The sequence below is a fragment of the Lygodium microphyllum genome, chromosome 12, assembly GCF_053477565.2.
Source record: "Lygodium microphyllum isolate KBCC chromosome 12, Lygodium_microphyllum_v1.1.10, whole genome shotgun sequence".
Taxonomy (NCBI): domain Eukaryota; kingdom Viridiplantae; phylum Streptophyta; class Polypodiopsida; order Schizaeales; family Lygodiaceae; genus Lygodium; species Lygodium microphyllum.
Window position 1 is genome coordinate 89,746,507 of NC_141146.1, and position 72,089 is coordinate 89,818,595.

At 41.5% G+C, this 72,089-nt stretch overlaps 1 protein-coding gene across 1 annotated transcript; it reads left to right on the forward strand.

Moving 5' to 3' along the window:
* The first annotated feature begins 13,443 nt into the window (after nucleotides 1-13,443).
* LOC148028024 (vacuolar protein-sorting-associated protein 37 homolog 1-like) lies at nucleotides 13,444-43,647 on the forward strand. The gene is made up of 7 exons (XM_087689714.1): nucleotides 13,444-13,618; nucleotides 40,966-41,217; nucleotides 41,297-41,384; nucleotides 41,646-41,685; nucleotides 41,781-41,827; nucleotides 42,980-43,100; nucleotides 43,239-43,647. The coding sequence occupies exons 1-7, from the start codon at nucleotides 13,611-13,613 to the stop codon at nucleotides 43,391-43,393; spliced, it is 711 nt and encodes a 236-aa protein (XP_087545840.1). The 5' UTR covers nucleotides 13,444-13,610; the 3' UTR covers nucleotides 43,394-43,647.
* Nucleotides 43,648-72,089: the final 28,442 nt, after the last annotated feature.

Sequence of the window (72,089 nt, forward strand, 5' to 3'; positions counted from 1 at the left end):
GACAACAGTGCCTTCCAAACAAAATCGACCCTTGCACCCGAGTCTCGCATCTCCACAACTTAGCTGAACACCTTTCACACACCACACAAAGACTCCCCATGAAATGCACATCCAGCTCTTGAAATAGTAGTATTGACATTGCTGGGTGAATGTCTGTTGTTGGCAAAGCATTTAAAATGGAGCACAATCCACCACTTTGGGGATAAAAAACAACAATATTATGAACATGTGACTCATTAGCCACGAAATTTTCCACATTGTGGTGATTTCCAAAATCTAAACCAACATGACGTTCAACTGGCTCATTATCCCCACTTACAAATTCAACACGGCGAGTCACACTCTCACAAACCACTCCACTAAGATTTTCCCCATGTTGGCACTTAGACATTGAAACATTATTAACGTGTGACTCGAAAATCACATGATTAAGACCACTCCAACCACCCACTGATGGAAAAGCATTCATCAAATCCACACCAAATTGTCACGGGGCTTGAAATCCCCTAATGGTTCTATCCGGTGATGGCAAAACATTAGCCACATCTATACCAAACTATGGCTGGCCTAGTTCATGATGACCACTTAGAATCTCCTGATGGAACGTCAGATTTTCAATATCTCTATGAATGGATCTACCACAATCTAAAATCCTTTTGTGAGCCCTGAGTCTAGCAACCTGCCGTCACTCATACCTTGTGGATGTAAGCATATCCCTACGAACACGCAACACATAGTCTCTGCCAGTTGCTCGATGTGAACACCCCATATTGATCAGGTGGCCACAAAACCTGTTATCAACATATAGACACATGTAATATTTAAATATCTAAATATTAAGATTAAATATCAAGACACAAAACCACTTCCATCGTATTTGACTTAGTGCCTATAACCCAGTCGATGTATCTGTCTACAAAGATGCTGCGCCCGCCCATTAGACAAAGAGAGAGAGAGATAGAGAGAGCCTGGTTGCTAAGATAGAAGTAACCTTGGTAATAAAATCATGCACAATTAATCCATTTCAATCAACTAACAAAAGAAAGTAATCATACAACCGCAAAAGCGACTATCAATACACTTTATCAAAGGCATGGTTTGATTTCAAAACTAAATGTATTGCATACATTCAATGTACACAATATATCAAATCTAAATATACCAACCATGATTGGACTATCAAATCTACTCCATGTAAATATCAAGAAAGAGACATCACGTCATACACACTCAATACATTTTACTCAAATACGCTTTGTTATATCAAAAGTGTTACACATCTTAGCACATTCCATGTAGGCTTTACAAAAAGAAAGCATATATTATCATAAAAAGTGCTAGCCCACGCACTTTAAAATACGCAAGACAATCCAAACCTATAAGTTCCAACCTAAGCAATTCTTGCGTTATATAAAGAGATCCTTTCACAACACATTCGTTACACATATAGTCTTCTCAGATGCGACCGTTCATCTGACGGCTCAATTGTTGCAACAAAGCATTAAACCTACTAACATTCATTTGAAGCTGCAAGAACAGCAACCGACAACCCCTTTGGCAGATCACAGGTTCGTGGTCATCTCCAAGCCCCCAAACTAACGCCCACATATCATTCACCAATAGATTCATTAATCTACTTGTCTCAGAAATAATTGCTAAAAGTGCCCTTACTTCACCACCCAGATTAGTCGACACTTGCTGGAGAACACCCTGGGTGTGCTTTGTCTCACACACAACACCATACAGACCTTTAGCCTGTTCATGTAACTCCATTGAGTACATGGCAAGTGCACTATCAACATGCGCACATAAACTTGTCCGCATTTCCATCAACTCATTCATCTTGGCCTCAAGTTTTTAAAAGTCCGAAGCACCTGAAGTAGCCCTTGTGTTTGTTCGAATCTTTGTAGCTCTTGTACATTTAGCAACATTCATCTCTTGTCCCCTTGCCACCTCTTTCATTTTTCACACATTCATCCTATTAGAGCCCATACATTGGCTACAATGAAACATATAAACAATCATCTCCAAGAATATATATAGTAACACTTTGATGGAATCACAATTAAAGAAGCTATCTTCCATATGCGAATAGCTCCAAGTTGGCAAGCATCGAAGAGATGATGTCGTTGCCATTTTGTTTAATTCAACTGAATCCACTACATTCAATGGAGTCGAAAGCACTACGTCGGGAATATCTCCTATGGCTTCGCTTTGTTCCATGGCTACACCAAACTTCAAAGAGAACATAAGAGTCGCACAACAAACAAATCTCAAAGCTATTTGCACACCAAATGTCAAGACATAAGTGATAGACACATTCGCAACCACAAACCCTAGATGCATGAAAGAATATATGTACGCTACACATGAGTGCTATCATGCACACATGGCACTCATCAAGTACCAGCCATGCATGGCCTAAAGGCCCTGCCAATGGATCTTCATTCATGTACATCCGCACAATCTTCTTGAGAGAAAAGAACATGTCGTATACAGGAAGGTGTCCCCAGTCTCTAAATACTTATTGGTGCCAATCCATAGGACACACAATAACTTACCAACTCACATTCGCAACCACAAACCCTAAATGCATGAAAGAATATATGTACGCTACACATGGGCGCTATCATGCACACATGGCACTCACCGAATACCAACCAGGCATTGCCTAAAGGCCTTGCCAGTGGATCTTCATTCACGTACATCTGCACAATCCTGAGAGAAAAGAGCATGTCCTATATAGAAAGGTGTCCCCAGTCTCGAAATACTTATTGGTGTCAATCCCATAGGACACACAATAACTTACCAACTCATATTCGCAACCACAAACCCCAAATGCATGAAAGAACACACAAGCCACCTAAGTATGAGAGAGAGAGAGAGAGAGATGTACCCTAATTGCAAAACCAAACTATACAAAACGTCCCAACATATCAAAGCTGCAATTATTCTATATATCTAATCCAATCTAAGTTACACAAGTACATTAGCAAAATTGCTTAGTAATCAAGAGAAACATAGAGAAACAGGGACTATTAAAATGGTTTAAAAGTAGTTTTATAATTTGCAAGACACATACGATGTGTTTCAAAATGAAGATTTTCATCAAACAATTCATTTAAGAAGTATTGTAGGAATTACATATACCAAGAAAACCACTGCAAAGAAGCACTGGTTAACATTGCCAAAAAACTATTGTGAACCACTCTTCAAAGATGCAACGTTCTCTAGTGCATATCAAGGGCAATGATCTCCAGCGCCAGAAGATGAGCCTGCACGGCGATTCATTTGCGTTAACATTGCTAAAATCTATTAAGATAAACTTTCAAAGAAGTAAGTTGCACATCAAGAGCAATGTTCTCCGGTGCAACTAAGCTCTCGTTCTTGTGTGCGATCAACTCACATACTCCATCCTCTATATGACCTGCTCTATCAAGAATATCTTTCAACTTCTCCTCTTGATCGTTTGAAGATCCAACACGCGGCCACCAATTTTTCTGGATATGTTCATAAATGCCACCTATATAACCTCTGATCTCTTCTAACTCGCCCTGTATCGTTACTCCATCAGCAAGGTGCCCTTCATATTTCTCTTCCAACATATGCTCTAGGTGCTTGCTTCAACCGATAGAGCACTTTCTTTAACCTACACACATATGTGGGATACTCTAAATCCTCATAACCTATTGACTGCTCCATATACATCTCTTTTTGCAATTCATCATGTAAGAAGGTATTCTTGACATCTATTTGCTGCAAATTCTAACCTTTGGTTGCTGTCAAAGCAATCACGCATCTAACAATTGCCATCCTAGCAATTGGGCTAAATGTCTCTCCATAATCTATGACATATGTTTTAGCATAGTTTTTGCAACCAACCTAGCCTTACACCTACTAACCAAACCATCTACATTATGCTTGATTTTGTAAACCCACTTACAATCCTCTGTAGACATTCACCAATGTTCTCAGAAATTGAAATTGAAGCTTTTTTACGCTAAAATAGTGTCTTCACTTGCTTTTCAATCCCATTCAAGCGACGAATAAACCTCAAGGAACCAACAGAACTATCATGCCCTGCAACATGCTTAAGTGCACGACGAACATCCTTCTTCCTTGTGACCTCCTTTATTTTGCATACATTCATTTGCACGTTAGGAGTGCACTGTATAATATCTTCTACAGACATATTCTTGTTTGTTGTAGAAGCCTCCATACTAGACAAAAAGCACGTGTTAGCCTTGAGGGATATATAAAATATTCTCGAAATTTAGAAACAACAAAAACTCCCATGTCCAATACTACCAAAGTTCAACTAACCCTCTCTCTTTGCTTCTCCCTCTCCCTCTCTATACACCTAACCAACCAACCAACCAATGCATTAACTAACCAACCTCTAAACTAAAGTAACCTACTAACTAAACTAACTAAACCAAGTAAGGTAAGCAACTAATCTAAGGTAAAACCTACTAACTTACTAATCAATCATCAATTTATCTACTAACTTACAAAAAACAAACTAACCCTAAACTATATCCATATATAACACACAATCTAAAGTAATTAAGCAACTAATCTAAGGTAAAACCTACTAACTAACTAAGCCATAACACATATATAAACTAAAACAAAAAAACAAACTAACCCTAAACTATATCTAAAGTAACTAACACACAATCTAAAGTAACTACTAACTAAATAACTAAATCCATATATAACACACAAAAATAATTTAACCTAACTTATCTAATCAGCTAACTAAATAAACTAACTAAACTAAATAACTAAATAAACTAAATAAAACAAACTAACCCTAAACTATATCTAAAGTAACTAACACACAATCTAAAGTAACTACTAACTAAATAACTAAATCCATTTGTAACACACAAAAATAATTCAAACTAACTTATCTAATCAACTAACTAAATAAACTAACTAAACTAAATAACTAAATAAAACAACTAAATAAACTAAATAACTAACTAACCACAAATCTAACCAAACTAACTAACAACCTATTTAACTAACTAACTATATTTAACTAACTAACTTACTATTTAAACCATATAAACTAAAACAAAAAAAACAAACTAACCCTAAACTAACACACAATCTAAAGTAACTAAGCAACTAATCTAAGGTAAAACCTACTAACTAAATAACTAAATCCATATATAACACGACCATAAATAAAACTAACTAACTAAACTAAAGTTAACTAACTAACCAAACTACATTAACCAATCAATCTAACTAAACTATTCAATAGATAATAAACAAAAATAATTTAAACTAACTAATCTAATAAGCTAACGTATCCAACTAAGCTAACTAACAGTAAAAAATTTACTAAAGTAAACCAACAAAACTAACAACCTATTTAACTAACTAACTTACTATTTAAACCAATAAATACATCAAAACAAATTTAAAACTTGAGAGAGAGAATGAGAGAGATCACCGACCTGAATACTGGCTAGACAACCAATCCTCACAAACAAACTGCACCAAATAAACCAAAATACCAATAAATTAAACCATACCAAGCAAACCAATCTCTTCTAACTCGCCCTATAGCAACTAAACTTACTAATCAATCATCAATTTATCTACTAACTTACAAAAAACAAAACACACAATCTAAAGCAACTAAGCAACCCATAACACATATATAAACTAAAACAAAAAACCAAACTAACCCTAAACTAACACACAATCTAAAGTAACTAACACACAATCTGAAGTAACTACTAACTAAATAACTAAATCCATATATAACACACAAAATATTTTAAACTAACTTATCTAATCAACTAACTAAACTAAGTAAACAACCAAAACTAACTAACTAAATAAAATAACCAAAACTAACTAAATAACTATATAAAATAAAATAACTAAATAATATAACTAACCACAAACAACCAAAACTAATCTCTCTCTCTCTCTGATGTTAATGTTAATGGGTCTCCCCCCCCCTCTCTCTCTCTCTCTCTCTCTCTCTCTCTCTCTCTCTCTCTCTCTCTCTCTCTCTCTCTCTCTCTCTCTCTCTCTCTCTCTCTCTCTCTCTCTCTCTCTCTAATGTTAATGTTAAGTAACTACAAAGATTTCAATATTAGACTCAATCACTTGTTTACACATACAATGAGAATAGGATATCTTTTTATGCTTTATGTTAATATAGTGCTGGATTGAGCATTATGTTGCTTAATCTAGCACTATATTAACATAAATCAATTTCCTCCTTGGTCGTGGCCTTTGTGAGTCAATTTCGCGTTAAGTAAAGAATAGAAGCTGCTTTTAACATCATTTTCAAAAGTCTTGGCAAGTTTGTTATTTTAATGTCTTTGCCATCCTATCTATGACTTGTCTATAAGTAAGCAACATAAACTCAAGTTGATGCAAAATACATTACATCGAGTTATACACACACACATACACACACACACACACACACACACTCTCTCTCTCTCTCTCTCTCTCATACTTGTGTAACATGGTTGTAGCATCTAGTCACGGAGAATACATCTCAAGAAACATGAACCAAGCATATGCACACCCTAGTACATGGACAGCAAGCGACCCGAAAATACATGGACAACAAACGACTAGAATGTAACTTGTAACTTCTCTCTCTCTGTGACGACTGGCCGAGAGAGAGAGAGAGAGAGAGAGAGAGAGAAGTATATTGGAGATCCTTCACATTAGCATCTCCTGCACGCTTAAGGTCTTCGACAATGGCTGATCGGGCCCTCCCACACAGCAATACAGAAGGGACACACTGTTGAGATATCGAGCTCCACTCGTGATATGCCAGGGTGACCGTTGTGCATTTATGTCACCAACTTGTCAGTTGTAGATGCGGTTGGTACACCGCCCATGAATAATAGCTAGATGACAGCTATCCTTATCTACTCTAGTTCGTAGCTCAATTAGTATGCCGCCTTAGTTAGTTGAGTTTGGTTTGAGACCCATATATAGGGTTCTTCTATTTCTATGTACTACAGTTCTTTTTGGCTTACACAACTAAGAAGAGGAAAACTGTTTTCAGCCTCCACCTTTGTGTGTATTCCCCCATTGTGTAAGCAAGAAAGCTACAAGTGAGACTCCTTCCTTCTCTCCCACAATCTTGACATGGTATCAGAGCCTTGTTCGTGGTAAGGAGCTCAAGAAAGAAAACCAAGTTCGCGGTGTTCTGGTAAGAGGACCAGTGTTGCTTTCATTTTTCTATTTTGGGAGCAAGTCTTTGCAGGTAGCATAGCCGGAAAGTGCAAGAGTGCATTGTCTCAGATTGAGACGCCCTTCGCGGTGTAGCAAGAGGGCAGTATATGCTATAGGATTGGGCTTTAACCCTCGGTTGCTCTGTTTTTTTGATTTGAGGCCATTTCGGGGCTTGTTTTGGAGGCGGAATTTTTCTGCACGCACTCATGAAAAGGCTTTGTTTTATGCTGTGCGACCATTGTTCTACAGGTCAGTGAAAAGTTACTGTAGAAATTGCATCGTATGTCTGAGTGCAGAGACATTGGGAGTTACAGAATCATCCTTGTTGCCTGTTGATGCAAAATCGTCACTAGGAAGTAACTGTGTGGTCAAATACCACTTTCATCAATTTTGCAGATTTGCCCTTCTGAGGCTGAAGCTGTGTTCTTTACAGTGACAGAATTTTTTGCAGTGTTATGTAATGGCATCTGATTCTCTTTCACAGATTGTCAATCACTAAAAAGCTTGACAAGAACAACTTCCAAGCATGGAAGTTTAGAACGACGAATTTCCTTATGGAAAAAGGATATTGGGAATTCGTTGCAGGAAATGAGGAAGAACCAGTTCTTCCTGATGTTCCCAATCAACAGCAAATACAGGCATTTAAAGCATGACATGAGAGAGCCAGGAAAGTTATGTACTGGATGTCTATTAGCATTTCAGACTCTATGATTGTGCATATTCAAGATGCAAGTACGGCAAAGGAGGCATGGAATACTTTGTCAAAAATGTATAGCACAAATACGCAAGCCAGAAAAATGCAGCTCAAGCAAGAGTTGCACAATGTGCAAAGAGAAAATATGAGCATCAATGACTATCACATGAAGGTGAAGAAGATTGCAAATGCACTTGCTTCCATTGGGTCGCCAATGCAAGATAATGATTTAGTTTTCGTGACCTTGAATGGTCTAGGAAAGGATTATGCACAGTTCCGAACATCCATTTTCGTCCGTGATTGCTCTTCTAATTTCTGAGGAGTAGAGAAATGGTGGTGCATCTTCTTCAAGAGGAACTTCAAAAGAAGCTGTCTTCTACTCAAATGCTGGAAGAGGTAGAGGCAGAGGTAGAGGAGGCCGATCTAGAGGCCGTGGTAGAAATCAGAATATGCAACAAACTCAAGAAAACCAGTCCTATGGAGGAGGACGTGGTAACTCTAGAGACAGGGGGTGCCAAAGAGGTCGTGGTGGATGGCAAAGAGGCCAAAATGCAAACATCAATGTTGAATGCTACTACTGTGGTAAAATGGGTCATATGGCTAAAGACTGCTATAAAAAGCAGAATGACATCATGAATGAAAATTTGCAACAAGGGAATTATGCATCTTCTAGTAGACAGGGTAATGACAGAAATGAGCATTTGTTTATGGTGCAGCACATGACCAATTCTGTGACAAGTGCAGAAGAAAGAAACGATGTGTAGTATGTTGACTCAGGTGCATCAAACCACATGACAGGTCATGCAGAATGGATGCAGGATGCAAGGAAAATGAAAAAACCAGGATTTGTGGAGACTGGTGATGATACTACACATCCTATTGCGCAGATTGAAAAAATTCATTTGTCTATGCAGGATGGGAAAAAGAAATACATGTCGGATGTATTTCATATCTCGAATATCACCAAGAACCTGGTTTCTGTTGGTCAAATGGTTGAGTAGGGTTTGCAGGTCAGATTTAATTCTCATGGATGCTTTGTTGAGGATATGAAAAATAAAGGTCGCTTGATAGCAAAAGGAAAGAAGAAGGGCAGAATGTTTACATTGGATGCAGACATGCCTGAATTGAGTGCAGCAATGTTTGCACATGGGACCGGTGTAGTTGCAGATATTGATATCTGGCATAAACGCATTGGTCATGTTAATGTACAACGACTTAAATCAATGCAAGCCCAAAATATTGTTGCAGGATTGCCTAAATTCAAGGTTGTAGAAATGCATAAGGTATGTGAAGCCTATCAATTTGGAAAACAGGCAAGGAAACCATTTCCTAGACATGTTCAAGAGAGTAAGAAGCCATTGGAATTAATCCACTCTGATGTGTGGACTACTAAAGCTGCATCTCTTGGAGGCTGTCATTATTTTGTCACTTTTATTGATGACTATAGCAGAAAAGTTTGGTTGTATTTTATGAAAAAGAAAAGTGAAGTTTTTGGGCATTTCAAAACTCTTAAAGCTATGGTTGAAAAAGAAACAGGCCTGCAAATAAAATGCCTAAGGTCAGATGGAGGGGGAGAGTACCTCTCAAATGAGTTTGCAAGGTTCCTGCAGGAGCATGTCATAAAGCAGCAATATTCATGCAGTCATATCCCACAACAAAATGGAATTGCAGAAAGAAAAAACAGGCATATTGGATAGGTATCTCGTGCCATGTTCAAGGAAAAAGACTTGCCAGATTTTTACTGGGCTGAAGCAGTTGCTACAGCAGTCTACATAATGAACATGACTCCCACTGCAGCAATACATGGGATGACTCCAAAGGAGAGGTATACTGGTAGGAAACCAGATATTTCTCATTTGAAATTTTTTGGTTGCATTGCCTATGTTCATGTGCCAGATGAGTTGAGATCCAAGCTGGATCCAAAAGCTGAGAAGCGCATCTTTATTGGTTACTCTCTGCAACAGCAGAAAGGGTATAGATGCTATAACCCTTCTACTCGTAAGTTTACAGTGAGCATAGATGTTGTTTTTGATGAGATGAGTAGTTGGTATAAACCAGTAAATGTGATTGATGATGTAGATGCACAAAATGGTAATGTTGCACAGAATTCACTGCAGCAGTCACAAAATATTAGTGGACCTGGAGTGTCCTCTAGCAGTGGTTCACATTCTTCGCCATGGACATGCATATTGAGATCAGGAGAATCTCCTCAAAACAATGCAGATAGTGGTATGCAAGTTTCACGAAAAGGAAAAGAGAAGGTAGATCAGCCCATGCTTGATGTGAATGCAGGTCACTCTTATGTGGATGGTGAATCCAGTGGCTCAGAATAGAGCATTGATGATGAGTTGGGTATTCCTTCTATTGTTACACCTGGAGTAAGGAAGACCAGGGATGTTTTGAGAGCACCTGGGAGTGAACCTACTTTGCATAGGTCTACTAGAGCTAGGTATCCTGTGGATAGGCTGAAATATGATGGATTTGGAGCCATTCACTATGCCTATATGGTCAAAGTGATACAGGAACCAGAACCCACTTCTTTTGAGCAAGCCATGGGAAAAGAAAAATGGAAGAAAGCCATGGATGAAGAAATGGATGCCTTGGAAGCAAATGCTACATGGGAATTGGTACCTTTGCCTAAAGATAAGAATGCAATTGGTTGTAAGTGGGTTTATAAGGTGAAGCACAATGCAGATGGTTCTGTGAACAGATACAAGGCAAGATTAGTAGTCAAGGGGTATGCACAAACATATGGCATTGATTATGAAGAAACATTCAGTTTGGTTGCAAGGATGGCAACCGTAAGAGTAGTCATTGCTATGGCTGCATCAAAGGAATAGTCTTTACATCAGATGGATGTAAAGAATGCCTTCTTGCATGGTGATTTGCAAGAAGAGGTATATATGGAGTAGCCACCAGGTTATGTGCATGCTGTTCATCCTGAGTTTGTTTGCAGGTTGAATAAAGCCTTGTATGGCTTGAAGCAAGTACCTAGAGCATGGTCTAACAAGATATGACAATATCTTGTCACTATTGGCTTTCAGATTTCCAAGGCAGATTTCTCACTTTATGTGAGAAAAACAGAGAAATGTATTATGCTACTTGTCATTTATGTTGATGATTTGATTATGACAGGTGACAGTGATGAAAATATCCTTCATGTGAAAATGCTATTGAAGCAGAAGTTTGAGATGAAGGATTTGGGAGAGTTGCGTTATTTCTTGGGCATTGAGGTGATTAGATCACCAAGTGGGATACGGCTCTTGCAGAGGCAGTATGGATTGGACATGCTGTCCAAATATGGGATGACAGGCTGTAAGCCTATTTCAGTTCCTTTGGAGCAGAATGTGAAGTTGAGCGCAGATGCAGGTAAGCTTCTGGAAGATCCTACTATGTACAGATACATAGTAGGAAGTTTGATTTATATGACTATTACCAGGCGAGATTTGAGCTATGCTGTTGGATTGGTAAGTCAGTTTATGCAGGCTCCAAGGAAACTGCATTTGGATGCGGCTAGACGCATACTCAGGTATGTGAAGTCCACATTGCAATATGGACTACTTTATGAGATTGGGGTTCAGATACAGTTGCATGGATACACTGATGCTGATTGGGCTGGTAGTATTTCTGATAGATGATCTACTAGTGGATATGTGTTCTCTTTTGGGAGTGCTGCAGTCACTTGGAGCACCGAGAAACAGCCTACAGTTGCCTTGTCGAGCACAGAGGTTGAATACAAGGGCGCATCAATGGCTGCATGTGAGGTAGCTTGGTTGCATAAGCTACTTTATGATATGCATCAGCCTACAGATGGGCCAGTTGTCATTTATTGTGACAACATGAGTAGTATACACTTGGCAAATAACCCAGTCTATCATGCTAGAACAAAGCACATTGAGGTGCATTATCACTATGTGCGGGAGAGGGTTTTACTAGGTCTTATTGATCTAGTTTATGTCAGCACAGAGGATCAGGTAGCTGACATATTTACGAAGGCATTGGGCGCAGAGAAGTTGCGCAGGTTTAGAGACCTGCTTGGTGTGCAGGAATTGGGATTGAGCTCGAGGGGGAGTGTTGAGAAATCGAGCTCCACTCGTGATATGCCAGGGTGACCGTTGTGTATTTATGTCACCAACTTGTCAGTTGCAGATGCGGTTGGTACACCGCCCATGAATAATAGCTAGATGACAGCTATCCTTATCTACTCTAGTTCGTGGCTCAGTTAGTATGCCGCCTTAGTTAGTTGAGTTTGGTTTGAGACCCATATATAGGGTTCTTCTATTTCTATGTACTAGAGTTCTTTTTGGCTTACACAACTAAGAAGAGGAAAACTGTTTTCAGCCTCCACCTTTGTGTGTATTCTCCCATTGTGCAAGCAAGAAAGCTACAAGTGAGACTCCTTCCTTCTCTCCCACAATCTTGACACACACACAAGGTCTTTGGCTGTCCAATACAGTACCACAGAATGGGCCTCCCACCTTGAAAGGGAAATTCCAGCCTTATGCCAGAAAGGGCAGTTGGACCGGCTAGGGTTATACTTCTCTCTCTCTCTCTCTCTCTCTCTCTCTCTTTGAACGACTGGCCTTCAGAGAGAGAGAGAGAGAGAAGAAATACTTCTATGGAGAAGCGTGGAGTGGTTCTGAGGACTGAGCAGCAGTGGAGAGAGAGAGAGATATGACGGGCAGTGGAGAGAGAGAGAGAGAGAGAGAGAGAGAGAGAGAGAGAGAGAGAGAGAGAGAGATGACGGGCAGTGGAGAGGACTGACCAGCAGTGGGGGGAGAGAGAGAGAGAGAGAGAGAGAGAGAGAGAGAGAGAGAGAGAGAGAACACAAAAATGGCCATAGAGAGAGAGAGAAAGAGAGGACTGACCTGTTGCCTGCTGCTTGCTCTTGCTGCCTGCTGGCCTGCCTCCTCCTGTCCCGTGCGAGTGAGAGTGAGAGTGAGAGGAGAAGAGAAGAGAAGGTGGTGGAATGAGACCACGTTTCCTTCTGTCCCCAATCATGTGACATAAATGGTCACTTTGGTTTGGTTTGGGAGCACTGTGGTGGTTTGACACTTTCTCGAACCTGTAGCTCAAATACTAATGTAGTATAGATGATAATTGTACTTGGTTCAAAAGTAGTTGGAAACCATGTAGCCTTTGGAAATAAGGTCCACCATTCAACTTTTGAAAACATATATTCCTCAATCTCGGCCTCAAACATGGATTGCCACGGGCCGGTAGTCGCTAGTACCATGTTCGACTTCAACTTCAAAGTGATCATTGATGGATCTCCTAGGCAAGTCCCTTCTCCATGGAATATTCTCATGGTGAGCCTTTTCGATTTGTGAAGAGGTATAATATCCAAGCTTAAACAAAGGCGAGCGACATCTACAAAACCGCCAAGGAATACTACCAAGGGCTTAAGGTTTTTATTATTTATATGATTTTGTTATTCTATTGTAAATACGAAAATAGCATTTGTTTTGGGGGCTTACTACTTAGTAATTACCATGTATTTGCTCGACCGACCCACGTGGCATAAAGTTCCCGCGTGCAGCTTGAGAGAGAGAGAACGAGGAAGGACTCGTTCTCTCTCATTTGTTGCTCGCCGATTCATCGGTCGATCATCGACGCGTTGTCAATCACACCTTCCGCCTCTGCGATCGCGTGCGGAGAATTGGTCGCCTGCATCCGATCAACCATCGCCATGTTCAGGTGCTCCTCTCGCTCTCCTTCTCTCTTCTTTGTCGAATTCCTTCACCATTACGATTTTGAGAAAGCAGTACTGCGTATTCATGTGATTTTAGTGGTACATTGATGGTTCTTCCCCGGACGGAAGAATATTTATTTGATTATTTAGTGTGCTTGGCAAGGCTTACAACGTATTATTACTGTTCCAGAGGCCTAGGCCTTGAGAGCAACGTATTTGGATGGTCTTATAAATTCGAATGATCAAGCATAACTACAGATCCATTTTTTGAAAAGCTACTGACCTAAAACAGAATCGGATGAAGGTGAAATAAGGTTGCAAAGTCCATTTTGTTAACAGTCAGTGACCTAAACCAGAACAGCTGAAGATGAAACCTTGCTATTTTGTTAAAAGTCAGTGACCTAAACGAGAACAGCTGATGAGGTGACAACAACAAAGTACATGGACTGCTTCACAAACTTACCAAGTTCGTAATTTGCGATTGTAAATGGTTGAACATCCGCACATCTCCATCTCATATAGCTGCTATATCCATAGCCATTGTTGCTTGGATTGCTGTTCGCTCATTTGTGTAGACAATTTGATGCCCACTGAAAGTTGTATATGACATACACAATTTGGTGGCCTTAAGGGTTGGTTCTAGAAGCCAAGGGGGACCAGTTTGAAGTGCACACTGTATCTCAGTTAGAAGGCAATTATTAAGTCCCCATATAGATCTATTCCAGGTCTTATCCATAGCCGGGAAGTACCAATGCAAGGACAGAGATGATGGGTAGCTTGTCTCTATTCAAGAACAGCAGTCAAAATACTTTGAACAACAGTGGATCTTTGCTACCAGTAGCAGGATTCATCTTTGGTGAAGTGGGGCAAGTCTCAAACAACAACCTTGACCAGGTCTGAGTTCTTTCTATTGCATCAAGCCTTCTGGATAGTGGACATCACTATATATAGCCTTGAATCTCCTCCAAGTCTCACTATTCTTAGTATCCATGTGGGCAGTTTTGCGCAGAAAGGCATTCCAATTTCCTGGCTTGTGTGGTATCCTAGGCACTCACATGGGTAGCCTTGTACATTGTACCAATGGTTGCTCTTGTGCGTAGGTGCCCTACAATTGCCGAGGGACGAGACAAGTTTCATGGATTATAGTTAGTGGGTATAGTCCATATCGGTGGGCGTTTAATGCAACATTGAGTGTGCATGCACAACCCAAGAGTAGTTATGAATATGATTGGAAAAAGGGAAATTTCAAATAAGAACTAAAAATCAATAACCAATCCTTAAGAAGAGATATTTTTTGCGATGTTTTTACTATCCATTTGTTTCTCTCCCTCTCTCTCACCACTAAAGTTGTTTCCCTAGAAAGGAAATTCTATTAATAATACGTTGGAAAGAATCCTTAAGGTAAAATACAAAGTACCAAAAGGGCCATGTAAGTGTCTTCTAAGTATGTTTAAACAATGGTTGGATAAACAATCAATTTGGTGGGTTGTAATGCTAGAGTGTTTGTGACTCTCAAGTGGAAGAAGGTGCTACTATCCTATGTTTGGATAAAAGCATCTCTTCACCCCCTTATCCACTAAGAGTTGCCATGTAGTCTCTCCTCTTTCTCATGGAGCATATGAGTGGTCTTTGCTAGAACCTAGAGAGAGTCCTAGTGGTAGAGATATCATGTAGATCAATGGCGTGACTGTTAGAGTGCAGCGAATGTGGAAGCGTAGGACCAGATTGAAAGAAAGAATGGACATAGAAAGAAAGAAAGAAAGAAAGAAAGTTATATTAACGTCTTCTAAAGACCAAAACTGGCCTATGAGACAAATTGTGATACAACTGATGAGGTCCAGCTATCCAAAATAAAAGGGCTGAATGAAAAGCTAAAAACTGGAAACTGAAAATACGGTGCTGTGAGTGTGATAAGTGTCGTGTATGTGTATGTGCGTATGTAGCTGTGGTACTCCAGATAATGGCTACAAAAGGGGAACAAATATCGGCTGTGATAGGGGAACAACTGTCGGCTGTGATAAAGTGGTGCGATGTGTATATGTAACAGATGCAGGGAGATATACTATCCTGGGATGTAGTAGCAGTCGTCGAAGTCGCTAATAGCAGGTGATCCCTCCTGGATGCAGGATGTGGTACATCGGCGGTGGAGAAAGAGCAAACTGGAGATCTGAGATCCAATGTGTCGAGTGTCGTCGGATCTCAGTCTGCTGTCGATGTAGATCAAGAATCCTCCGGATCTCCTGTCGGTGTGGCTGTGGGGTCCGAAACCCACGGATCCTCGTGCGGCGTCGGGTACGCTGGTCCTCAGCCTGCTGTAGTGTGAGCCCGGAGGTCTGGCTGGAGGCTGGTACAGTAGCTCTCACTCTGTCTGTCTGAAAGAACTGTGTAATAGTCGTCTGGGTGGGCCCCTCTCTGACTGGGACCCGCTGTGTGCTCTGCTCTCTGATGTGCCATGCCTCTCCCAGAAAACTTGAATGACGTGAGACCCCAAGCTGGATAGTATAGATAGGCAGCAAGGAAAAGAATAAAATAAGCAGGTTGGCCAGCCTGAAACTGACTGACTAGGCTGTAAAATTGCCAATGATGCCTGCATGCCATGTGGCATTTTCCTGACTGTCTAGACTGCTTCAACACTGTCTGATTTGCCAGGAAATGCTGTGATCATGCTGGCGACTGTCTGTATGCTGTCTGACCCGCTTAGAAATGCATGGATCTGCCCTGAAATGACTATACAATGCTTGTGCCGGCTCATGGATGATAAAATCTTGAACACCCCCCCTCAGATCTTGGACACGACATGAGACTGAGAAATCTAGAGTGTTGTCGAAGAACGGCCCGAGGAAGAGCTTTCTTAAACCAGTTTGCGAAGTTATCATAGCAGCAAAGAAACATGCTCCTTTGAGGTTGAAACTTATGAAATGTTTCTTCAAGCAAGAAGCATTTCTAATAGTAAAAAGCTTTTTTCTTTTTTTGGTGGTGGGATCTAGGACAAAAAACATGGCATTTTTGATAAAAAGTGTTGGGCAATGTTAAACATAATGATGATGATGAGTAATGACTTGTGAGGTCTCAAGATTTTGGATGAGACTTTTTTCTTTGGGATTTTGTTTAGTTATTTGACTGTTACTCTAGTATTTATTATTGTCTCGAGAGTTGATTATTATATGACTTTAGTCTCATTTATGAGCTATTTCACATAGTATAGCCTCTTTGAGGAGCAGTCTGGGTAAAGGATATGCAGGCTATCCAGAATCCCATATGTACAAAGCAGGAAAATACCACCTATCCTCAAGCTGTAAAGCATTGTACTTGCCTCTCATTTTTAAGCAATATATATGATGGTACTTTTGTCCTTTCAGTCAAGTGTCTGAGTCATTATCTAACCACACAAGATTGTGTTTATGAGTCCAAGTCTCAATCTTGGAACCTAATTCACGTGTGTGACATTTTATTTTCAACTCTATGTCTTCATGAGTTCATTCTATGTCTTCAAGCCACCATAGCCATGCTCGGATCCATGCATTCCAACATATTAACATGTTTATTTCAATTTTGTTTGTGTGATATGTATGAATCATAATGTTTGAGATTTGAATCACAATATCGCTTGTACCAAGACTAACTTTGTCAATAATGGATCATGGATGTGTAATGTATTATTCTCAATTGACTTGGTAATGTTTTACAACTTAAAGCTTGGAAATCATGATTGTTTTTTTTTTTTTTGTTTAAGAGAAAGTTCCATAGAGGTTTTAAAACCTCCTTCTCTAGTTAAAACAATAAAAAATCCCTATATAAAACAAACTTTGGGAGGATCCACATCTATAAGTAGGAGGCTGCCCATTCAACTCAGTTCATCCCTTGTTTGCATGTTTCAGCATCAACTCTCTCTCTAGTGAGTGTCCAGCCTACCATGAGTGCTTCCATGTTCCGTTTGTCATCTACTGGCCTCCTAATTTCTATTGCCCAGCCTACAAGAGGTGCTCTATTGCTACGTTTTACTAATCAGCTGCCCAATTGCTATCTTCAACCTACCGCCATCATCAGGCGACTACTCTAGCTGAGTAAGCGATCAATCCAGGTTAGCTTTTTGTGCTTCCACAAGTTACCCTACATTAGATCTTCCTCCTATAGCCGTTGCCTAGCTTTAGCTTGTTGTCAATGATCAATTGCCATCACCTTCCAGTGGTTACATAGTTGCATTCACTAGTTCCAACCCTAGAGGCTTCTGTCTTTTTGGTTTTCAGCTTGCTGTGTTTCCACTTCTAGAATCAACTCAGCTTTGATTGTTGGTTACAACACTTGGGATCTGTCTCTTGCGGACGTCACACTCTTTAACTAACACTAGTCACTACTCCCTCAACTTGCTTTACGAGAGCCATCCGTTGTGGAACAACTCTATCCTTGAGTATCTTGTATACTCTTTCCTTCATTTATAGCATTCATTCATTCACTTCAGAGTTCTCTTTCTTCTCTATTTGTGTTTTTGCTTCTGTGTTTTGTGTTTTGCACTTTTGCATTTGTTTTTGAGTCCTTTGTGTACCAGTTGTGGTGATATCTTTCGTGTTTTCTTTTGCTAACTCTAGTATATCTCCAAATGGTATTAGAGTTAGTGCTTTTTAAAGAGTATCTTACGGCTATTGTGGATTGCTTGGTTTGTTCTTGATTAACTATATATCATGAGCTCATTCATGATGGTTCAGACCACTCCATTTTCAAATCCTTTGATGTTTTCTTAGACTAGTACTTCAACGGAGGTTGTATTGATGCATTATGGTCTTGATTTGGAGAACAATACCCCATTCACTAACCTTTCTTATGGATGATTCTTAGCAGACTGTAGCTCTTTCGTTTCATTTTCCTTCACAAGGCTCCATCTTAGTTGGAGCACTTCATTGACGAGATTGATTACCTGTCAGTTAAAGAATGGCTATCCACTTAGGACACAACCAAAAGTTCAAACTCTTCGCAATCAAGCCTACTAGAAACTTCATACAATTCATTTTTGTGTGAGTTTGATTCCAATGGGGCAATTGATGCATGTACAAGGCCAACTTGGAAGTGCCAATCCATCTGATTATGGATAGTGAGGCATGCATGCTAATGTGGGTCACCAAGGATACTTTGGTGGTGGATTGGTTTTTCAAGTAATGGTTGATAATGTGAGAGTGCGCAATGGAAGAGAAATACAAAAACAAAGAGAAGCACAGAGAGAGAGAGAGAGAGAGAGAGAGAGAGAGAGAGAGAGAGAGAGAGAGAGAGGAAGTAGAAAGATGAAGGAAGAATATTGCACTAACCGAAGAATAACACTGATACAATGGAGATGGATTGATCAGTCCTTGCATGCAGCCCAAAGCGTCAGTGAGAGTTCTAGATTAGACCGATAACGATGGTAGCACCAAGTACGAAGAGTTGGAGTGTGTACTTGTAAACGGAAGATTGAAGATTGAAGAGAGCGTGTGTCTACCAAGTGGAGGGGTGCAGCTATACATAGCCAAAACACCAAAAAATTGGCTGATTTGCTCTTATAGGGGCCATAAATGCTGGCCAACCAGAAATAAATGCTGGTCATTGAAGAGAAAAAGGCTAGAAAAATAGGGGGGACCTTGAAAAAATCTCAGATGACAATGGCAATGTCTAACAGATGTAGGTAGATTGTGGAAAGCAGAAACTGGCCTAGGAATGCACATAGGAAGTTGACAAATAAAGAAAATGCACCTAAACTGCTAGAGCTTCTATGTCTCTTTACAACCAGGAGATGATAGACTAATATAACTAACATAGACAGGCTAACAACCCTTGTTAGATCTTGGGAGGTCTACCACACTGTCCTTTGTGGGATAGTAGGCCATGCTAACTCGGAATCCACTATCCTTTCTTGAGTATAGTGATATTGAACCTCAATGTGCTTCGTGCGAGCATGAAACACATGGTTCTTTGCCAAAGCTAGAGCACTTTGGTTGTCCACTTGCAGCTTCGTAGGTCTAGGTTGAGGAAAGCCGATCTCCGCCAATGTGCGGCGAAGCCAAACTGCCTCCATAGCTATAGCAACATAATGCACGATACTGCCTTTATAGAAGAAAGGGCCATAGTAGGCGGCTTCTTGTTGCTCCACGATATAACACTTGATCCAAGGGAGAAGGCATAACCTGTAGTGGACCGTCGTGAATCCACATTAGTTGCCTAGTCAGAATTACTCCAACCAAAGAGAGTAATTTCCTCTCTATACATGATCTCGTAGGATCAAGTCTTTTTGTAAATAATGAAGAACGTGCAAGGCCACTCTCCAATGCTCTTGAGTGGGAGTCTTCATGAAAGAAGAGAACAATGCTACAACAAAAGAAATATTTGGCCGAGTGTAAATATGCCAGATGAGGGAATCAACAACACACTATAATGGGTAGCACTTGTAAGGAGGCTTTGGCTACCAAAAGATTGGACTCTGGGTCCATGGGGCAAGAAATAGGCAAACAATCAACCATACTAAACTCTCAGAGAAGCTTAGAAATGTACTTGTGCTATGAAATAAAAATGCCCTATGCTAGTTGATAGATCACTAATCCAATGGAGAAGTGGAGGATCCCAAGATCCGTCATGTCAAACTCCTATCTCTAAATCTCTAGAGTATGATCAATTGCTCGAGTATAGCTCCCTGAAGAACATCCATATACAGGATGAGTGAAACACACATGTTACCCTCAACCTTGAAGTATAGGTTGGGGTCATGAGCTGATCGATGGAGCCACTTTGGAGAAAAAATCAATCAATCCTCTGGTACCAAGCATGAGGAGCATGCTTTAGGCCATAAAGGGCCTTCCACAATTTGTAGACATGGTCCTCCTTCCCTTGCTCAAGAAAACTTGGAGGTTGTGAAACATAAATCTCCTTCTCAAGGACACCATTCAAGAAGGCATACTTTATGTCCAATTGATAAACAAGCCAGTGGTAGTGGGATGCAAGAGCTGATGTGCATGGACTTGTAGGAGAAGTAGGAAGGTGAGAAATACTTGAATCCTACATGAGCTGTTGATACCATCGAAGAATCCAAATGGGCTCATCCTATTGCGAGGGAGACTGAGTAGCCTTTGATACGTGCAGTGCACTTGTTTGTGAAAGGGACTTCCTCTCACCAAGGGAAGGTAAATCCTCCTTATTTGAAGAAGGCTCCCCCTCTGACGGTTGAGCAACCCTAGAAGACTCTGGAGGGGAAGCTGAAGGGGTGGAAGTATGCGATTAAAAAGAAGTAGTTGCATCCATCAAAGGTGGTAGGGAAGCCATGGTAGAGGGTGGAGGAGGAGGAGGGGGAGGAGCCGAAGATAACGAAGAGATGCTAAGAGGTAATCTGGAAGGAAGTAGAGGAACCGGGGGCAAGGGAGGGTCAATCGATGATGAAGAATCACCTGCAATAGAACCATCAGTCATCAAAGATCACATCCTTGCTCATCTTAAACTTTTGTGTCATCGGGTTGTAGAGGTGATAGCCCTTCATGGTAGGGTTGTAGCCCACGAAGATGAGTTTCTTGGACTTCAAGTCAAGGTTTGTTTTTCTCTTTTATTGTCCACATGGGCAAATGTATCACATCCAAAGGTGCGGAAGTGAGACATGGACGGATTTTAACCAAAGAAAGCCTTGTAGGGAGTCATGTCTTGTAACGTAGAAGTCAAGGAGCAGTTGTAGATGTGAACCGCAGGAGCCACCACCTCACCCTAAAGGCTACGAGGAAGACCTCATGCTCCAACATCGATTGAGCAATCTCTAGCATGTTTTGAATTCGTACGCTCCACCACACCATTCTTTGAGGGTGTGTTTGGATGGGTATACTCCATCGGAATGCTGTGATCCCCGCAAAATTAAGAAAAGAGGTTAGAAGTAAACTCACCACCATGGTTTGCTTATATGCCTCGAACTTTTGAAGTAGTTTGTGTCTCCACAAACACCTTCCACTTGCAAAAACATGAGTATGCCTTGCTTCTGTACTCTAGAAAATAAGGCCACACATAACGATTGAAGTCTATAATCAACATTAGATACTTGGCCTTCCCAAGGGAGGGTGTGCCTATAGGTCCACAAAGGTCGGTGTGAACCAACTCAAGCGAGGTAGAAGCCCTCCTAGCGGCAACTTGGGGATGTGATTACTTATGTTGCTTGCCCCCTCAAATAGCTAGGGAACAAAGTGTGCATAGGAGGGAAATCAAGACTTCCCTTCACCATCTTCTTCTGAGAAGCCCATGGGATAGCATTAAAGTTGAGATGACCATAAGAAGCATGTCAAAGAAGCCCAAGCTTGTGGGAAGACCTCATGGCTAAGGTGGTGAGCGTGTAAAGCCCACCCTCCTAGGATCTTGTCCAAAGAACGACACTTGTAGACTCATCCTCCACTGTCACTGTATCCTGTGTAAAGCCCATGCGGGTACCAAGCCGTATAAGACCATGAATAGACAATAGGTTAAAATCTAAATCTAGTACATAGAGAACTTTGGTCGAAGTTTGAAGAAGGCTGCTTGTTTGGCAATGAAGGAATAGTTTCCACTCCTTGGACGAAAATAGTAGAGTTGTCACCAATGGTGACTATGCCCCCTTTGGCATTCACATTTTGAAGCCAATCTTGTCCGTAGGTCTTGTGAGAAGGCCCCACTGTCAATGAGCCAAGGCTTCTTCTAAGTGGAAGAAGCAAGAGCTATATCCTCCTTGGCAAATATATGCACAAAGATAGACTTTGTTGTTGCCAGGACAGCCTTCACATCCTTTGAATCCTTCCATTTTGGCTTCAAATGGGGATATTTTTGCCAACACTTCTCCTCGGGATGAGTGCCCTTTCCACAGTATGGGCACTTGGGCTTCTCCTTCTCATCCTTCTTGTCCTCTTGATTTTTGTCCTTGGCTTGTGCCTTCTTTTTCTTCTCTCCACCTAGACGTGCAATAAATGCCTTGGTGGAGCCCATAGAAATAGGGAACGGCCGTTCCGGCCTGTAGGAACGGTTTAACGGGTTCCAGACCCTTGGAGGAGGTGAAACGGCCAAGGAACGTTCCTTGCTGTTCCCTAATGTTCCCTGCCGTTCCTTGCCATTCCCCTGCCATTCCCTGTTTGGAACGGCCGTTCCAGGCCTGTTGACCAGAAATTTACATTTTTCCACGTTTTCTCTTTTTGCTTGTATCACACTCCTTCTACCAAATGTTCACTCATGTCCATCGCCTAATGTGCACACACTAATCTCTCTCTCTCTCTCTCTCTCTCTCTCTCTCTCTCTCTTTCTCTTTGAATATTCAAAGTGTCAAGACAACCCACAAGCCAATCAGGAGTCCATGCAAAGTTCAAATTTGATGCATTATGAACTCTTGCAAATCACAATCAAATTTCAGCCTATTCTCAATTCCAAGGTAATCATCCATTTATATTGTCTAATTTCAAGGGAAACTAGAATAATTGGGGCAATTCAGAGCAATTTGGAGCTATGGGGGTAATCGAGTCAATTTTGGGACATTCGAGTCAATTTGGAACATTGAGGGGTATTGGGGCAATTAGAGGGACATTCTTTGGGGCAACTTGGTCATGCAGGGCATATTTGGGGCACTTAAGACATGTGCCGTTCCCCCCGTTCCCGTTCCCCCACCTTGGACGTTCCCCCCGTTCCCGTTCCCGTTCCCTGTTCTAGGTAACTATGGTGGAGCCAGAACCACTAGCCCCAACCTCTTTGATTCACTTGTCATACTCCAAGACAAGGCGGTGAAAGCTCCTCCCATAAGAGTGTCTTGCAGGTCCTCGATGTGATAAGACTGGTGTAGAGGACATTGAACCGAGGAGATGGCAGTTGAGTCAAAAGGATCATAGCCATGTCTTTAGAGGATATGATTGAACCAAGAGAGGCAACCTTACCTCTCGTGTCCTCCATCTTCGTGATGTGCTCCTTCATAGAGGAGGAATCATCAAGACCGAGCATCCGCAACTTCTTCTCAAGCGAAGTCTTGTGGGGAAACATCTTGTGCTGATACAAAGATGCAAGCTTCTTCCATACTTCTACCGCGGTCTTTAGCCCGTGAACATGCACAAGGATAGAATCTTGTAAACCCATAAGGAGAAAGGATTGGGCTTGAGAGTTGAGCCGACCCCACAAGGTTGCTTGGTCCATAGAAGTCCCATCTGTTGGATCCTCCTTAGGATAGGGGATGGAATTTGAAATAAGAGCCCAAAGATCGAAGGTGTCAAGTATTGCTCGTTATAAATTCGTAATACATCTTCGATCTTGCAATCACCCAGAAAGCTATGTTTGGAGGGAGACAACGAAGGAGATAGAAGACAGTTAGCTCTACAGGGACTGGAGATGCGTTGTTTATTAGGGAAAATTGTTGCTTGCTAGAAAGTTATTGCCTATTACAAGAAATTTGCATTTTCAGCAAAATGCAGGAAAACAAGGGCCAATTGATGCCTAGATGTTATCGCCTAGCTCTTGAGGAAGTCGCCTGGCTACCAGAAGGTCGAACGGGGATGGACCACTTGAATGAGCGCTAAATGCAGCAAACATAGCCTGAAAATCTGTGTTTTGAAGATTTGGGCTGCTTCTCCACGATGAAACTTGCTTTTTTGCAAGAAATCTCTAGACTATGTCCTCACTTAGACGATGATACCATGTGAGAGTGCGCAATGGAAGAGTACGAATATAGAGAGAAGTAGAGAGAAAGAGAAAGAGAAAGCAAAAGATAAAGAAAGAATACTACACTAATTGAAGAACAATACTGATACAGGAGCAGGGTTGAGAGAGGCTGCATGTGTAGGGCTGTGTGCAAGATTGTGTATGAAACTGTGTGCAGGCTAAAAACAATAGTAGCTTATTCTCCAAAATACATCTCTTTCAAAACAATAGGTCCTCCCTTCAAAATAGTAGTTTCTCTTTCTTTGTCGGTTGAGTGGACTTCGTATGGGTGGCAGTAGCTAAGCGGTGGAGAGATGGAGCCGACGTGTCTAGCTCTGATACAAAGTGTTGGAAATGAAGGAAGAGAGTGAGTGAGCAGTAGACAATGTGCAAGAGTGGGTAGTAGTTCCATACTCAAAAGATGCAAGTGCAAGAATGATAGAATGAAAATACAATAGGTCTTAAGTAAGTTAGACCTATCCCTAACTCAATTGGAGTTAATTGAACTATAAAGTCTAGTGTTACTACTGTTAGAATGAAAATACAATAGGTCTTAAGTAAGTTAGACCTATCCCTAACTCAATTGGAGTTAATTGAACTATAAAGTCTAGTGTTACTACTGTTAGAATGAAAATACAATAGGTCTTAAGTAAGTTAGACCTATCCCTAACTCAATTGGAGTTAATTGAACTATAAAGTCTAGTGTCACTACTGTTAAAGTCTTAGAAACACTAACATTGTAATAAGTGTCCACACCACACAAATTGCATTAGGCACTACCCATAATTGACCAATTCTAACATCCATAGAAACGGCACATGGAAATGTGAAGGTATGCTAGGGTTTGCATTGAGGAAACATAGCATGTACGATCAAGACTGGAACACAAAGACTAAGACAGAGACAAGCAAGACTCAGATGTAAAACACAAGGCAAAAACTCAAAACTCAATCATAGAGAGAAGAAACTCTGAAGTGAATGAATGCTGTAAATGAATGTAAGAGTGTACAAAATGCCCAAGGGTAGAGCAACGCAATGTCGGAGAGTGACATCCATCACCGAAGATGGATCCCAAGTATTGTGATCACCAGTCAAAGTGTTGGAGTGCGCGAAACACCAAACGTTGAGCACAAGAGTGTTAGGGAACTGAGGCAACAATAGGAGAGGTGTTTGCTAATGTAGATGGTGTGCTGGACCACAAAAACGCAGGTATTGCAACAATTGCCCGGTGGGAGAGGTGGCACCAGCTTGTTGCCTGGCATCAGATGCTGAAAACGTAGGCTAATCAAGTGCTATGATGATGCATCAAATGGAGATTTCCAAACAGCAAGGCGATGGGTGAAAATAGGCCACCCAGGGTTGGAAAGTGGATTGTAATCGGTGATGGTTGGATAGCAGATGGTAGTTGGCTGATGATTGAAATTTGCGTTGTAGAGTGAGAAACCTGCACCTAAGGACAAGGTTGAATGGTGGGCAGCTTGTCTATTTATAGATGTTGAAGGGTGCCTATTCGAAGAGCAAGGATAGAAGACACTGCCGTGATAGTATCAAGAGAGACGTGTTAGCAGTTGTCAGCTCCCTTGCCACGTCAGCAGTGCCACATGACAGTTTTGCCACGTGGCAGTGGTCGGACTGTTCGTCCGACTGCAGTTGGCTGCATTAAATGCAGCCAACCTGCCTATTTTGGGCATTTTTCGAGGCATTATTTTCAGCCTTTTTGAAGGCTGAGTTCCAGCAGTTTTGATCACTTGTATCTGACAGATTACAGCCTGCTGAGATAACACTCGGGCTGACGGAGATCAAGGTCCTCAAGGCAGAGACATACGCAGATATTCTCTCTGCACCCGTGTATAATTCTGCATTCTTATACAGCATTCTTCACTGCAGATTTTCTGTGTTTCATTGTCTCTTTCTCTCTCTCTCTCCTCTCTCCGTTCACTCTTTGTCATGGTCATTCGCTTCCGCATTGCTTCATTTTGACATGGTATCAAAGCATTGGACTGACCTAGGGTTTGACCTAGGGTGGACCTATTTGAAGAAGAGTTTTTAGCGCAACACAAGGTTGAGGCGAGCGTGGGCATGCGAGAAAAGAGAAGATTTGCTGAAGTTGCTGCTGTTTTTCTGCTGTTAGAGAAGGAAGGAGGTCGTGTTTTTGGCCTTCAAGTGCAGATTTTACCTTTCATCGCCTTCGGCGCGGTTGAAGAAGGTTCGAGAATCGGAGACAAGAGCCCTAGCAGGCTGCATTTTCATAGTCAGAGGGGACCTCTTTTGTGTTTGTGCAGGCATTGCAGGTGAAGATGTCTATAGACTGACGTGGAGTTCCAGGCTATCATGGACCGGAAGGTCCCTATTCTACATGCTTTTCCATCAGATTAGAACCTTGATGGCGACAATTACCGTATTTGGCGAGTGATGATGTTGGCCATATTGGAGTCTTATGATTTGGCGGAGCTTGTGATGGAGGAGATCAACTGGCCCTCAGTGAGAGATGAGTCCAAACTCTCTTCCGGTGCTTGTGCGGAGTTGACCAAAGCCCAGTCTCATTGGGACAAATTAAATGCCAGGATTCATTCTTTTCTTTTTCTGTCTTATACTACAGACGTGATATCTCACATTGAGCACTTGACGGTGGCTCGCAAGATATGGTTGGAGCTTGACCAGATGTACAATCGGATGACGTTGATGAAGAGGGTTTCTTTGGAGGTGCAGATGCGGACCTTGTCCATGACTAAGTCTTCTTCGCTTCGAGAACACATCAACAAGCTTGAACAGCTTCAGATGCAGATTCAAAATGTGGGGAAGCCCATTTCCTCTGAAGACATGGTGATCACTTTATTGTCCCAGTTGCCGCCATGATTCAGTACCTTTTGCAACCGGTCTATGACTCACATAAAGCGGTAGTTCCTTCAATTAACACCTGGACTTTACATACACACACATAAATAGAGACCTCTCTCCCTCGCTCGACACCAAATTGGCCCCGAAGCTTGGCGCCCCTCTCGGTATTTCTTTATCAACTAAAAGATAGAAAATTACAAAAATGGTAATGTTCCAAAATACATAACCTGTGAATAGTTGGTTTTCATCTCTTCTAAGTAAATCCTAGCTGCATAGGAATAGTACAGCATGTCCAGATCAACATACCTTACTGTCCAGCATGTGCCGAATTCATTGTTCTTACTGTCCAACACACTGTTCTTACTGTTCAGCATGTGCAGAGCTCACTGTTCTTACTCAGTATGAGCAGAGTTCACTGTTCTTACGATTCAGCATGTGCAGTGTTCACTGTTCTGATTCAGCATGAACAGAGTTCACTGTTCTTATTCAGCATTTGTAGAGTTCACTGTTCTTACGATTCAGTATGTGCAGAGTTCACTGTTCTGATTCAGCATGAACAGAGTTCATTGTTCTTATTCAGCATGTGTAGAGTTCACTGTTCAGATTCAGCATGAACAGAGAAAACAAAGAATTGTACCTTCGATGGAATCAATCCATCATGCAGAGCATTTCTTCTGAGAATAGAGAGAGGTGTGATTAGAGGGAGCAAGCTCTACCTCCGTGCTTGAGTCAGAGACGTAGAAGTACTCTCCATGGCTGGTTTTCTTGCAGCAATCTGCCTTAGCTTCTCCAAACTTCATTCTCCCATCTGCCCCTTATGCCTATTACGTTTTTTTTAATGCTCTCTCTCTCTCTCTCTCTCTCTCTCTCTCTCTTTTGGGAATTCGTGCCACATGGCATACATGTAACAATTTTTTCGTTTAAACCTTCCGGTCTAAAATTCTCCATGATCGGTGCAAAATTTGACCTCGACACAAACCAGAGAATTAATCCTTGTGTAAAAACGAAGACAATGACGCGAACAGATTCTGGGGTCCAAAAATAGTAACTCTCTAAATTTTAGGGATGGTGACCCTTGCATTCCTCAAGTTATTCTGTGCAACTTTTATCATTGCGACTACATCAAAAGTGTAATGTGGCTTAGTTACAATGACTTTTATTTAGTGAGCATTTTCACATGTGCATATTCTATCTTGGCTAGGCTCATTGTCCTGCACCATCTCCAGTGGCTAAGCACACAGTCCCAAACCACTGGCATTCTATTCTTCAGTGCCCATTCAATATGGAATTGGTGCTAAGGCTCAAACAAACCATTAGTCCAATTTGTCCCAATGGCTGCCTCTTCTGGCCATGCAAAGATCCTGCTTATTCCAAGAGAACTCTTGGGGTAAAAAGCAACAGCAATAAAAGAAAAGAAAAATAAAATATTTATATAAGTAAATAAGAAAAGCAACTATAAAAAGTATTACCACCTGGTGATATACCCCCCTCTTGAAAGAACCAAGCGACCTCGATTGCATGCCACACATGCTAACGGATGACACAGGGCGATAACAAGATTCTCCATGTTATTAGTGCCATCGCATGTATCACTTGCTAACAGATGACACGGGGCGATGGTAGGAGTTTCCCCACTACCATTTGTGTCATCGCAAGTTCAAGTCTCACATAGATGGAGGATTACATATTGTATCCAACTATGATTATTAGGAGCCTTTCTAATATACATGTTTCCGGATGCAACACAGGGCGATAGCACGTATGCGCGAACTATTAGTGTCACAACATGCATATTCATTCAACTGAAGTGTAACAAATACAACTTCGAAGCACTGAGATTTCATTCAATGATACACATGTTAATGCTAAATGTAAGCTATACATTATGCATTATTCAATGAGATACAATATTCAACTGTACAATAGAGAATGTACATTGCTTTGAAAATCATTCTAAGTCACTGTGGATTCCAGTAAGAAAGCTTCTCGGTAAAGTTGCAATAACTGAGGCGAATCTGCCAATTCAGCCTCTTCCATCCATTTGGCATCCATTGATGAATAGTTTTTGAACTTCACCAAAAATCTTCTTATAACTATATCTTTCACTTTCCTATCCTTATGTGCCAAGATTTGCTCAGGAACTAGAATCTCATCTAATTCCTCTACTTAACGCTGTTCCTCTTGAACCAAATCTTCAGGCAGTTCACCAATAAAAGGCCTCAATAGGCTCACATGGAATGCATTATGAATTTTCCAATTCTCTGGCAATTTCACCCTATATGCTATGTCATTGATATTCTTTGAGACTTGAAAAGGGCCATAATAACGCATACTCAACTTTGGAAACAAATGTTCATTGCCCTTGTGTTTTCTCAAACGTGCCATTTCAAAACGCAATAAGACCATTATTTTTTAGATGACTAGCCATAATGAGTCAAACAGAGGCAGACTATGCAGAAAAAACCTACTGTAATTAGCAATAAACATGCCAAAACCATTGCCAAAACAAGATAAAAATAAGAGAAACTGCTAGAATGACTAGCTATCCACTAAATAGTACCAAGATTACATCAAAAGGACATGACGCTTCAAAGATGTTATCTTTTGTCTGCAAAATGGGAGGCAATTTCTTTCCACCTTCCACAATCTCAAAAGGTGCTTTGCCAGTAGATGAGTGCACTGTATTATTGTATGCATACTCAACCAATGGCAAGTAGTGTTCCCAAGAAGTCTTATGATCTGAAACATAATACTTCAGTAAATCTAAACAGTCGAATTTGCTTCTTCAGACTGTCCATCAGTTTGTGGATGGAAAGAAGATAAAAATTTCAGTGTAGTGCCCATGTTTTCAAACAATGCTTTCCAAAACAAGCTAGTCATTCTTCGGTCTCTATCACTGACAATTGACTGTGGCATTCCATGGTGCTTGAAGATATTTTGCATAAATATCTTTACCATGTGTTCTGACTTAATCTTTTTCCTTATAGGAATGAAATGTGCCTGTTTGCTGAATCTGCAAATGATAGTCCAGATTCCATCATTCCCTGAAGAAGGTCTTGGAAGATAAAAAATGAAATCCATGGCAATACTTTCCCATGGCTTTTCTGGAATAGGTAGTGGTTGCAATAACCCTGGTGTCTTCTGTCTATCAAATTTGACCTTTTGACATACAAGGCAAGATCTGACATATGTATCAATATTAGATCTGAGCGCTTTATTGTATGATGTGATGACTCGGCCTGAGAATCCTCATTATGTGACTTAAATTTTTTTTGCATCCGAGGATTCTTTACGAGTTGTTGAAAAGAGCCAACCATACTGAGAAGTTGTGCCATAAACAAGTCCTCTTGTTCTTGCTCCTCATCATGTGGTTCAATCTCGATTCTAGAAGATGTTGACACCTGTGCACCAATACTCTCTCTTCGGTGTCTATGAGCAAAAGAAGAACTCTCTTCTTCATGGGTGAGTTTTCCTTTGCCTTTATCCATGTTTGCAATCTCTCTACCTGGACTTTACATACACACACATAAATAGAGACCTCTCTCCCTCGCTCAACACCAAATTGGCCCCGAAGACCGGCGCCCCTCTCGGTATTTCTTTATCAATTAAAAAGATAGAAAATTACAAAAATGGTAATGTTCCAAAATACATAACTTGTGAACAGTTGTTTTTTCATCTCTTCTAAGTAAATCCCGGCTGCATAGGAATAGTACAGCATGTCCAGATCAACATCCCTTACTGTCCAGCATGTGCAGAATTCACTGTTCTTATTGTTCAGCATGTGCAGAGTTCACTGTTCTTACTCAGCATGAGTAGAGTTCACTGTTCTTACGATTCACTGTTTTGATTCAACATGAACAGAGCTCACTGTTCTTATTCAGCATGTGCAGAGTTCACTGTTTTGATTCAGCATGAACAGAGTTCACTGTTCTTATGATTCAGCATGTACAGAGTTCACTGTTCTGATTCAGCATGAACAGAGTTCATTGTTCTTGTCACGAGGACGTGAAAATTTGATACTTTGCTTATGTTTAATTGACATTTGATTAAAGGATTAATCAAATGTGCAATTAAAAGATGCACATGTGTTGCACATGTGAGGTGCAAGCTACTTTCTCACAGTTGAAGACCGAAGGACCCTGTGAAAAAGATGGGTGTCAAAGGCAAAAGTTGTAGCAAGTTACACTTGTTAGATTCTAGGTGAATTTTGGTGTTAGTTTGCCCCTAGGATCATTAATTGGCCATTAAGTGTCAGTGGTGACACTAGGGACTAGGCATTAATTAATGGATTAATGCTTGTCCAAGGGTCAATTAATGCATGGGACCACTTTGGGTTGCAAATGGCCTAGCCAGTTAATTTTTGGATGGGCAAGGTCAATTTTCTGGGCATGGATCAAGGGCTGAATTAATTTTCAGAATTAATTAATTCTGAAAATTAATTAAATGGCTGGAAATTGCTGAAAATGGATTAAGAAAGCTGCCGCTTGGCAAAACTTTTCCATGCAAGTGGGGGAAAGGCTAAATAGGGCTGAAGGGAGAGGGAAATCTCGTTTTTTCATTTTGGAGTTGTTGGAAAGAGGTGTTGGACTGTTGCTGTCAGCTTTTGGGGCCAATTCCCAGCCATTGGAGACCATTTTGGTGATGGAGATTGCATATTCTTGACCTTGGGAAGCTGACAATTGCTGCTGATGCACTTTCTCCTGAAGATCAATCTCTGATGTTCCTATTGTTGTTGGTGTATCCGTTTGGGGCTGGTACAGCAGGGCAGCAGCTGATTTTGATCAGTTCTTCGCGACAGATCTCAAAATTTTCTCTCTCTACAGCATTCTCTCATCTCCCTCAGCCTATGCTCAGCCATTCTCAGCAATTCTCAGCCATTTGGAGGAGATCTGAGCCATTTTTGGTGGGCTGATTTGTAATTTCTGCAGTAAACCCTAATTCACAGTAGAAATTAGGGTTTAGCAGCCACCTTGGGATCCGTGCCAGAGATTGAAGGCTCAAGGGACTGAAATCAGCAGCTGATAATTGAAGGTTATCAAGGGATTTCAGGAGCCAGCCCATCCCGAATTGATTTGGGGCAGCATTTGGCCAGCCAAGGGTCAAATTGGAGAAGAAGTCCTGGGTGAAACAAGGGGCAAATGCCCTAAAAGGCTTGCTGGACATTTCTGACAGCAAGAGCAATTGGTTAGCAGGAGGAGATTGAAGAATCTCAAGTTGTACTCTTTCCAATTGAATGAAAGCTTAAGAAATACCGCAAGGGGCGCCAATTTTGGGGCCAACAGGGTGTCTACTGTCCAAGAATGTTATGGTAAAGTGTGTATTTCATTTTATGTGCATTTATTTATTGTTGCAATTAACTCTTAAATTAGGTTATCACCACCCATTCCAAGAAGGAAGGCTGGTTTCAGTTCTTATTCAGCATGTGCAGAGTTCACTGTTCAGATTCAGCATGAACAAAGAAAACACAGAATTGTACCTTCGATGGAATCAATCCATCATGTAGAGCATTTCTTTTGAGAATAGAGAGAGAGGTGATCAGAGGGAGCAAGCTCTACCTCCGTGCTTGAGTCAGAGACGTAGAAGTATTCTCCATGGTTGGTTTTCTTGCAGCAATCTGCCCTTAACTTCTCCAAACTTCATTCTCCTATCTGCCCCTTATGCCTATTACGTTTTTTTTAATGCTCTCTCTCTCTCTCTCTCTCTCTCTCTCTTTTGGGAATTTGTGTCACATGGCATACACGTAACAATTTTCCCGTTTAAACCTTCCGGTCTAAAATTCTCCATGATCAGTGCAAAATTTGATCTCGGCACAGACCAGAGAATTAATCCTCGTGTAAAAACGAAGACAATGACGCGGATAGATTTTGGGGTCCAAAAATAGTAACTCCCTAAATTTTAGGGATGGTGACCCTTGTATTCCTCAAGTTGTTCTGTGCAACTTTTATCATTGCGACTACATCAAAAGTGTAATGTGGCTCAGTTACAGTGACTTTTATTTCGTGAGCATTCTCACATGTGCATCTTCTATCTTGGAGCTATTCATTGGAGGAGTGGAAGTGTTACCTTCCCCTTGACCATCATGCAATACTCCGGACCCTTACTCTTTCGAACCTGACTAAGCCCAAATTGAAGTTAGCTATAATAGAAGGGCATCTAGGTAAAGCCGCAAGAAGTGAGGATGGCTTGCCAAGTCATCCTCTTCCATCCACTTTGCATCTATTGGTGAAACAATGCTGAAGCTTCAACAACAAGCATATGGAAACTTTAACTTTACTTGCCTTGAAACCTCCACTAGATTGTAGGCATTTCTTTCCCTTAAGCATTGTGATGCTTTATACTTTCACATTGTTGCAATTTCAACTTAAGTAATATGCAACATTGCTTCTAGTTGACTAGCCTCTCATATGTACCTGACATGCTAAGAGCAGCAGATGCATTAGGAACCATTCTTGTTTGCATACTTTGGGCCATTGCAATGTGACTGTGCATGGGAATTTGCATACTACCAGCCATACCAAGATACATTTTACCATACATTGCATGCATTACTAGTAGCATTTTTCCTCATGGCCAACACTATACAGAGTTTGCATAACTAGCATTAATACCATGAGTCACAAACACAGTGGGTTGTATATATGTGTTACCAAACTTGCCACTTTGTGCCCCGGTATCTTGCCAACATTGTTATACATGGGGTCATGCATATTGCCAGCCATACTTGGATACATTGGGCCTTGCATACCACTTATTGGTTGTTGCATATGATAAGGAATTGTGTCATATATCCCCACATGCGGCCCATGACCCACCATAACATGGAAACTAGTGCGACTACCAAAGTATCATGGCTGCCCCATCATTGTATGCATGCTCTGTTGTCCAAAAAGCATTGGATTGACACTTCCAATTTAGCTTTGCATATGCATCAATCGCCCCACTAGCATCATTGGTTTATACTCAATATCCACATTTGGAACATCATGCTATTGTATTGGCTCTTCCTTTAGTGTATCTTGTTGTCTCGAAGTTCTCAAAGATGATTTTTCCTTTTTGCCTTTGTTGCCTTCCTTTAAGGGTTCAAAAAGTGCATAAACTGAGGATCATTTGCCAATTGCATAAACATTTCAACTGCTGTCCTCAATTGATCTTTACATTGGTCTCATTAAATTCCTCTTCCTCTTACCAGTGATCGGCTTCAAGAGACCTAGAAGGACCCACCTCTTGTCCAATTCCCTCATTCTCAGCTTGCTGTCCATGCTCTATGCCTTGTCCAAGATCAAGCATTGCATTTTTCCCAACACTTTGTGAACTTCCAGATTGAGAAGTATCATCCCTGCTTGATCCCGTTTCACTATTTGAAGACATTCTTATTGTTATGCTCAACTGAATACAATTTTAGTGCTAGAGCAAAGCTTTTGACCTTCAATTTGTTAGTAGTTATGTTTGTCATGCCTTGTCATCTCTTGCCTGTGAGCTTTAGCCTGAGTCAGATGAGGACTTTAGGAGCTCTAACTTGTCTATCACTTGTTTTGACGAAGGAGGTAGCTCATTCTAGAGCACTCGGTTTATTGCATTTTAGTGGATTTTCTCCTCTAGTTGGGATTTTATGTTCATTTTCTGGGGCAGTTTTTGCATTCTTCAGCCTGTCTCACCTGCCGGACATTGTCCACCCTTTCCGGGATTTTTATCAGCATTTCTGGCATTTTAACCAGCATTAAATGTTGGTCGGTGGACTAGCATTAAATGCTGATCCGACATATTTTTGGTCTCAAATTTCAGGTCGCCTAATTTTTGGGTTTTTTGGCTATTTATAGCCATTTCCCACTTGGCAGTCAGTTAGATTATCATCTTCCTCCTTCCTTGGCAGGTGCACACTCTGACTCTGTCATCTTTCTCCATTGTCGGTGCTGCCGTCATCATTAGCTTGATCTGGTGCCCTCATTGACGATGTGGGCTACGTGCAGGGATTGATAAGTCCTTCTGTATTCAGCATTTGTTCCTTGTTCAGTGCAGGTTTCTTTTCTTCTTCTCTTGCAAATTGTCTCTCTCTTCCTCTTGTTCGAGTTCCTTCTTTCATTGCATACTCTCACATGGTATCAGAGCATGGTATCATTGCCTAAGAGCGACATAGAGCTGACTTCTCGTAGAGACTACCAAGGCTGCCCAAAACGTAGCCAAAATCACGTGTGTTTTTTGCATCCACACCCTTCTTGTGCAGAGCGGACCCTCTCTGAGGCAAGGCGGCTTCATCCACAGCTTGGCGACCTCATTTTGAGACTTGGTGGCAACATGAAGGTGGTAGTCGTCACCATCCGGGGCTCTATTGGCATCTACATCAAGGTGACTGTTCCTTTTCCTTGGCGTTTGCTCCTCTGCTCAAGTCGTCATCTTTTTGTGGACTAGTTGTCATCATCACAGTCATTTTCCACTGCAAACACAAGGTTGCTACATCAGGTGACAGTATCATGTGGAGCATCTATACCAATTATAGTTGATGTCCTTCTGTTTCGTCATTGTTATCACATTAAACACAGATTTTTGTGGGTGTTTTGAAGATATATACGAAGATGTCTTATCACCAGCTCTTTGCTGACTTAGAGGGTGAGGTCTCTATTACTTCCCTCTCTTAGTGAGGTCTCTATTCCTTTCTCTAAGTGACAGAGAGACTTTTGTGCTAGTTCATGTAGCGATCGGAGGTCACTTAGCCCATTTGTACGAGATCCCTCTATTCCCCGTTCTTTGTATGTTTCACAGAAGGCTTGTTTTGTTGGCCTTCATATGCCTTCCATGGCACCTTTTATACAGGTGCCTGTACTTCCTTATTTGCCCAAAGAAGACGGGCTTGATGGTTCCAACTACTCGCTTTGGTTGTGTAAGGTGGAGTGTATCCTTGATACCTTCAATCTTTGGGAGTTTGTTACCCACCCTATTCCTTGTCCAGTGGAGGATCCCACCATTGGATCATCGATGGATCGTGCGGCCTTATGGGATCGGCTCAACTTGAGAGCTTGATCTTTCCTCTTTATGAGCTTATAGGATTTGGTCCTAGTACATGTGCACATGTTGCGGAAAGCAGCGGAAGTGTGGACAATGCTTGCTTCTTTGTACCATTAGAAGACATTTGCCCATCGGATTACTCTCGAGAAGAAATTACAGATGCTCGCTGTTGATGATTCTTCTTCCATGAAGAATCATATCAATAGGTTGGGAGGACATGAGGGATAAGCTTGTGTCCCTTAGCAGGATGATCTCTTCCGAGGATATAGCCATGATTCTTTTGACTCGGCTGCCATCTCCTCGGTTTGATATCTTCTACACCAGCCTTCTTACATCGAGGATCCATGAGAAGCTTCTAAGGAGGAGCTTGCTCCGCTTGTTTTGGAGCATGACGAGCGCGCAAAAGAGGTAGCTAGTGGATCCATCTCCACTAAAGCTTTTGTTGCAGGTTTGGGGGGGGGGGGGGGCACACAGAAGAAAGGGAAGTCACAGGCTAAAAGAAAGGAGAGTTCTTCAGCATCTTACTTCGACTCGGAGAAGCCTAGATGCCCATATTGTGGGAAGGGGACACATCCGGAGGAGAAATGTTGGAAGAAGTATCCTCACCTTCGTTCGGGAGCAAAGGATGGAGCTAAAACATCCGAGCCTTCTACCTCTACTTCGGTGGTACCCATGAGTCAGTGTTCCTTCATATTGGTGACTTGGAGGAGCGTTCTTCAGTGGTTGCCTCATCTTTTGAGAGGCCTTGGCTGGTTGATAGTGGAGCTTCTAGTCATATGACTCCACGAAGTGATTTGTTGTAGGATCTATGCTCTTTTGAGGGTTTAGTGACTAGTCACATTGTTGGTGACATTGTTTCGATGTCTATTTGTGGTGTTGGCACTTTGCCTTTATTTCCCGACCGCACGTAGAGCTTCCTTTCACAAGCTCTTTATGTTCCGGACTTGGGCTTTTCACTCTTCTCAGTTTATGGCCTCACAAGGCTTGGTATCCGGGTTTCTTCATCGAGCAAGCTGTTTGTATTGAGGATTCTTCAACGGGGGCTGTTATTGCGACAGGTTGGCAGGAGAGCGAGCTTTATAGGCTCCATTTCTCTTTTCTTATGCAGGGTCCTCCGAGGCAGTTATCTATTGCTACACCCATTTCCGCTTGTGTACCCTCTTTTCCACAGGTTCCTTCCCATCCCCCACCCTTTTCTCTGGTGGTTCCCTAATATTCCCCATCCCTTTCAGAGGGGGACAATCTCGGTTATGTGGCTGTAGATTTCTGGGCCTCTACTGTTTTAAAGGGGGATTCCTAGGATCGCTAGGAGTTTCTTCATCGAAAATCTTCATTGACGGACTTCATTGACATTGGCATTGCCCTTGCCACTCCAGGATTCGTTTCTCTCTTGGCCTTCCGCTACATCGAGGATCTGAGAGGGGGTGTTAGCAGTCATGTTTGTCATGCCTTGCCATCTCTTTCGTGTGAGTCTTAGTCTGAGTCAGACGAGGACTTTAGGAGCTCTCACTTGTCTGCCACTTGTTTTGAGGGAGGAGGTAGCTCATTCTAGAGCATTTAGTTTATTGTATTGCAGTTCATTTTCTTCTCTAGTTGAGATTTTATGTGCATTTTCCGAGAAAGTTTTTGCATTCTTCAGTCTGCCTCACCTGTCGGACATTGTCCACCCTTTCTAGGATTTTTTTGAGCATTTTTGGCATTTCTACTAGCATTAAGTGGTGGTTTGATATATTTTGGCCCCAAATTTCAGGTCGGTCAATTTTTGGGGTTTTTGGCTATTTGTAACAATTTCCCACTTGGCAGTTAGTTAGATTATCATCCTCCCTTCTTCCTTGGCAGGTGCACACTTCGACTCCATCATCTTCCTTCATCTTCGGTGTTGCCGTTATCATCAGCTTGATCTGGTGCCCTCATTGATGTTGTGAGCTGCGTTTAGGGATTGACTAGTCCTTCTTTTGTATTTAGCATTTGTTCCTTATTCAGTACATGTTTCTTTTCTTCTCTTGCAGATTGTCTCTCTCTTCCTCTGTGTTCGAGTTCCTTCTTTCGTTGTGCACTCTCACACAATCAAGTATCTCGGGCCCACCAAATTGGGAGATTGAGTGGTATCGTGGCAATGGAACCATGAAACCAGCTTTCCTTCTCAGATAGAGTGATAAATAACTTGATTAAGTACTAACTATAGTAAGCATAAATTTCACGTAAACTAAAGATGCACACTTTACCACTTAAATCTTGGACATTGAACATGTCCCCAAAATTGGTGTCCCTTGCAATATTTCTTTATCTTATATTGCAAATGGAAGGAGTACAACTAAAATCCTCTAATCTCCTTCGCTATTATGCAAGTGTCTCTTGCTGTCAAAATTGACTAGCAAGCCTCCAAACCAATTTGCCCCTTGGTTTTCTTGGAGATTGGCCTTCAGCTTGTTGCTCCATGAAAGACAAATTTAGCCTCAAATCTGATATTAGTTGGTTGACCTTTTGAATCTCCTTGAAATTCCTCAATTTCAGCTGTTGGAATTCAAGTTGTAGGTCCTCAATTTTTAGCAACATCTTGGGGCGGCTATCAAAACCCTAATTTTTGTTGTAAATTAGTGTTTACAGTAGAGATTGATCGAAATCTCTCCCTTTGATGGCTTAACTTGTTGGAAAATGCCAGGATATTTTAAGAGATGGTTGGGGGATGAGAGAGGATGTTGTAGAGAGAGAAATTTCAGAGTTTCATTGTAAGAAATATTGAAAAGCTATTATTGCCTTGCCCAAATAGCCATGGAAGTTGTCATCTATAGCTTAGGACCATTAGAAAGACCGCTGCCCCTTGTTGTATGCTGTCATCTGCACCAAAAGGGTCTTGGGCTACTGTCACCTGCTCCTAGAGAGCTTCAAATTGTTGTCACATTTTGGAGTGATCTTTGGTGGTTGCAAATCACATTAGCGGTCTCTCCTTGTTGTCTAATAGCCTCCTTCTCTCTCACAATGGTTGAAATATACTCTACTAGTCCCTAAAAACGTTTTTCCCACTTGCACGAGTAAGTTTTGCTAAGTGACAGCCTTTCAATCTCATTTTTTAGCATTATCTAGTTTATTAAATTAAATTTTAAAATATTAATTTAATAATTATTCTAGTGCTCAAAAATAATTTCACCAGCCAATAATTAAATTGGCTAGGCCAATTTGTCTTTCAAGTATCCTTGATCAGTTATTGATCCTTAGACTAGCATTAATTAATTAATTAGTGTCTAGTCTCTAATGTCACCATTGACATTAGTGGCCAAAAAACTTGTCTAGGTTAAAATTTGATAATAGGTACCGCCTAGTTCTTGTTAGACATAACTTATTATAACTTTTGCATTTGGCATCTACTGCATCTTCGGGGTCCTTGGCTTGTTACCATGAAATAGCTGCCATGTGAATCACATATGCTAAACAACCTTGCACATTTGATTAATAACTTAATCAAATGTTATTGGCAAGATTATAGCATCCCACGTCCTCGTGATAAATATAAAATGCCTAATCTTGAATCAGCCCAGACTTGTCTTCAGTATGGTATCCTCAATTGCTCTTACCAACCTTGACCAATGTGCAATAAATCTATCCCTTCACACTCTAACAAGTATAATGCATAAGAATACATGATGTCCATAGTCATATGGCAATTTGCTCCCAGACTATTGCGCATTGCAAACAATGTAAAACCACACAGATTCCAAATTGATCTCATTTGCTGTAGGAAGCCTTAGTCCTATTCATGCATCGATCTTAATGCTTTGCCCTTGCCTTTGACCGAAGGCAATTGCTGGGATCCCTGCAAGATGCATTCCTTCAGGTAATGCCTTGCATCTCCCTAATTTTCTCATGCATTTCTCGTGATAGAATGGCTGTATTTAAGCCATTTCACGTGGCACAATTGATCCATAGGTGTGCAATGACCTTGTCATCTCTTCAATGTTGGCATCCAATTGTAGGGTGTACAAAAGTGCACATGCACTCTGCTTGCCAAACTCTAAAAATGACAGCCAACATTTCAACTCAATTTCGTAGAGCATTTGCTCTACAATTGTCTTCATAGTCCCCGTGCAATCCCGCATTGTTCTTCTGACAAATATTAGGGGTTTCTTGTGATGAAATGATGAGAATATCACTTTTTTCACAACAAGCTTGTCTAGGCTTGAGATCTTAGAGAAAACTTGGATTTCCAAGCATTTAGAATCAAGGGCTAGATCAAGGATTTGTGTTGCTGATTGCTGTAGACATCAAAGGGTTCCAGAATTCCCAAAGATTGAGCCTTGATTTGTTGGGATGGAACTTGGAGGGATTTCAAATTCTCGGCTTGGTCCATCACCCTCCTTGCCTTGTGACGTACCTCACTCTAGCTTTTATTATTTTGTGTGTCTATAGTAAGGGCAAGAACACTTGAAGATTGCAATATTGTTTGAGGAAAGGAGCTAGGTTTAGTTGTCTTGCTCTTTAAGGGCCTATGCATGCCCATCCTGGTTTTTCCTTGTTGGAAGGGCAAGGATAAGATGGGTGAGACTTTTTAAGAGATCCCAATTTCTTTACTTTGAGATTAGAGTAATAACTGTTGGATCCAATGAACAAACACTTACCATGATGATGCCAAGTGGAAAACAAACTTGTTGTCAGCATTGACAAACAGTTTATTCTCAGTTGGGTGAGTTTTGGGGCTTTGGCAGCACCGAATATGAAGCTTGCTACTTTATCCAGCAGCTAATAGGACCCCTGGTCTGACCATTTTTTCATTAAGATTGTGCTTACATGAAGTGATGCAATGAGAGGTGATTTATCTAAGATTATATAAATAGTGCAAAGTTGCTAAAATTAAGCAGACTCTTACCTATTGATGTTCTCTGGAGTTTAGAAGTGAACAACAGCCTCAAGGTCAACCAAATTTATCACACATTCCCACACAATCTTGGTATCCTCCAACAGTGCTTAGTCCAACAACAAGTTTACCTCGGGCTTCTACAACAAATGGAAGCATGTTGTCAGGAGCGAGCACACTGTCAAAGTCATCTCTAAGCCATGAACCAGGATCTCTTTCACATTCTGCTGCAGGTGCTTCACCAACAGCTGCTTTTGCCAGTACATTTCCTCCTTTGAGAGATAAAAGGTAAAAATCTTTATTTCCTATGCATACAGCTTTTTTCAGGTAGCAATTGCTTCAATTCTGACTCACATTCTTTTTCCAGTGTAGAGGATCTAAGGAAACTGCTGACAGATAAGGAAGCATACAATGAGTTTCTGCATTCACTCGAGCAAGTGAAAACTCTTAATATGGTAGGAAGTGCTGTATCAATCTCTATGTCCTTGCAACGATTTGTTTGTCTGCTGCTTTGACCTTAAAGATGTGAATCTAACATGTTTGCTTGCAACTCCTTTAATTCTTCCTAATGGAAAATTTTGCCCTTTTTTGTCTGTCTCTGTCCTGGGTTTTTTTGGGTGAACTTTACTGTTTTCATCTGTCTCTATCATCACATATACAGCAGCAGTGTCTGATTTGGTTGCTGTGGTTGGCCTGATTGGAGTTTTCTTTTGCAGTTGCAAAATGATTTGAGGAAAAGCAACATTGAACTTGCCAGTATGTTAGTTCTCCTCACAATGTACTGTTGGTTTTTGAGATAGCATTTGCTCAGCTGGAGTGATTGGTGCATTGTTTGTGCATTTTCTTAACAGAGCAGAATTTGGAACGGGAAAGTCAAATTGCGGAGTTAAAGAATCAGGTGTGTATACACGCCAAACTCTAATGAGGAGGCAGCACCCTGCTATGTTTGTGTGCACATGCCCACATGCAATAAGGACTTTTACATCAGTGCATCTTTGTTATATAGGTTTTGGAGTTAATGAAAATGACACAGAGTTGTCCTATGCATCTTACTGCTGGTGCTAGGTTCGTTAGATTTCTGAAAATGAAGCAACAAAAAATAAACAACAAATTAAAGAAGCTGCAAAGCCTCTACATGTGATGGATAATTTCCACATATGATGGGTTCTGAGTCATGTAAATTTCCCCAGCAGCATGATGGGAAATAGCATGGATGTGTCATGTGTGACGCTATTGAGGCAGGAACATGTGACAAAATGCATGTGGCCATCAAGGAGAACTGATTGCTAGCCTTACTAGATGCCTTTCAGACCAACCTCAGACTAGCGAATAAGTATATAGCAGGGTAGGGTCTTGCCTCACAGGTCTGCCTTATCAGCTGTCCAAAGACCTGTGACTGGTCCAGGCGGCAAGACACCTCAGCTTTAGCATGTTTATAAATCCAGTTCCCTCAACTACATCCCTCTTGAACCGAAAGGATGAAAACTGTTCTGAAGGTTATGACACCTTCTAATGATCGAGGCAGATCAATGATCCGTGTCTCTTGGGAACTTGACATAGGTAGTCCAACCTGTGGGCTTTGGGCTCCCTGGGTTTATCCCTGCTTGTGAGTCCCACGACTCTCATCACACCATTTGAGTTTTGCCCATATATTAGGCAGTTTTTCATCATGCCCAGTTCACTGAAGTCTCAGTCAGCATTAGTTTGCTCGCAAACCTTCATCTTAGCTCATCAATACACTTTGATGCCAGGAAGTGTTAAAGTCTCATGAAAAGTTGCAGTTGCCTTCCTGCATATTCATTCGTGCACAGTGATGTGAGGTTATGCGTACTGTTAGAATTTTTGCGTTTGAATTTAACAAGAGGTCCTACAGAAGCTCTTTTCTTACTGGACAAAGTTCTTAATTTACTGTATTATACTTGCTTTCTGAATTTATTGTCAGTGATTGTGTGGGTGGAGCAATAGATTATATTCACATTAAGGTGTGGTAATAATGGTTTACTGTGAGAAGTGTTTTTTGTATGTTGATCAGTTTGTTGTTGGTAATTAGTGTGCAATCATACGGAGATCAGAACTGGCATCTGCTCGGGAGAAGTTTGACAATGTACGACAGAAAGCGAGGGGTTTGAGCAGTCTATTGAGTAAATCTGTTTTGTTGCAAAAGCTCCAAGGTAAGGTTGGTGTGTCTCAGAAAGCAGTAAAGTTCACGAGTCTTTGTAATACGCTCATATTGCTTTTTGTACTTGCCTGCATCTGTGCATCTTCTTCTGTTGCAAAAATTTAATTGTGCAGTCTGTGATTGTGTGCAGAAGCTGCAAGTGAAGTTGATGATGAATCTGAGAAACTACATCAACAGCTTTTGGCTGGCGAGATAGAGTTGATGGAGTTCATTCCAAAGTATCGAAAGTTACGTGCACTATATCACAAACGGATTTTGACTCAATTGGCTGCAAAAACCTCTTGATTGTTCTTATGCTGATTCTCCATAGCATTTGACATCAGAGATGCACTCTATAAAAACAGAATTGCTTAACATATGTTATCTGATATTTTGGACTGCCTGTATCAACATCTGGTCCCTTATGTGAGCAAAAGGCTGCTTGCCTTCAGCTTATGTGGCTGTTTTAACAGGAATATGTACAGTGATTGTGTTCCTGATGTTGTATGCTGGAATTCAAATCTTTGTTCCTACAACTAAAATATGAAAATTCTGAGGCATTTTTGTTATTACTAAAATGTACCTTTTCCTCCACTTTCATCCATGCACTTTTAATTATTCCAAATGCTTGTACAAGCTACATTTTCTTTCTTGTACTACATTTTCTTCCTTCTTTGGCCTGCTTGGATCTCCCCTCTCATGTAGCTTTGACATTTTGTTTCCTTTTTGGATCTGCATTGGGTCTTGGACTTTCTCATTTAGCTTTGATCTTCTTTGCGCAGAGGATGTGCTGTTCTCTTTCTCATTAAGCTTTTGCCCCTGGATTGGGTGATATATTCTCTTTTTTTGTTATATATAATTAACTATTGCAAGCTTCATGTAGTCACCTTTCACTTATAACTGGTTCCCAAAATGAAATCTCAAACTCCTGACAGCAATCCTTTACCATAGTACCCATCACTAGAGTGTCTATAATGCAATATGAGAATATGAGATTTTGAATAGCATGGAAGCTTTTCTTTCAGAGCTTTTGCTTGAAGCTTATAGGCGAAGTACATGATTAGGGTTTCTACAGCAGTTGCATGCATGGAAATGCCCATCTGGTTTAATATTATCATTTTATATGGGAGGAAACTGATATTCGAGTTTTCTTGTCATATGCAGTGAATTCTGGTCAATGAATAAATAGGGATAATGCAGTTTGATTATTGAGTGAGTTACTAGTGTTAAGTGTCCGTTTTCCAATTATCACTTCATTCAGATGTTGAATATTATTTTTATGGAGTGCTTTATTCTTGCCAATTTAATGACAGTTTAAAATAAACTATTTGTATGGAATCATTTATTCAGTTGGAGTTTGCAAAAGGCCTAATGGGAATCAAACAGTAGCATTGGAAGGAAATTATTAACTTTATTTATTTCTTTATGGTTAAGCATTGATATTGTTTGCAAGGCCTTTAAGGACTTAAAGGAGCCTAGGATAGATGTTATAACTTCTTAGATCCTCTACAAAGTTTTAACTAGCTTATTAAAATAAGTGTCCAATGTGTTAGTAGATAGTTCTATTTTAGGATCCTTGTCATGATGACCTTGATGATCTTAGAGGATATCAACGCTTTATCATTATCTTCTTAGTTATAGTTCAATTAAATCCTATTAAAATAAGTGTTAGTAGATGGTCCTCTTGTATCATTATCTTCTTAGTTTTTGTTCAATTAAGTTCTATTTAGGATTCTTGTCATGGTGACCTTGATGATCTTAGAGGATATCAACCCTAACATTGATATATGTCCTTTTAGTATGAGGTCTCCAATGTACGTTGCATGGGTTTAGGTAAAAGCTTAGCACACAACCTTTTATCACATTGAGAAACACATGATTATAGGCACTAAGCTCTCTTTTTTTAGGGTGTGACTTGTTATTAGGGTGAGAAATGTATGATTATGAGTACTAGGCCCTCTTTTTTGAAGTTTGTCATATCTAAAGAATGTAAGGGTCGATTTTCAAAGCAGCCTTAGGGTCCTTTTCTTGGAAGGACCCATTGTGAACTAGGGCCTTAGCGCTTCAATATTTCAAGCCATAGTTCATTTGTTGTGAACTAGGACCTTAGGACTTCAATATTTCAAGACAGTTCTTTTGTTAATCTCATATACACCTTTCGTGAAAGCTCAACAATGATCTCTTGTAGGGTCTCAAGATTCACAACAATGAAGTTGAGCATTAGAAGCTTTACTGTGCCATATGTATTTTTGGTCCATTCAAAAATACATTCTTTAGTCCTAGACTCGAACAAAATAGTTTTGTGGCATTTGTTAATGCTACTTTGTTGTGGCAATCCTTTTTTATGCTAAAATGTGCATGAACGTAAAATTGAGTAAAAATCACATTTAAGCTACAGCCAAATGAGAAAGGAATCATACAAATCTTCTAATTTTATTGTCCAATTAGTATTCATTTATCATTTTGAAATACACTAAGAAAAGTTTAATCAAATGGTATTGCTTTTCTTATGGCATATACTTCTAGACCATTTTTTAAGGACTTACATAATGAAGTCATCTCTCATCATTGGAAGGCCTCCAAGCTCGTGTATTATATAAGGTATTTCCAAACAAGAAATAATTGTCCATAAACATGCGATGTCTCTTCGATTTGAGTTGAGAACATCAACGCTAATTGAATGCGTTGAAGTGTTTTACAGTTTAAGGGTTGATGGCCCTTAAGAAATCATGTTCTTGATTATTTCATCTCTTGACTATTTTACACATTATAGAAAATTAGTTAATATTTTCTTTTCCCTTGTTCATGTTTGGACTATTTGAATTTCTATTGTTCATGTGCAATACAATACACATTAACACATATTGACATATTGTGTTACTTCGTGAGATTTGAAACTATTCACTTTACTTGTGGATTATAATATCCAAAGGGAAGTTAACTAATCTATTAAACAAGTCTAGTTAAAGCCTTTATTCATGTTCCTTTTTCTTGATATTTGATTAGGAAAGTTTTTTCATGCAAAAGCTTATGTCTACTTGATTGAACATTGATGAATCCTTTCAAAAAAGAATGGGTGATCGAACGTCATGGCAAAATGGTGGTACTCATGCCAAAAAATGGATCAACATAATTCCCTAAGCTAATAGATTATGTTCACATATGGCAAGGAATGAACAATCTTGAATGTGATTTGATGCTCATTATTAGTTAACATAGAAAGATTTCTAGATCAATCTTTGCGAGATAGAAAACCCTCCTTAAATTTACCCAAACTAGTTGATATTCGTATTTTCTTTGTTGGTGAGCCAATATGCCAAAATATCCAAGCAACATTCTCATTTTCTTAATAACTGTCTAATTACAATTCTTTATCTATACCTATATTGTATTATAATTGATGAATCCATAGAACTCGAGTCATATCTTACATGGAAAGGCTAGAATGATCCCGTATTAAGAAAGAAAAACAATTTAAGAATTTTTAAATAGAAATTCAAAAGAGAAAAGAAAATGAAAAAGATGCCTTCATTTTGAGAAGCTTGCAAAATCAAATAAGAGGAAGCTCTAATTCAGTGGTTGTTCAAAGTGAAGTAGTAGATGTGGTGCATGTATGTCTCTACTAATTTTTGCATCTACTCTCCACCTAGCAACTACCTTCTCTCTAGGTAGCGTGTATGCTTCTTTTTGCTATTGTATGTGTTTTCCTCTTTTCATGGACTTCCTTTTCAAAGAGAATTTGAGGGGTAGTTCCTTATCAACCTTCAATGCCCAAGCTTTGCTAGTTCAATTTTGGTTGCTCCATAGTGTGCTTGGATATAAAGGTAGTCTAGAGATGTTTTATGCATGGCTAAGTTACCTTCTTTTTTCAATTATAATAACGTTAGAAAAAGAAGTTATGGGAGCTCATAACCACGTCATCAAAAGCTGTATAAAACAACTAAGTAAGCAATAATCAAAATGGTCATTAAAAACTAGCAAATCCATTGCGGTTGAAGTTGCAGACAATATCATCTCAGTTGAAACAAGCCTTCCTCCTCAGATAGGGTGGTAAATAACCTGATTAAGCACTATTTACAACAATTAGCAAATTCACAAAACAGAAATGCACACTTTACCATATAATCTTGGACATTGGAAACCTTGTTGGCCCCAAAATTGGTGCCCTTTTAGGTATTTATTTAACTTAATTGAAGAAGAAGTTGATGTACAATGGGATTCTCCCAATCCCTTTCGGTATTCCAACTTCCATTGCTGTCCAAAATGACAAGCAAATATTCAACCTAATTTGCCCCTTGATTCAAGCAATGGCCTTCACTCGCTTTGATGGAGATGGAAAATGCCCCAAATTCATTGATTTGTTGGTCCCTCCACTTGAATTTGACTAAAAACAGCTTCAACCCTATTGAATCCAAGTCTTGGAGCTTCCAATTTCTGGCACACTTCCCGAGGTTGCTGCTAAACCCTAATTTTTGCATATTAAAAAAATGAGCTGAAACTTATCAGAATTTCAATTTCAAAATTGAGGCAAAATACATGCCAAATTGATCATAACTTGATGCAAAAGTATAGTTCTAGTGTTAGGGTGAAACTCATACTCATCTGCATACATCTCACAGTGACTAGTACACTTAGTAGTGACCTCATGTCAAACATACTACCTAGCGCGGTACCTTGGATGCATGCTGAATACGTCCGAGATCCACTACATACGAGAGTTGTCCATAACTAGAGAAGTGGAAGTGCTACCTCCCCCTTGAGCATCAGGCAATACTCTGGATCCTTGCTCTATTGAATCTGATGGAACTCAAACTAAAGTTGGCTCTAACTAAAAGGCATCTAGGTAAAGCTGTAACAACCGAGGATGGTGTGCCAAGTCATCTTCTTCCATCTATTTGGCATCCATTGGTGAATAATTCTAAAATTTCACCAAGTATCTCCTTGAACCTTTATCTTTGACCTTTCTTTCCTTATGTGCCAAAATCTACTCGGGTACCAAAATCTCGTCCAGCTCCTCAACCTCAGGTTGAATTTCAACAGACATATCCATTGGCACATCACCATGAAAAAGCCTCAACAAATTAACATGAAAGACATTGTGTATTTGCCAATGTGAAGGTAATTTCAGTTGATATGCCAGATCACTAATCTTCTCCAACACTTGGAATGGCCCATAGTATCTCATGCTTAATTGAAGAAGAAGTTGATGTACAATGGAATTCTCCCAATCCCTTTTGCTATTCCAACTTCTCTTGCTGTCCAAAATGACTAGCAAGTCTTCAATTTGATTTGTCCCTTGATTCAAGCAGTCAATTAACCTTCACTCGCTTTGATAGAGATGGAAAATGCCCCAAATTCATTGATTTGCTGGTCCCTCTACTTGAATTTGACTAAAAACAGCTTCAGCCTTGTTGAATCCAAGTCTTGGAGCTTCCAATTTTTGGCAGGCTTCCCAAGGTGGTTGGCTAAACCCTAATTTTTGCATGTAGATTAGGGTTTACAGTAGAGAAATCTAAAATTTATGAGCCTATGGTGATCTCAATGCTGTAATCTTGGGAGCAAGAGTGTAGAACGGCTCGGAGAGGAGAGAGAATGTTGAGGAGAGAGAAAATTCAGACTTTCTTTGCCAAGAACTGAAGAAAATATGTCATTTATTGTTGTTGTGCCATCTCAATAGCTTGTAGATGTAAAGGACTGAATAAATTTAGTCATTTACTACTGCTGCCATGTCTCAATAGCATGTAGATGCTGTCACTTGTTGCTGTTCATTGGTCTTCTCCTACCCCTGGCTGCCTCAGAAGGTCCTCCAATGGCTGAAAATTAGACCAACAGCATCTCCTTTCTCTCTTTTGTAGCTTGAATACACTAAAGTGCCTCTCTTCAGCCTCTAAAGATGTTTTTCAGTCTTGAATGGGCATTTTTGACAAGTGACAACCTTCGCAAATGGGTTTTCTAGCATTATCCATAATTAAATATTATTTTTTAGTCTTTAAATATTGAAAATTAATCTAGCAATTATTTTAGTACCCTGACAAAATAAATCTGATTGGTCAATAATTAAATTGGCTAAACAACTTCCATTCCCGAGTGTGTCTACGCTATCTTTGACCATCAGATTGGAATTCGGTACCATTAATGCCACTCTAGTGTCACCAACTAACACTTATGGCCAAATGAATGACCTAGGCCAACAACTAGCACCAAATACCACCAAGTACGTGTGTGGCATAACTTACATCAACTTTTGCCTTTGACATCTCATGATTTCCTTGGGTCCCAGGCTCTGTGCAATATATGCTTAACCATATGATTAAAAATTAATCCACATGTTAAGTGAGGTTTCAAAAATACATGTCCTCATGACATCAACCATCAAAGGCCTCTTCATAATTGCCAATAGCATAATATTAGTCTCAATGCTTGAAGCTACATCATCAAAAATTAGTCTTCGGAATTGCCAATAGCATAATATTAGTCTCAATGCTTGAAGCTACATCATCAAAAATCAAAGCCATCATAAAGCACCTAGGCCATTAAAGGTAATTGGATCCTTCCTCTATCTTTCCCTCCCATACCCTAGCACCCCCACATAATTGGGCTTTTCTTTTCTAGGGGCTAGGACTTGCAAATGAAAGCAAAGCTAAATAGTAACTACTTCCCCACACATATTTTTACACATGACTCGATTACCTTCTTTTTAAAATTATAATAACATTAGAAAAATAAGTCATGGAAGTGCATAACTAGGGCGACAAAAGCCATCTAAAATGACAAGTTAAGAAATAACCAAAAATTTCGTTAAAAACCAACAAATCCATCATGGTTGAAGTTGCGGACAGTATCATCTCAGCCATCAAATGCATCTTTGCAATTGCCAATAGTTGCATATTAGTCTCAATGCTCAATGCTACATCATCAAAAATCAAAGCAATCCTCAAAAGCACCTAGGCCATTATAGGCAATTGAAACCTTCCTTTATCTGTCTCTCCTACATACCCTAGCAAAGATAGCCTAGGTGTGCAGGGGAAGCTACCCCCATGCACTTGCGCTTTTCTTTTCCAACAAGGGATAGTACTTGTGAATGAAATCAAAGCTAAAAAGTAACTACTTCCCCACATATCCCCCCCTATGCGGGGCTGGAAGTTGGAAAAGTAGCACAAGCTTCCCCCATGCTCTTGGACCTTTTTTTCAAGGGGACTAGAACATGAAAAGAACAATAGTTAAATTGTGTCTCCCATTTACTTGTGCTTCTACTTTCCTATCTTGTTCTTCCTTCTCCTATCTACATTGGCTTTGCACATTGATGATAAATGCAATAAATTTATGTCATAATCATGTTAACTTCATTTCTTCAAGTTTTCAGAATGTTCTTTTGTCTCTAAAGTTACATTGAACTAGAATTGATTTCGTGGATGTAAAGTTTAATGCCTATAGCTCCACTTGCCATGACTCATGCATGGTCAAGGGAAGAAGTTAGATTTCTAGCATTGTGGACGTTGAAGCAAAAGACTTGCACAATAGTGGAAATTTGCATGACACACTAGATGGTACAAGGATGCATATTGATGATGATATAGATGGGAATGATATACTTTGACACATGCCTCAAAAATAAAAGAAAATTTGGATGAAATGTTCACTATTGAGTTTATGGAACATGTAGTGGATGGGCTACATATAAAGCACGCTATGGGTGTGAAGTCTTATGCCACAAATGATCAAGATATAATGTGTAATGCCAATCAACTACCAAGTCTTTAGTGATTCGAGTACTATTGCTCGTGATGCTTCACATGGCATAGTTGTCACACATGTGGATGCAATGTGTACTATTAAGGGTGGGATAAATGTTATGAGAGGGCTAGATAATGAGAATGTTATGGATGGTGTGATTTGTGCCATGGATGGTCAAAGTGCAATGCATGTTGACAATGAAATGCTAGATCTTGTGGTTGATCATGATGACGAAGGTGACAAGCATATTGAGATAGATTTAGATATAGACTATTTGCATGTTATGGATGATCATGATAGTGGTGCAATGCATGGTGTGGAAGATTTTTTAAGCAAGGGCATGCCCATTATTGGTGTAATAGAGCCTGTGCCATTCCATGATTCAGATGTGCCACATGCAGGGTGGGTCTAACAATAATGACAGGCCATAGCATGCATGTCATGAAAAATGATGTCAACCATGTGAGAGAGATGCATGCTTTGGATGCAGGTCCTAACAATAATGAGAGCCATAGCATGCATGTCATGAAAAATGATGTCAACCATGTGAGAGAGATGCATGCTTTGGATGCAGGTTCTAACAATAATGAGAGCCATAGCATGCATGTCATGAAAAATGATGTCAACCATGTGAGAGAGATGCATGATTTGGATGCAAACCATAACCATGAAACACTTGATGTATGGAATCGTGGCAGGGAAGGCCTGCATATTTCAAAATCATTGCATGATAGACATGGAGTCAATGATGTGCAACATACTGGTAGTGGAGGCATGCATGTTGAAAATTCATTGCATGCCAGCCATGGCACACATTATGAGAAAGATCAAGGCACAAAAGGCAGTATGATTATCAAGATATGAATGTAGCAAATTTATTGTCATTGCATGGTTCAAATGCTTTGGACATCATTGCTAAATCATGATAGTGCATGAATTTTGAGTAGGATCCTAGCAATGAGGACATATGCTATGTAGAATATCGATATGATGGATTCTTTGCCATCCCATGGTTTTGTAAAGATTGCATGATAGAAATAATGAAGATGGTGACAGCCATGACTTGCACGGAGTGCAAGATGAGGGTAGGCACATTGCAAAGTCAGGATGTGTTGGATTCCCAAGATACTCAGCTAGAGCCTCAGAATGTGGCTATTGAGCATGCTATCTTGGAAACTAGCAAAGCTCTTGAGCATGATGCGTTGGGAGCAAGTGGAGTCAATAAATACATGCCATAGGGGGATGGGCATGGTGAGAAAGATTTTGCGGAAGTCTCAAGATGTGGACCCTCAAGACTCTCTTGTGGTTGTGAGCATCCAAGATGTATGGCATAGGCCATGGGGAGACCCTAGGAACCCTCAATTTGAAATCAAACTTGCGTTGATTATGGATTTACATGGTTTCTTAAAAAAGAAAATGGACAAAAAGCAAGTAGGTTGGCATATAGGAAAGATGTTGAAGATGGTTAAGGTCTCATCAAAGCCTCACATAACTCTTGTTGTAAAAAAGAATGGATAATTTTTATTAGAATGGTGTTTTGAACATGTATCTTTGCTTAGACCTATACTAGGCATGAGAAGGAATTGCACATTCTAAAATTTGCATTTTTTACCAAGTGGGAAAGATTTGTCAAGGTGTACACAAGTAAAGAAGTTGATGTTTTATAAGGACTTACAAACATTTTGGGATGACCATCTTGAATACACACTTAGAAACACAATGCTTATTGATGATAGTAAGTACAAGTGTGTATATAATTCTCATGGAAATTATGGTATTGTAATTGAAAACTAGAGATCAAAATAGATTGGAAAATATTTGACAAGGGATGCATATCAATGGCTACGTAAGTGGCTTATGACTCATGGAAATTATGTTATTGTAAAAGTGAAATGAAAGACAAAGGCGCCTCAAGAAAAATATGGAAACACAAGAAGTGTAGAAAAGTCCTAAATCAAGGAAAATGATGCACAAGAAAAAGCGCAAGTCAATAATTTTGTAAAAGAGCGCAAGGCGCACCATGATTTAGTTTAAGAGCGTCAGGCTCTTACCCATGCAAATTGTAAAAGTAGATGGGCGGTAGGAAGGAAGCTAGGAGGACAATGGGAAAAATGGCCTAGGCTACGGCCCCAGCCATGTAAAAAAGGGGTTAAGGGGATGACTGTCCAAAAGGGATTTAGGGTTTTGTATATAAAGTTGAAAAGTGAATGAGAATCTCATTTTTGTGTGTGGCCAAAAGTAGCTCTCTTCTTCTTCTCCTTCTTGTTCTTGCTTGCTTGAGCTTGTGCTTGAGAGAGGGAGTGTGAAAGTGTGAGAGAGTGAGTGTGTGAGGGTGAGGGGCTGTGGTGGAGAAGATCTCCACCATCTTCTCTCTTCTTCTTCTCTTCTCTTCTCTTGCTCGCGGCAATGGAGCTTGGAGCATGGAGCTTGAGGATCTAGCTCGATTGAAGCTTGCACTTGGATCGTGGAGCTATCCGAGTGCTCGGGAGAGGAGGAAACTTGATCGGGCATGGAAGTAAGTTCACTACACTCGTAGAGAGATAGCACATCGGCTATGTGACAGGTAGCCATTAGTGCTCAGCTTGGAACGCTTGAATAATAAGTGGTTCGTGGATCTTGGTGGTTGAGCGTGACCTCCCTACATTTTGGTTCCGTTTTGCAAAGACCAATGGATTCAAGCCTTGAGTGCTTGCACACTTCGAATCGAGCATTGAAGTAGGTGTTTCCTCGAACTGGTGCTTGAGGTAGGTAGGTAGGAAGCGAGGGAGTTTGAAGAGATATTTGATCTCCTTAGCAAGTAAGTTTTTGGTTTTTTGATTTGGAAAAGCATGTTGGAGTACTGTAGGTATTTGCTTTGTGATTTGGATGCATTAGGGTATGAAAAAACAAAGAAAAAAAAAGAAAAAAAAAAGAAAAATAAGCATTGGGGTTTCTGTTGTCATAATAGGGCAAGAGGGTTTGATTTGTTTGTCGATTTGCATTTTGGAGTTTATTTGCTATTCCAGGTATATACAACTCTTTCCCTCTATCCATAGCTTTGATTTGGAGGTGTGTGCGATAGGATGTGACCTAAATCGTGTGATTCGAGCAATTTATTGTTACGTCGGCCAAAATCGCACCGTGTTTGGCCATCCAAGTGAAGACGATTTTGGGTCGAGTCCTAGAATTGGCCCTTGGCCATTCATCCCACCACCATTCGGATGCTTAGGACTCGGCCCAGACCGAATCAACCATTCGGCCCATCTTACTCCGACACATGAAAATTCGGCCCTCGGCTCAACCCCACTCGAACAAGTTGTCATTCGGCCACTCATCGAATTCACCATTCGGACTAACTTTGCATTTGCGCCACCTGACGTTCTGCCCAAACCCATTTGGATGAACCACTCGACCCTTGGCCTGGGGTCGATTAAGCCCACTACCGTTTGGCCATTCGGCCCTTGGACAACCACATTCGGCGGATTGTATGAATTTGACATTCGAACTAGTTGCATTCGGCCCTTTCTCATTCGGTCCTCGGCCATTTGGACGGGCCGAATTGGGACATTCGGCCCTTGGAATTCGGACCTACTAGGTCAAATTTGGATTTTTTCAAATTTTTAACCTGTAGACCCTAAAACCGACCCAAAGATCATATAGAGCCAAAAGCACATCATAGATATATCACTAGACTAAAATCTAGAGCAAGTAGTTCAAAACTTGGCTATGAACAGTCTTCAAATTGTGCATGGTAGGCTGGAGAGAAAATACATGCTGTGACAGGTTCTCCAAATTAGATCCTCGTGTAGTAATGGCTCTACACAAGTATAGATTCTCACTTGCAAAACATCAACCAAAAGCCCATACTCGAACAAAGACAAACAGAGACCCTAGAGCCTCAATGGGCCAATCTAGCCAACAAGAGCAAAAAGGCCACACTGCAAAAACATGTATGTGTTGCATTCGGACTGCATCTAGTCAAGGTGGAATGCAACAACATCAAGCTACAATTGCGAGGATGACTAGACATGACATTCTTGACGATAGATGCACCTTGAATGGCACTACACAAATGACCCAAGACATTAGTAGAGAATACACATTTGGTTGTGCAGTTAGGGACTCAATGGCATGTATCAGAAGGCTAGAATTTATAAGCCAAGACCCGAAAGATGAAAACATAGTACCACTTGCTTATCTTAGGGTCAAACTCACCACAAAAAGAGAGCATAGTGTCAATGCTCTCATCGATGAAGAAGCAGATTTTTATATCTTGACCTATGAAGCATGGACTCTACTAGGCCAACTAGAGCTCACACCGACTAGTGCAACTCTTAGTCCTTACGAGGGAACCCACAAGCACTTATAGGGAAGTGCAAAATCCTTATAACTATTGAAACTGAAAGCTTGCCTATCCTATTCCATGTTCCTCCAAATAGTGCTAATTGTGGAAATGAAACTCTCCTAGGAAGCCTCTTCAAAAGGGCTGTGCAGTGTGAGGCCAATTATGTAGCACAAAGGATACACTTGACACTACCAGGTGTGAGGATAATCACAACCTTTAGTAACGGTGACCTCATCAAACCTCAAGGGAAAGACAAGGAACATTAAGACATACTAGGCAAGCCTAGTAAGGAGAGCAAGGACTTGTTAAAAGAGTTGATACAAGCGCATGTTGAACAGAGAGAACCATTGAGTGAGGCCATGCTTGAAACAAGAAGGTTAGGAGACAATGCCAATGATATTCTTTGGACTTACAAATATCATAGAAGACCACAAAATAAGCCCAAGCCTCATAGACAAAGGTATCGATGGAGAGCCAACACAACACCGCGATGGATATCCAAAGCGTTGCTACATGCTCAAGGGTATTACACAGGTAACCGATGGATCTGGGTACCAAAACCCCTTGCTAAACCACCTATGTCAGGTGAAGGGTAGGTCATATCAAAAGCAAAGAAGCACAGGAGGAAATCTAAACAGAAATCCAAGTATTGAGTCAAAAACATTGGAGTGGCTGAGCCCCTCATGATTGAAATCAAGAAACTAAACATGTCTGTTCAAAAGGTAGATCCTCAGCCTAGCGTGCTTAACAAGAAAATATCAAATGTAATCGTCGAGGGTGCACAAAGACCACTAGTGCCCAAGGAGCCTTTGACTTCCCACGAGGATAAGGAGCACCATAGGCACAATGCTGCTCATGATAAGGCTGATTGGTCAATAAAGCAAATGGAAACATCGTCTAATAGCCATGAGAAAATCTTTCAGCCAGTGCCAAGTCCACCTAGGAGTCCTAAATCTCCTACAACTTCTTTTCCTAAACAGACACATGAAGCACAACAACGGTCATGAAGTGGTGTAGCTGCTCAATCCCAAACTTTATCCCCATTTGAGCTTCCAAACATCCAAGATGCAAGACATGACACCACCCTTAGCTGTCAGCCTAAGGATATGCATGTGCAATCCATTGTGACTTGCTCCGATCTGCACAAGTGAACGCGCAAAGGGAAACAAAAGACATGGCCACTTCTGATCTACTTAAAGACTTGACAGTCTACCAACAATAGCCAATCCATTGAACTAGCCACTACTACTTTCAAGAAGGAATCATAGTAGTCATAGCCTTTGGCAGCCGTGACAACGCCCCTTGCGGAACATGCCCTTAGCAATTCACATGTGGAAGAGGTGTCACAACCAATATCCTTGATACCTCCTACACTTCCAAAGCACCTAAAGCCTAGGCTTGAGGAGAAATCTCTCAAAGATTTGGCCAAAGAGATAGCGCATCTGACCAATAAACCAGAGATGAAGTGCATGATGAAGCTTGGCCACAAGCTAACATCCATCACATGTGCATACGTCCATGTGGACATTGGAAGGCCAACACCAGAGCACACAAAGCTCATAGCCAAACCCCTGACGTGGGATAAGCAACAACATGTTTGCTCCCGCTATGTAGCTATTACTAAAGAAGTCATAAAGGACATCCCAAAAGCCACAGCTAGAGAATTGCACTTGATACCCTCACTCTATACTGTTCAATGTGAGACAAAAAAGGAAAGTCTTGAAGCAATCAAACAAAAAGGGAAAGGACAACGTAACTTTGTGTAGCAATGGTACTCCAACCAAAGTTTGGTAGCCAAAATGGACCACCAACTAATGACACTCGCTGAGCAAAGGAAAGCCCTTTGGACATCGATACATGATCCCACGTACGTTGCCCCAACCTCATTAAGAGTGTTGGCAACAGTCCATGAGGTCTAGCTTTTTGCCATTGTCCAAAAACATCCCTTGTATGATAAACTGCTTCTAGAAGAAGATCTACACATGGCTAGTAGGCTAGGAGTAGGGAGCATGGTACTTGATGTTAGCGCATATGTCTTTTGCCTCACTCAAGACCTTGCAATCCTAGATATCTATGCTTTCTATCAATACAACCTTGACTTCTTTAGCTGGCTTCATCCAAGCCTACATGACATGAACCCTAAACCGTATCTTGGTTCTACATTAGAGTCATTTGAACCTCTAGAGCAAGAGAAAAACAACTCTAAACACAACACCCACTCTGATAAGAAGCAATGGAGGCATGTTCCAATGGGTAAGGACAAGAGTTTAGAGCAAACGCCCGACCAAGAGCAACTGCCAATGCAATTGGATGAGGGGCTAAACAGAGGGGTATTAGCTGAAGAGCTAGACTCTCCAAGAAGAGAGGCAGTTGTACCATCACAACCTCGTGAGGTTGTTCAACAGGCCACAGGTATGTCCCATGAGGACACACCAGAAAAAGAGAATGCTGAGGCCCAACCAAGCACATCAACAGTTGACCTAGTTCAGGGTCCTGAGTCTTTAAAGGATACACCTCAATTGCCCAAGAAAAAGAGGAGAAAACAATGAAAAAACATCACTTGCAAGTGGTTGTAGATGCCAAAAAGATTGAGACCAAGAGCACTGAAGAGCTGAGGAATAAAGCATCAAGTCCATCCACCAATGAACCCATTGCCATCTCTCTTAACGATGGTGAAACCTCAGACACATCCATGTGTTCTAAAAAATCAAAGCAATCATTACCATCAATGGTTGCTTGCAACACTCAATCCATCGACAATATAACTTGCATTGACCAATCAAGAGTGGATACAACAATGTCACAACAGGTTGACAAAACTATACCAGTCACATCCGAGGAGAACCATGACACAATAGTAGCAAAGCCTCAGGAGAAACATGAAAAACCTGAAAACATGAGCAATCCTAACAGTGACCAATCTTGCTCATCTAGGCATGAGCCCCTAGCTATGCTAAAGCCTAGGGAAACTCCCATAACATGACATGAGATAGCAACTGAGCAAGCCCTCATCGAACATAAAAGTGCCATAGAGTTGTGTTGTCGATGTAGGAGCTTGCCATAGTGCTCATTAAGGTATTCTTGCTCTTCCCAAGATGGATTGAGTCACATCCGATGAGAACCATGACACAATAGCAGCAAAGCCTCATGAGAAACATGAAAAACCTGAAAACAGGAGCAATCCTAGCAGTGACCAATCTTGCTCATCTAGGCCTGAGCCCCTATCTTTGCTAAAGCCTAGGGAAACTCCCATAACATTGCATGAGATAGCAACCGAGCAAGCCCTCATCGAACATAAAAGTGCCATAGAGTGCTTGATTGAGTTGGATGCTATCTTGGGAAGAGCAAGAATACCTTAATGAGAACTATGACAAGCTCCTACATGAATGCATGCAACTAATCTCTGACGAGGAAGCCGACGAACTATGCTTAACTATGACATTTAATGAAGTGCTTTGCCAACCAAATCTCTTATAGATAGAGCAACTAAAGCAACAATTAGAGGGTCAAAGTGAATTTGAAAAATGTTGTTTTGAAAATTGTGCTATAATGGCTAAACTCGGAGCCCATATTATGATAGTCTCAGAGGAGCAATTATAATGGCTGAACTCGGAGCCCATATTATGATAGTCTCAGAGGAGCAATTGGCCAAATGCCAGTCTCAAAGAGACCTAACCTATGTGGCACAAACTTTCCTTCGAGTATTGACTGTCGTTCGAGGTATGGACTCAGCTGCCAGAACGAACCAAGAGAACTCTCTGGTTGATAAAATTCTCACTGAGGAAGAGCTACATGTTGCAAGTAGACTTGGACAAGGTACCATGCTACTCAATGTTGCAAAATATTTATTGTTATTGAGGATGCTACCACGATTACTAGATGCATGTGCCACACTCCAGTACAATCCTGAGTACCATGCTACTCGATGCTGCAAAATATTTATTGTTATTGAGTAGGTTTCCATGATTACTAGATGCATGTGCCACATTCCAGTACAATCCTGAGTTCTACAATTGGTTTTTATCCTCACGAAGTGACATGGATTCATAAACGTGTACATAAATAAACAATGAGTTTTGTAACCATGTATAGATAATACCAAAAAAGCAAAGCGAGCACACACACAAGCAATGATAATCAAGCACAAGTGATATGCATTGAAGTCAATACCATGGGATTCAGATAAGTGATATCTCTTTGAGCTGCACCTGTTCATTGTGGTTGAAGCATATGACTTGCATGTACTCTCACGAGTTACCAAGTGAATGCAAGATGTCACAGGTCTTTGTACAAAAGCATTCAATGTCCAAGTCACCCACAAGACCACCAACCCCACAAAATAACCATTATGGAGAAAGCGATATAAATACTAAGAACAAAGAGCCATGTCGGAAGTCCCATTGCTGAAAGAGAAAATCAACCCTACAAAAAGCACACAGTGCATTTGAGCATGGCCCAAAGCATAGCCATTGGCTACTCTTTTTTTTCTTGGCCAAACTCTACATCCGGGTACGAGCCATGCTCTCAACAATGACAAACATTTCTTCATCAACTAGGATTCAATTTTCCAGATGCTTTGTGCCTTGCCCATGCACAACTCACTCCAATTGCTACCTCAATTGTTTCGATGTCTCATATTTTACAAAGAGGTTTACAAAATCTCAAGTGTATCTCTTCATCTAAACAATTGTTTCTCTAGCATCGAGGCTAGTAACACAATCATCTTTGTAATATCCATTTTTTAGAGCCTTTGGATCTCGACATTTCTTGATCCAAATGAAAGGTTGACAGCCTCAATGTATTGCATTGATTATCCAAAAAAAAAGGAAGAAAAGAAAAGAAAAGAAAAAACAAAAAAACAAAAGGCACCCATGATCACCACACAACACCTAGGGGTCCTCAAATTAGGTACGTCCAGTGACCTTGATTGGCTGGGTCCATCCCTAGTCCCCTAGCCTCTTACACATCCCCCACAATTGTTCAGGGTATATCAAGGGCAGGACATACCTAGGGTGCTTTTCTCACCTATCAAGGGGGGAAGGACATACCTAGGGAGCTTGTCTCGCCTATGGTTAGACCTGTCACCCTAAACCATTTGCACGATTTTTTTTCGTACTCCATCTCAGTACCATCACAGTCAATGGTGGTGAGCAAGGCATGAAAGACCATGGAAAGTACACCATACTCTTCAAACACTACAAGTAGCCACTAGCTACCAAAAGCTAAGGCATTAATGAGCTCAATTATGCTACATCGTGTTGTCAAAATCACAAATGCTTTCTCAAGAAGCCTTCAAGTTTACTTCTCCTCAACATCAATAATTTTTTCCACCTCATTGAACCCTTGCTTCATCCACACATTACTATGAGGAACTAGACCAACAATCTTCTAACTACGTAATATCTAAGTATGCATGTGCACTCATATAATATCTGCACCACAATCTATACATAGTTTGGGTCCTCAAGTGCAAGACATTACTTTCGACCTGTCTCCCAAACTAATCAAACTACATCTTGTGCATGATAAGAAGACTAGCACTAACCCCTAGGGAGAGACCATATGAGAGGTTTTCAATTGCAAGTATTGAAGACTCCAATGAAAGTGCCATAAGCTCTTCATCAACACTCAACTCTCTGAACTCTTGTCCTTTATCATCATGCAAGCCTACCAAAGAATCGTGTCACGTGCAAAATCCCCAAAAACCAACACCTATGCTAGGCATCAGTGCGATTCCCAAGAAAGAACAACCCTACCACTAGCCAACTAGGCCAACAACGTGCCCCCAATGGCCTTCATCCGCACCACCACCAAAACTCCTCCAAGGCAAACCACATATGTTCCTTCCACCCATGTCTTTGGTGCATGCCTGTAGAGGTGAGTGCAAGCTCAACCGCCAAGACCCACTGACTGCTTATTATTCAAGTGTTTCAAGTGAGCACTAATGGCTACCTCTCACGTAGCTGATGCACCATCCCTCTCTACGAGTGTAGTAAGCTTACCTTGATATCTGATTGAGTTGCTTGCTCTCTCAAGCACTTTGATAGCTCCATAATTCTTGATGCAAGCTCAAGCATCCTTAAACCTCCACCTCCAAGCTCCATCCTCCATAGCAACGTACGAGACAAGAGAAGAGAAGAGAAGAAGAAGAGAGGAGATGGAGGAGAGATCCCTCACCCTCACACACTCACTCTCTCACTCACTCACACTCCCTCCCTCAAGCACTCACAAGTAAGCAAGAGAAGAGAAGAGAAGAAGAGATGAAGAAGAGTCCACTTTGCCACACACCAAAGAATGAGCTCTCATTCACTTTTTGAACTTTATATACAAAGCCCTAAATCCCCTTTGGATGGTCATTCCCTTTTTACATGGCTGGCCATAGCCTAGGCCATTTTTTCCATTGTTCTTCTATCTTCCTAGCTTCCTTCCTACCGCCCGTCTACATTTACAATTTGCATGGGTCAGAGAAATCATGGTGCACCTTACGCTCTTTTACAAAAGTATTGACTTGCACTTTTTCTTGTGCATCTCTCCTTGATTTAGGACTTTTTCACACTTCTTGTGTTTCCCGATTTTTCTTAGCGTGCCTTCGTTCTCCATTCCGCTTTTGCCTTTGCCCTATCTTATGCTTTAGATTTTTTGGATTTTTCACCTTGTTCGTCTGAGGGTTAATATTACCCCCCTCCTAGTTAAGTGCCAGTCCCATGGAACTTGCTGGGTGGTGAGTCAGACGGTGGTGTTGGGGTAGCCAGGTCACTTTTTGAGGTTGTATACAAGCCATGTTGGGGGATGGGTTGGAGGGGTTTATGGAACTGAAAGGTTCTTGAGTTGGGAATGAACCTTGGTGTTGGAGGGATTTATGGACCTAATGGAGGGATTTATGGAATTGAAAGGCCCTTGTGTTGGATATGATTCCTAGTGCTAGAGGGATTTATGGACCTGTTAGAGGGATTTATGGAACTGAAAGGCCCTTGCATTGGATATGATCCCTGGTGCTCGAGGGATTTATGGACTTGTTAGAGGGATTTATGGAACTAAAAGGCCCTTGCATTGGATATGATCCTTGGTGCTGGAGGGATTTATACCTGTGAAATTGATGATGGTGTTGGATGGATCTCAGTGGGGAGAGAGGCTGATGGGCGGATCCATTTTTAAAATTGAATACGGTGCTAGATGGATCTGTCTCTTGGCCCTCTGCAGTTGCCTTCTCTTGAGCTGTTCCAAATGAGCTTCTTCATTCACTTTTTGATTAGGGTTGCCTCAATGTGCCCTTGCTTTGTTTCAACGGCACGGTGACATTTTCACATAAGATGGGGAGTGCATTGCATGGATGATGGGGTCTCCGAGGTTGGTAGTTGGGGCCTTTGTGTGTACCTGAAATGAAAAGAAGGTGCACTACCTGGGGGTGTGTTCCATTGTCGTGTGGTGCATTGTGCGCATGCTAGTGGGACTGGGAGCAAGCCTAGGTGTTATCGCTCACGTGAGGACTTAGTTTGTGCATAAGGGAGGTGTGGTGCTTGTAGCTTAGGGTGAGAGGTCTAACCATAGGTGTCGGTTATCTCCCTAGGTGTGTCCTGCCCTTGATGTACCCTAAGCATGAAGTGGGGGATCAAAATGATGCTATGGGGTTAGGGACGGGGCCAACTAACCGAAGCCGCCAGATGCTCCTAACTTGAGGACCCCTAGGAGCAGTGACTGTGGTTGATGTGCAGCTTGCGGTGGCGACGTGTGATATATTTTCCTTTTTCTTTCTTTTCTCATTTTTAAAAAATAATAACAATAATAATAAAGTTACATAGTTGTGACAAAAGTTTAATCTTCGTCATCGGAGTGAGGTGGATAAGGGGGACTTAATAGATTTATTAAGGAGTTGGCGGCTTTGGAGATACCCCTTGAAGTTTAGGCAAACTTGAAGGGTGGTGGTGGAGAGGAATGGATGATTATAATGGGTGAAGCGGATATCATTCATATCCTCTAGTAGAGCTAGCAAAATGAAGGCAATAGAGAAGTTCGCATCATTAGTTGACCATTGCGCAACAATCTATAGCGTTAGGATCAAAATGGAGTACTGAGAAGCCACGCTCCTATGGGGTGGGATCTTGCCTAAGCAGTATCGTAAGCAATCTAAGGTAACTACAAGTAGTAATAAAGGCAGAGTCAGGGCATGCAGAGAATTCGTTAGTGAATTGGATTAGGATATCATACAAGTTTTCTGATGTGAAGTCGAGGGCATCTTCATATGTAGTACAATGAGGGTTACAAATTATAGGGAAGTCGTAGCAGTCGTGGACACTAGAGTTGAAATCGACTCCCACCCTTCAAGGGTAGGGCATAAAGGTTGGGTCATTCCACTTGAAGGGTTAAGTGTTGCAAAAGGCCATCAAGTGTCCAAGTTGGTGTCGCAGACCCTTATTCTCCATGTAGGTTGGCATTCGTAGCCAGGCACAGACCTTGGTACTTCAAAAACTTTATTTTACCAAAATTCAGCATCTTCAGTGGCCCATGATGTGGGATTCTGTGCTCTCTCCTCCAGCCACTTTTGCCCAAGCTTGCCTCTAATGTTAATCACCTCCTCCACCACCTTGATGGGTAAAACCCTATGCAAGGCAGCGGGGAATTGGAAGTTAAGGTCAAAGAGGCTCCTGGCCATTTCTTGTCTCTCCCAGATTAGAAGGTTGACGTGGAAGCTTGTTGGGGTGTCATCCGCACACGGTGGGATAGGTGCCTGGGGTGCCCCTCACTCCCTTGGCATTCCATTTTCTCCTTGTTTGCTCCACCATTTGTTTCCTTCTTTCCCTCAGTGCCGCCTTTCGTTCTGTAGAGGTGTTTGCATATTGCTGCTCTTTAAGTTGCGGGGAATGGGGCAATGGGACCAGCTTCTCTTTATGTGATCTCATTCCAAAGTTCTCATCCATTTCTCTCTCCTGGCTTGGCCCCTACTATTCTTCTTCAATGAACCCAAGCGCGTCCACTTCTTATGAGGTTAGGCCTGCCAATAGGAGATAGTGGCGTTGCTCTTCTAGGCTTAGGCCAAATCCACTAGGTTGCGACGGCATCTGTAGTCCTGTTTTCAGTGCTCTACGAGCCAATCCCAATTTCTTTTTTATTATTTCTATGGACTCTTCTTCCTCTACCTGAGTGACGTCCAGTAGGGTGTCCAAGAAGGTGTGTTGCTGGGTTTGGAAGCTCACTTGGGCGACTGCCACTCTGCTTTCAACAAATATCCTTTCTTTTTTGAGTTGAGTGAGACAACGTGCCAAGGCTTTGACTCTTTTCTCATTCTAGATAGCCCATTCTTCTATCCTCTTGTTCATCTCTTCCAAGCCCTCACCTTGCCTTTGTGACAAGGCCACTATCAGTGGCTCCTGCCTTTTCCATTTTTGCACAAATTCTTCTTTTTCTTCTGTTAGGCATTCAACCTCATTTTCTAGTGTTGCATGTTCCTCCCTTTGTCTTTGCATTCTACGCTCTACTTCTTCTTTTTCTTTTTTTCTGTTCTTCTTGCCCTTGTACTCTCTTCGCTTCTAGTGTGGTGAGCTCTTCCATGCTCTCATAGAGTTTTCTCATTTGTGTTTCAAGCTCCACCTGCTGTAGAACCAGAAGTTTGTATTCCCTTTGCATTGCGACCAACTCCTGGTTCTCTTCCTCCAGTCTTTTTCGCCATTGTTCTTTGTTGTCTTCCTTGGCCCTCAATTCTACTTTTAACGAGTGGATTTCTTTTTGTTGCAAGGCTAGTTGGTGGGTCTTCTCTAACTGGAAGGAATTTGACATTTCCTTTTTTGTTTCTAGCTTTGCTACCACAACCACTCTCTTCTCCTCGTTTGCCCTTTTTAACTGAGTGTAGAGCTCCTTGACATGCTCGTCTTGGTCAGCAGGCTATGGCTCGGTGGTGGCAGCATCTATTCTTGGTCGCTTGGGCCCCTATTGAGATTTGGCGTCTCTAGCTGTCAATCTTTTCACTCTTGTCGTTGGGGTTCCCATGCTGGAGGCGGGCATCGGGTATGTGCCTTATCGACCAAGAACTGCACCCATGCCATGAGGTTGTTGGCGTCCACTGTGGTTGGGGTGCTTGGCGTTCTTGTGATGGTTGGGGTATTGGGCAAGACGGTAGATGGGGTCAGGTGGAGTGCAACTTTGCTCTTTCCTTTAGGAATGGGTGGAGGCAAGTCTTTTGATGCTTGAGCACTGGTTCCTAGCATGTCCTGCCAAGGCGGGCTCATTGCTGCTAGTTCCTCCTGCCTGCACTGCTGTTCTATGGACATGTGCATAGCTTGTGCCAAGTCCTCCTCTTCTTTCCTTCTCAACTCCTCCTCTTGTTCAACAACTTTTCTCCTCTCTTCCTCAGCTCTTTTTGACTCAGCCTTGGCTTTAAGTAGGTCCGCTTCCTCTTTTTTCTTCCTCTCTTCTTCCTGCTTCTTCTTTGTCGTCTTTTTTTTAGGCGTGTTCACCTTCCTCTTGCTTGGATTGAGCTTCTTGCTTGCCCTCTTCTTCACTTACCGTCCTCTCACTTCATGAAGAGGAGGTGACCTCTCAAGTGTTTCATCTGATTCCTCTTCTCCATCTTGCACCTCTTTTATCGCCTATCAGATAAGGGCGGTCAAGACTCCTCCATACCCTATGAATGTAGCCTTGGATGAGGGCTTTTTCTTGCCAGTTCCCTTTGATACTGGGGATTCTCCACCCGCTGGTTTGCTTCCAAGGTCGAGTGTCTTGGTTGATTGGTCTATGGTTTTCTTGACATAGCCGTTCTAATCCACTTTGTGCAATGAATGAGCCACCATGCTCTCCAGCACGGGCATGCTGATCCTATGCATGAGTGAATTGTATCTTAGGCTGGAGAAGAGGGCGTGGATCACCTTCACTTGCAATCTGACCTTTGCGTTGGGAATGTCATGGATACTTATGCCATCAGTCGTTAAGACAATTTCCTTCTTCATCCTCAGCATGGCATAGACATCTCTTTTATGCCTCTTCTCCACCTTCGGTTCCGACCCCAATGTGTTCTCAACTAAGGCCTTGCTGAGCGGGACCTGCACATGCTTGATTCCTTCTTTGCTTGCCAAGGACACTGTCCCACTCTCCTTATTGGGGTCATATGTCCACATGAATTCCACACAGCTAGTGTAGTTAGGCTCTTGTTCAAACTTTTCGACATATGTGGCGAGGTTGCAATGATCCAAAATCCTCTTGACGGCTTCCTTGTTGGTCACCACCCCTTCGATGTTGTGGATGTTCCTAAACCTAAGCTAGTTGTATGCCCAATTTTCAAGGGACATGCCATACTTCGCTCTTTCCTCTTCCGTGAAGGGTAGGCGATGGGCTCGGTCTTGCTGCAACATCTTCAGGTCCTGTCATAAGCCATGGTTTGCTATTAGTGCTTTTCCAAATAGTTATTCACTGAAAGAAAAGACTTCATGTTTGGTAGATTAACTTATTTTTAGTACAAAATTAGACTTTTTCCTCCAAGTAGTCTTAAGTCTATTGCTTTCAAATTTTATTGTCAATTCCTCAATCACAAGCTGCTTCGTCCTACCATTGATGTCCCCCCTGTGTGATTCTCCTTTATGGTTTTTCTTATGTGTTTGGTTTGTTTCACCTTACCTCCCCCTCTTTGAATTGAGAAGAATCCTTCTTAGGATTAAAGGGTTAGAGGATGAAGGGCGTTCAACACATAAACTTAGTGTTTTACCTTCGCATGAGCCAGGAGTAGAAATTTGAGTTTTACTTGAAATTAGCATAGCGATCCATGTAATTGGGCAGATTCCTACATGTGTATTGTAAGTGAGCACGTCAAGCAAGAAGTCTTTGGAGTCCACTCGACTAGCGACATGCAACTCCTCCTCAGTGAGGATGTGATCTAAGTAAGGATGTCCCTCAATGTGTTCTTCTAAGGGTCGGGTACGAATGGAAGTCAACACCCCATAGGAAGTTGGAGCGACATAGGTTGGGTCATATTCAGATGCCTTGATTGAGTGTCACTGTTGAGCTTTGGTCATTATTTGGCATCTCTCTAGCTCCCATTGCAAGCGTAAAGCATACCATTTCCGTAAGAAGGGAAAGTCGTGGTCGGTAAGCTATTTCAATTGCTTGATTTCTTGGTTTGTGGCCATGATTGTATTCTTGCGATAAGACAAAATGAGGCACTACTTGATTGCTTACTCCTGGGATATCTCAGTAGCAATTAACTCTTGGGTTGATTTGGAAGCCTTAACGAATACAAATTTGGACTTCTCCCAAGAGCAAGGGAGTGTTCGTACTTCCCTTGCTATAGATTCTTCCAATAGACCTAATTCTTGTCAATCATAGCTTTTGGTCAAGGTCATGAAAGTAGCGTCCAAGCATTGGAGGCAAGCAACCAAGTCGTCCCTTGTATTTTTAGCTAAGTCTGCAGCCAAGGTTAGAATTGATTGTTGCTTATAGGGTCGAAGGCTGGTGGGTGGTTGGGCTAGAGAGTTCAGTAGCTAATAGTCGCAGTTTGGGTTGCTCTTTATATTGGAGCTCTGCCTCCCATTCGATGGGTTTGGTGGTAGTTGTGGTTGTTATGCTGCTAGATGCATTTGAGATCGGAGGGGTATCATTAGTGCTAGAGCTGTGGGCATTTTGCTAGTAGTAGGCTGCGATTTTGGATGATAGAGTGGTTTAGGCCTTGCTGAGCTAGACTTTGGAGGCTCTATGGACTTAGTGACCTGATTCTCTTGTATTGTGAGTGTCTCTGGCATGATGTTTCGTGTGGTCAAAGCTTGAGGGTGGCATTTGAGTAGGGCCTTTGGTTGTTTTGGCTTTAGGTAGCCAAATCCAAGTGTTATCCACATAGTAGCCTTGCGCACACAATAAGGCCTTGGGGACCCATCATGGCGTGACCGTACGTTGATGTTTATAGTTTGGTCTTGGCTTCCTAGGTTTTGAGTGTGGATCATTAGCATTGCGACATTGTGGGTTTCTATTCCTAGGTTGAACTCTTTGTTTAGGTACCCATTTGAACTGGGGTTCATGGGCTTCAGTGTTGGTTCCACTGGGTTGCCAGCATCGAGGTTTGGTAGGTTGTGACAAGTCACGACCTCCCTCCTTAGTCTTGACAGTGGGTTCCTCTACCCGGTGGCTTCGCGGTCTTGGAAAGAGTCACACTGCCCTTGCTGAAAGCTGTAACAATGCGAACGTTGCCCATGGCTAGGTGGATACACTACGGCTGATAGTTGACATTGCAACAAGTTTGCTTCTTGAAAGTTCGTCCTAATAGCGATTCCGTGCCTGCATTCTTAGTGTTGGGTAACACATAGTAGATTATCGGCATGCTTTCAGACTCGATAGAAACTACAACCTTGCACTTTTCTAACATCGTGTAGGGTTGGCCTCCATAAGCAGTGAGATTAGCATTAGTGGGTTGTAACTGCAGTTTGCCAATTTGGGTCCAATGGTCATGAGTCAAGATATTAAAATTAGCTCCCTCATCGATCAATGCGTTGATGGTGCATGTGTGTTTAGCAATGATCGTCATGTGTAGGTAAGCTGGTGGTACTGCTTCCTCGTCCTCAGCGTCCACCTTAGTGATAGTGACTACTCGTACGTGGACGGGGGGTGCTAGCATTGGGGGCTCATGCAATGGGTGCATGATGCGGCTGCCATTAAAGAAGACTATGCCCTCAAGGGTTTCTAGTTCGACGTTGCCAGTTCGAACCTTAAAAGGTCCTAACCTCCGGAACTTCAGCTTTTGCTTATGTCCTTTGACTAAGTATAGCAGTACTAAGTCATTCTGTTCGAAGCTGCACTGCTTGACATGCTTGTCAAACCAACTTTTGCGTCTTGCCTTCTTGCATATGAGCACATGGGTGGCTAAAAGCCAGGTTTCTATTAAGCATTTGAGTTCAATCAAGCATTCTGTCCATGCCCCCTTCCCATCCCATCTTTCTTGAAGGGTGATCCAAAGGCTTGGTATGAAGAATTCCAAGGGAAGGATTGCCTCTGTGTACATATGTCAATCTAAAGGGGGTCCATTGTTGAGTAGTTCATTTTGGCCTCAGTGAGTTGTTTGCTAGCAAAGCTCATTGGGTAGTCCAGATTGTGTTCACCAGGTTAGCACAACATAGCTCCTACGGTGAATTTTGAAGCGTCGATGTGCATGTGAAACATGCGTGTCCAATCTGGGGCTCGTAGTATTGGTGCTGTGGTTAGAGCATTTTTTAGTTCATCGTGCGCGCATTGGCATTTCTCGGTCCATTCAAATATAATCAATAGCTTGTATAGAGGTCTAGCAATTAATGCATAGTTTAACACAAACCATCGATAATACCTTGTACGTCCCAAAAAGCACTGAACACCCTTGTAATCAGTTGGGGGTGGAAGATCGACAATGACCTTGATGTGTCCTAGAATACATCCATGCTTCACCCATAAACTGGCACTTCAAAGAGTTCAATGAGAGGTGGTATAGCCGACATCGTTCAAAGACCACTCAGAGCCTATCTAAGTGTTCTCACCAAGTAGAGTGAACAAAAAAGTCGTCCACGAAAACCTCTAACTCCTTTCTTAGCATATCTTTGAATATTGTACACATCAGTCGTTGGAAAGTGGCTGGCACGTTAGTCAATCCAAAAGGCATGATAATGTAGGCAAAGACTCCCCATTCAGTGGCGAATACAGTCGTATGCCTATCTCTAGGATGCACTTGCACCTGATTGTATCTAGAGAAACCGTCCAAAAAACTATAGGCCTCTTTGCAAGCTACTCTCTCGATCATGTGCTCGGTGTACGGAACTGGGTAGTTATCTCTTTTTGTAGCTGTGTTTACTTTCTTGTAATTGATACACACTCTAATCTTTCCATTCTTCTTTAGTACGATGACTATGAGCGAGACCCAATCCATGTGTTCAATTTCATAGATGAATCCTGCTCTCATCAGTTTGTCAATTTCTTCCTTAACAATAGCGTGAGCGTGCTTTGGATTCATGGGATACAGTCGTTGCTTGGTAGGTGTTGTGTCAAGTGTCATGGGTATGTTGTGAGTCACCACACTTGGGTCTACCCCTTTGAGTTCCTCTAGAGACCAAGCAAACTTTGCATCATGCTCAGGCAAGTCTGTGGTAATTGGTTCCTTTGGTTCTTCAACACATTGTTTTAGCTCCCCAGCCATAGCATTGGGTGCTGCCTAAGTAGGTCGCCCAAGCTTAGAGTTACCGAGTTGGTCACCAGTGTAGTGAGGAGGTTTCTAGTCACTTGCCTTTCTCCTAGGTTTGCGGTTCTTGGCCAATGGCCTTGATTGTCTTGCTAGTCGAGAGCATCCAGGCTTTGTCTAGGCAACCCAGCTTGTGGTGCCATCGCCTCCCTTGATCTTGGTTGTGGGAGAGAGATTGGTGTGCTTATGCTTGAGAGATCATCGATTTCATCTTCCAATATGAGCTTAGCCTCCTTCAGGTGCTCATGGGCCTCCTTCACCCATTCTTTCACCTTCTTGATGGTTTCGAGTTGGCACTTTAGGTTGGGGTACTCCCCGACCTTATCAGTTCCCTTTTCAACAGTTTGAGGAGCCGACATTTCTTCTTTTGTGTCAATGACTTTCCCTCCAACCGGTAGTATCGTGGCACTTTCGATTTTGAGGGTGACCTTAGCATCTGGTCTCTTCTTCCTTCTTCTCCGACTCTTCTTTCCAATTGAGGTTGCATCAAGGTTGCTAGGCCCTAGCAATGATATGCCATCCTGCTTCATCTGCCCGTGGGTCATGACATGCAATGGGATAGGTGTGGCCTCCTCGTCGAGTTTCTCGACACTGAACAACCCCAATGGAACCGATGGATCATTTCCCGAATTGGAGGATGGTAGGGCAATCAACAGAGAGACGAGTGATTCCACACTCATCGTATCTCAGGTCTGCCTTATCTCTATTTGCTTGCTCCCTCTCACGGCAGCATGAAGAAATATGTATGGGATGACTACAACACCAACACACGATTGGCTCTTGGGTTTGTGCTCCTAGGCCTCTGTCTCTCCCTCTACCTAATGCCATCACCAAAACTAGTCAATAGTCCATGAGGATAGCATTGGCTTCCTCATTGTATGACAAGTATGGGTTTACATAAGGATCATTGTTGCTAGGCTCGTCCACATAGTAGACTAGAGTATCACTAGGTGGAAGAGTCACGTAGGGTCCTGGTGGTCTAGGGATACGTGTAGGATTTATTTTCATTCTAGGAATGGTCAATTTAGCATCATTAGGTTCCAAGAGAGCCAATGGGGCCCCCCTTCCAAAGAAGTTCAGTGGCCTATTTGCAAGGTAGGGTTGACCATAAGGGTGCGGGTATGGGAGCCTCCGAGGTAATCGACAATGCATGGTGTCATGGCCAAACCTACCACAATTAGCACAAGGTTGTGACCTAGGGTCCTGACACTCAGCTAGCAAGTGGTTTCTGCCACAATGCATACATTGGATGTGTAGGCGCGTTGGTCGTCTCATCATTTCCTATAGTTTGGCTATGTCCATCCTGATCTTTGCTAGTTCTTGTTCGACTCAGTGCCCTTCTCTTTGTCTTGAGTGCTCGGTTCTACTCTCGCACTCAGTGTTGAGGCTCTCTCAAAACTCTTAGCACTGGAATCTTCTTGATTCAAGCCTATGGAGCCTCTTTCCTTGAGCTGTTCATCCACTCTAATAGCTTCTTCAAAGACCCTTGCTAGTGCATCTCACTGCAAGCTTGAGTTGCCGACCAAGGCTTTGTAGAGCTCTTCACTTTGTATTTCATTGATGAATATCGTGGATACCACCCTTTTAGTTATGGTCTCTCGTCCATGGGAATCCTCTTGAAGAGGCTCCTCACATGGGTCACATAATCTCGAATGTCCTCTTTCTCTTTCTGCTTCACGTTCATGAGTTGCACTAACAGGTTATCGGAGTATCCAGGTTCGAAAAATCTCTTAATGAATAGATTTTTCAAGCCATTGAAATTGGCATGCCCTGTA

Bases quoted from the DNA above. Each gene is read 5' to 3' on its own strand.
- LOC148028024 (XM_087689714.1), top strand. The intron at 41,218-41,296 runs GTAAAAATCTTT...TTCTTTTTCCAG, and splicing joins CCTCCTTTGAGAGATAAAAG to TGTAGAGGATCTAAGGAAAC. The intron at 41,686-41,780 runs GTATGTTAGTTC...TTTTCTTAACAG, and splicing joins AAGCAACATTGAACTTGCCA to AGCAGAATTTGGAACGGGAA.